Below are 72,089 nucleotides of genomic sequence, written 5' to 3'. Positions count from 1 at the left end.
AACCCAACCAATAGACGTCCTTGACACAGGTGTACAGTAGAAGCCAACCAATAGACGTCCATGGCACATGTGTACAGTCGAACCCAACCAATAGATGTCCTTGACACAGGTGTACAGTAGAAGCCAACCAATAGATGTCCTTGACACAGGTGTACAGTCGAAAAACGCGTAAACGGTTCCTCGAGCTCACAGTCTCATCTGATCTGAGCTGATCCTTGTATTACCGTAGTTGTAGAGGTGGCCGTGATGGTTCTTTCACGTAAGTGACGTAGCCGTTTGAATCCGGCCTGCACTCTATTAGTGATGCGAGGTCGACCGGATCTGGGAAGGTCACGTGTTGTCCTGTGTGTTTGATGACGGTTCCACTGTCTTGTAATGGTGGTTAGTGCTACGCAGAAAAACCTGGCAACAGCTGAAGATGATTCTCCTGTTTTCCGTCAGCCGATGGCGTTGTTGTTTTGGGCTTCTCTCAGTAGTGGCATGCTTTCGCCGTTCACTTGCTTTAGGATTGTGATGACATACAATTGAACCAAACGTATTTATAGCCCAACAAGTGATGTTGCACGTGCATGTCATGTTGGTGTGTTTAGGCGCCAGGCTCTGACGTGGTTGTACTTTTGCGATTTTTCCATCTTTTCACCAATTGTCTGCAGTACCTCATTCTTTCATCACAAATCAATCCCAATCATGCAGAAATGACCAATTCATTTTTGTATTAATTTTGCATGGATGTCGGCAACACTCTGTCAGATGTTTACGATTTTACTACTTTTTTGCAGGTTATGTTTTGGGGGCATGGTGGTGTTTTCATTCGATACGTTGCTGCTCATGTCTTTACAAAGCTGAAAACAGTCGTCAAAACAATACAAACTTAAAGTCCCAAATACAACCCGTTGGTTTGGAAGACGCACGTGCAGCAGTGAAAAATCACCCTTTTAAGGGTCCCATTCAAAATGCACGTGTGGTAATGGTATAAAACATGACAGGTAATGAAAAAGCACGAACGACAAGCACCGTTAAACTGTACAACACAGAGAAAGGGATTGAAGCAAAGGGGTGCCAACCCACCAGGATTGCAAGAAGCTACGACCCGTGAAGATACGGGGGTATAATTGATCTTCAGCAACCCATGCTTGCCATAAAAGGCGACTATGCTTGTCGTAAAAGGCGACTAACGGGATGCGGTGGTCAGGCTCGCTGACTTGGTTGATGCATGTGACCGTATCCTAATAGCGTGGATCGATGCTCATGATATCAATCCCTGGATTGTCTGGTCCCGACTCGATTATTTACAGACCTCCGTCATATAGCTGGAATACTGCTGAGTGCGGCGTACACCAAACCAACAAACTGCAAAAAGCTTCAACTACACTTGGGCGGTCGGGTAGCCTAGTGGTTAAAGCGTTCGCTCGTCACGCCGAAGACAAGGGTTCGATTCCCGACATGGGTACAATGTATGAAGCCTATTTCTGGTGTCCCGCCGTGATATTGCCGGAAACCATACTCACTCAACTGTACACTGCATCCATAGTCAGTCTTTGAACGTTATAGGCAGTCTGACAGAACACAGGACGATCAGGCAGACCACGCGTGACGACGCCACAGGATGACCAGTACTTGCACTTATTACATTTGCGCAACATGTTCGTCACTGCGACAGCAGGGCAGCAACGCAGCACCGATGTCTCCGGGCGCAGATATTCTAGCCTATCGCCCCTTCCATGGAATGGCCTTGACCCATGAAAATCAACGTCAAAGACGGCACTGGGCAAGGCAGTACAACGCTGGCTGTTACGTGATTGAGAGTGCTTCATACTGAAGGAGATTTCATAATGATGGTCGTGCTCGGGTTTATCGTCAAAAGTAAACGCCGGGGCCAGACTGCATTCAGGAAGTGCATCTATATGGTGACGGTGGGGTGCTGGTGCGGGCAGGATTTTGTTGCAACCAAAGGACGGGACTTGTGGCAACATCCGTGGCAACCTCAACGGCCAGATCTACAGGGATGACGTTCTTTAACCCGCGGTGTTACCATTCCTTCGCCAACAGCAACAGAGTACACTCTTGCAGCACGTCAACGAAAGCGCGCACAGCAAGGGTCGCCCTGGACTTCTTGGCTGCGCACAACATCGCCGTTCTTCCATGACCATCTCTCTCACCAGACGTAAACCCTATTCAACACTTGTTGGATCATCTGGATGGTCAGATCAGGAGGCGTGCTCATTGACCACAGAATCGTCAACATCTGCAATCCCTACTGAAGGACGAGTGGCAATGCATTCTGAATGAAGTCATCAGGCGGCTGATGACATCGATGAGGCGGCGAGTTTGGGCATGCATGGGTGTCCGGGGTGATCAAAACACGAGTTTTGAGCAAAGGAAAATATTCACGCCCATATGAGGCACACTTTTTCGCACATGGGTGAAATATTTTGATATCGCCACAGATTAGTTAGATTAAGTTAAAATGAGTTGAATTATGTGTCGTGATACTTGTAGAAACACCTTTATGTATTTGCAAAGCACAAAAATATGAGTTTTGAGCAAAGGAAAATATTCTCGCCCATGGGTGAAATATTTTGATATATTATCGCACAAATTAGTTGGATCAAGTTAAGATGAGTTGAATTATGTGTCATGATACTTGTAGAAATACCTTTATATATTTCCAAAACAAAAACATGAGTTTTTGAGCAACGGAAAATATTCTTGGGCAGGCCCATGGGCGACATAATTTAAATTTTGTGTTTTCGAAACATTCTTTTTCCTTTTTTCTCACTTAGTATGTACCCAGCATGATGAGTTTTGGAAATACCTTTGACCGAGACTGGCCAGAGTATGGAGAGTTTCTGGACAAATGGGTTTCCAGAATTAAAACGGGACGTGTTAATGTATCCTTTCTTATGCTCGGCAGTTTATAATGTATTCCTAATTTTGTGCAATGTAACTTACTGTTTTACTGCCCCTTGTGTCGAGGTATTAATCCTCACAACGTGTCCCACCATGGTCTATACGGCTTAAGTATTGACCATGTGCATGTTCTTGGGGCAGGGCATTTAATAGTCAGAATAATTTTCAGTCTGTGCTTTAAACCATACAATTTATTTCCATGAAAGGACGAGACACATATGATTTTACCCTACAATACATTACGTTTTAGAAGACCCAACATTACCACTGAACTATTTAACACCTCTCGACTAATTCTTTTTAAAGATTATCGTGTAAAGATTTTGTTTACAAGAATATATTCAAGTAACATGCCGTCATATAAGTCAACGCAACTCACTCACTCATGTCAATTCACTGCTGGGGGTCGGGGTAGAAGTGTTCCCTTGTATCTTCTGGTGAAGAGCACCGGGTTGTCAGGTTCGGTGACATGCAGCGTGTCACTGTGCCCCCGTGGGACTTTGACCATTCCTTCACTAAACGCCTGTACCAGTCTCGATTTACAAGACACTTTTATATATCTGGGCAGTTGCTGATTGTGAGTTAAAGATCAAATTAACAAATCGTCAGTGGGCATCCACTACGGTGACAACACCGCACCCAACACACCCCATTCGCTCTTAAAAATGAAAATAGCTATTGACTGTGCAGACTTTATTTTGGAAAAAAGATCAAGAGTCGATGTCAAGTTTACACCAAACAAATATGCATGTATACACGCGTCAGATCTAGATGGCGACTTAGTGATGCTGTTTCGACCAGGTGAGACCAAGTTACGACCAGGTGAGACCAAGTTACGACCAGGTGAAACCAAGTTACGACCAGGTGAGACCAAGCTACGTCCAGGACTTGAGGAAGGGATAGATCAGTCGCAGGAATGACTTCACATGACGAAGTCTGATAGTGCACATTCATAGTAGCAGTTTCCCGGCTCATTTCTTCTTGCACAAAATGTGTGTATTGGACACCCCCTGCAGAACGTCAGCAGTTGGGATACGGCGCTGCAGCTGATCCTCCCTTGAGCCTCGGTTTCGACGAAGACGCCACACATCAAGACCGCTGCCACAATGGTCAGTGTAACGAATGAAAATATCTTCATGTTCGCCTGATGAAAAAAATAACATTATAACATTAGCATTAATATTTTTGATAGATATGTTGCTTGAATGATTTTGTAACATGTCATGGCTTGACATACGCACTTCGCCGACAGATCTGAATTAAAACAACCGTTATGTGTTTACCGGTAGTAACACGCCTTCTCAGTGTTCTTTATCCTCATATATACATCCCACACGATGAGTGTGAGAGTGTTCTTTTTTAACGCCGCTTTTAGCAATATTCCAATAATATCACGGTGGGGGATACCAGAAATGGGATTCAAACAGTGTGCCCATGTGGGGAATCGAACCCGGGTCTCCGGCGTATCGAGCGGACGCTTCAATCACACGACTACCCCACCGCAACCACACATAATGAAGACTTAACCTCTGGTCTCTAAAGGTCATTTGGCCTGTTATCGTAAGGCTTGACGTAGGGATTATTCTCTAAATACCCCCGTGTAAATGCGTCCTGTGTAACTTGCATGTATGGAATACTGTAAGGGACATTTTCGCGATCTCGCATTCTCGCGATCTCAATCTTTGTAAACCAGTCTCATTAAAATCAGACCTTAGTTCTCGCTACCGCTAAACAAAGATCTGAAGACATCCCATTAGGGGTCACGTCAGAACGACCTTTCATCCGACCAATCAGAGCGTCGCTTACCAAATTTTGAAAGTGACAGTCGGAATGTGATTTCTAATCATGCAATTTCGAAAACTTTAACACGGGGTATTCCGAATGATAGTTAGGGTTTAACGACTGAATGCATACAATCGAGACCGTCTGTGAGCCATTCCAGAATGTTCTTTTGTTTAGGTTTCAAATTTGTAATCGAGAATTTGTCAAAGTATGTTTCGAAGCGTTGTCGCCAATTTGTAATTAGTGCCGTAAAGCACGAGAAAGCTTCCTTCTGATCGGTCATTCCATTGGTCGTTCAGAGTTCGCGCAAGTTCGATCTGACGTGACCCGTTATGGCGTGTCCTCAGATCTTTGTTTAGCGGTAGAAGGAACTAAGATCGGATTTAAATGAGATTGTTTGTAAACGAGCTAAATATGCCCCGAACCCAAGAATGCCAGATCGCGAGAGTGTGCCTTACAGAATTCCATAGGTATTGCTTATCCACAACTCACCGTGGTTGTTGTTTGTACCAGATTAAGTCAACAAAAGAATAAAAAGCGACCTTTTGTAGAATTAATTTAATTGCCATTCGTATAATACATGAGACGGATGACAGTAAGGAAATCTGCTCTCTTATGTATGCATTTTGATCCTTTTGTAGGTCTAATTTAATTGACGCTCAAGTTATACTTGAAACGATTTTTAGACCGGAAACCTTTTTAGGAAGTTTCCAAATTCAAACTAATGACAATGGATAAAAAAAACTTAATATTCAAATAATTTATATTAGTATCTAATTGGATGCATATTTAATATCTCCTTGTTGACGCGAGATATTTTCTAAATCATTAGTCCGCCGATCCTAAATTCACCAAAAGTATACACACAAATATTATAAAAAGCGCCAAAATCATTTATTATTTCGCCGAATGACAACATACGTGTTGATGGACAACTGTACATACAATTGGTCAAACTGTTGACCGACGAGACCAGCTTAACTGACACTGCTTATGTGACATCATATTCAGGTAAGTTATCGAAGAACAAAGACAAAAGTCTGAAGTATTTTTTCAAGATTCATAACAAAATCGATACATCAAAAGGGAAAGAAAATATCTGGCCTAACCAGGAAATGATAGTCTATTTCTGAATGACAAAATATGAAACTGAAATGAAAGTAATCGTCGGCTAAGGACCCTGAGACAGTTTTCCCTCTTGAAATCCAAAGACTTTGGAAAACAGGCACCCTTTTCACTGCGAGTACATGTATATATTTCTTTTATGGAACTATGGAGGGTAGATGACGAGAACCCGATATTTTTATCGTATTAATGTCAAAATGTAGTCATGGCGTCAAAGAAGCTACCAAATACAACCACAGAGATCATTGTGTTGCTGGACAAAAACGGATTTTATTTAATTTTCACTTTAAGTCAACGTGATAGAAAAATGGGTTCTGTCATTGCCAAGCATTAATTTACAACTGAGTTGGTCACATCCAGGATACAGTCAGTGGATCCACTAGGTTTGCATGTCGTGTGAAGGTGAGGTGAGGTGAAATGGGGTTTAACGTCGCGTCCAAGATTATTGCACATATATAGCGACGTACATGCACGTGTGTGTGTGGCTGCTTGTACTAGACCGGACTGATGCCGATTTATAGTGCTTGCTCACTAGAAATAGTGCATCTAACTGAGATACCATGCCGCAGTTTAACATAAATACCCCACTCAGACACAGTATACTGACTCTGAGCCGACCAGTCCTTGTTTTAGTCCCTTAATGCCGAGTGCCAGACAGGGTAACAACAAGTACCATCTTTTAACGTCTTTTGGTATGACGCGGCCGGGGATCGAACCCCGGGCCTTCCGCTCTCCGGGCGGACGCTCTACCACTAGACCACGGAGGCGAACTCATGTCGTGTGAAGGTGAAACAACATAATACTTACGGTATAACGAAGCACGTTCTTGATGTCGATAAGGTTCTGGGATTTCTAGCGTATGCTTTATATACTGAAGCTTTATATGTATAAATTGGTGGCATAAATCGTGACGTCACATGGATTAGTCACGTGAAAATGTCTGACTGAATCTAAGGCCGACCATAGAAGTATGTTGTTTGTTGTCCCCTTCATCTGCATGTTATGTGATCTTTCGGCGACACTCTTCTCTTCTCAGTCACGTCTGTAGGACGGCAAGAGCAGGCATCTAGCAAAACCTTTTACTCGCAATCCTAAATGTCATAACGTAGTTAACGGAATATAATCCCAAACAAACCCATAGAGACTTGACATATATGTGACCATTCCGGTCCAGTCAACATGTTCAGTTAGCATTCTCTGTACGATTCTGGCGGATGTAGGCGACGTTATCGTGTAGATTATGCTGAGAAATCACCTCAATTTATCCTGTGTAAACGCCGGAAACAAATCTCACAAAGAACAGATCATGACTAACACTACTATAGCTTTTTTTAATGTTCGAAATATACCAATATCAAGACTATGTATCAGACTGCCTATATATCAGTCGCAATTATAGTCGATCGATGCTCATGACGTCAATCACGGGATCGTCTGGTCCAGACTCGATTATTTACACACTGCCGTCATATAGCTGGAATATTGCTGAGTACGGCGTAAAACAACAAACAAACAAACAATTATAGTCACTCACGCCATGCAGAGGTCGATTAGACAGAGACTCCCTTGCTCAAGCAAAACATTGGTTCTCTCTAACACTAAATATCTGTTAACTTTAGAAATAGACTCGTTTTGCTGGTACGAGGGGTTGCTGAAAATTCTCAGCCTAACTGCAAAGAATGTACAGTACACCATTAACAAGTTACATGTGTTAAGTACAATACTTTACATGGTAGCAGGGACCTCCTCCTAGTGGTAGAGCGTCCGCCCGGAGAGCGGAAGGTCCGGGGTTCGATCCCCGGCCGCGTCATACCAAAAGATGGTACTTGTTCTTACCCTGCCTGGCGCTCGGCATTAAGGGGCTAAAACAAGGACTGGTCGGCTCGGATTTAGTATACTGTGTATGAGTGGGGTATTCATGTTAAACTGCGGCATGGTATCTCAGCGAGCTAGCACTATAAATCGGCATCAGTCCGGACTAGTACATGCAGCCACACAAACACACACACGTACATGCACGTCGCTAGATAAGTGCAATAGTCTTAGACGCGATGTTCAACCCAATTTCACCACCATCACTACATGTTAGCAGGCTGCATTTGATGCAAATACATAACCAGGCATCAAAGTTACTACATATTCATAAAATTGAATACCGTTCTAGCGGGTGATGGTACCTGTTCCTTTACCACAGTCAAGAGATGGGCTATTGAGTTCCAGAGGGGAAGAGAGAGCCTCGAATGTGATCCAAGATCAGGAGGATCTTCAACTGCCATCACCATGGGGAAATATTCAACTGCCATCACCATGGGGAAATGTAGATAAACTACATCATGTGATTGTGAATGATCAACGACTCTCTACACGTCAAGTAGAGAGGGAGTTGAGAAAAGTTTGAGGTATGGACTGGGCTTGACCCATCTTTCAGCATGTTGGGTTCCAAGGCTTCTGACTTCTTTCTGATCAGAAAAGCTCTCTTGAGAATAAACGTCCTTTTGAAACAGACCTAGCTCATTTTGTTGAGCGATTTGTAACCTTGAACGTGTTCTGGGTTCACTACTATCATCCGGAAAATAATAACACTCAAAGCAGTGGAAACATTTAACGTATCCTCAGATGAAGGCGAAGTCTGTTCCTTCAGCTGGCAATATGATGGCTTCAGTGTTCTGGTGACTGCCTGCCGAAAGGTCAGAATATTAATGGCCATATCACGCTACACTGCTTAGGCAGCTGTGTGAAAAGTTTAAGGCTAACTTTTGGAAAACTCTTTAAAGGTGTGTTGTTCCTCAAGGACAATGGGGATACTTTGGGGATATTTCATGTGATGAGAGAAACATGATATTTCACGAGACATATGGAATATCCTATTTATTATATAGTTTTTGTTTAGTTGTCTACCGGAACATTAAATTATTTTATTACAAATTTGAAACCTTGAAACGTAAATTCTCCTTACCAGCGACGGTGCACCACCCCTTGTCTTTGCGACTAAAAAGGTAGTTTCGTGTTTGATAATCTTTAAAAAATATTAACAAAAGTAATAAAAAATGTTAAGGTTCACGAAAATTTTGTATCATGCATATAGATATGATTACATACAAAATCCACTTTAACAAAATATATTCTTGGAAACTACGAGACCGCTGTTGGAAGCTAAAGAATACATGCTGGTCAAGCAACACAAATGGCGCTTTGCGAAACGAACAACGAGTTAAATGAGAAATTTACAGTTTATAACGAAATGTTTTCAAGAGAATGATAAACGGCCCGAAGCGATATTAACTTCATAAATGACCATCTGTCATTAGTTGGCCTTGTCAATGTGGAACTAACGTGAAAAGGAAGACAACAGTTTGTATACGGGCCAGACACTAACGATTTAGGGAGACAATTTGAGGGGAGGTAGCTCTTGTATGACAATAGTTCTGTCAAAGTGTTATGTTCACAGATGTGAAATATCAAGTGTTATGTTCACTGCAATGAAAATATCTCTTTTCTCAACTTCGTAAACTCAGTCTTTCATATTGAGGTACATAACTCCAGCCAACTACAGCCAACTTCATCAACGCAGACCATCATATTTAGGTTCAGAACCCACCTTGTAAAAGCCTCAACCTTCTTTCTTTCATTCTTAAATGTTGTAAATGAATATTTACTTCAATACTCGGCATAAAGGCATGAAACAAATACAAAACATCATGTCTACAACCGCCCTTGCAGTGCACCATACTGTTGATCTTGTTAGTACTACATGTTTGTTACATGAAGGAATGTGTTATTTCAACCCAGATAATTTAATAGTGCTGACACGCTCACGTCATCATGTTTGTGCACATGGTGTTTACGTCGGTGACTGTCGGACGTCTCGTGGGGTGGTACAGTTCACCAGCTACAAGCCCGATAACGTGTTGACAGACAACAGCTACCAGCCCAGGTGTGGTGGTGACAAGCAACAGAGACAAGTACGGGTATTGTGGTGAGAAACAACAGCTACCAGCCCGGTTGTTGTGCTGACAAACAACAGAGACAAGTACAGGTATTGTGCGGGGAAACAACAGCTACCAGCCCGGTTGTTGTGCTGACAAGCAACAGAGACAAGTACGGGTATTGTGCGGGGAAACAACAGCTACCAGCCCGGTTGTTGTGCTGACAAGCAACAGAGACAAGTACGGGTATTGTGCGGAGAAACAACAGCTACCAGCCCGGTTGTTGTGCTGACAAACAACAGCCAAAGGAACGGGTATTGTGCGGAGAAACAACAGCTACCAGCCCGGTTGTTGTGCTGACAAACAACAGCCAAAGGTACGGGTATTGTGCTAAATAACAACAGCTACCAGCCCGGTTGTTGTGCTGACAAACAACAGAGACAGGTACGGGTATTGTGCTGAGAAATAACAGCTACAAGGACGTCCCCTGTGTAGCCGTAGTCGTCGTAGGTTCGAATCCTTCATTCGTCCTCACTAAATGCCAAACGAAAATTAAGACTTCCATCTGACATTGAATTCAAATAAAAGCGACAATATCCTTTCCATATCCGCAAAAAATCTCTATACAGGTAGACACGATTGTACAGGTACGATTACAGGAATATTGCTCGACGTTAAGGGAAAGCTGACTTGGAAAGTTGACGTCATCCCTCTTATTATACAGTCTTGTGGGGCGGTCGGGTAGCCTAGTGGTTAAAGCGTTCGATCGTCACGCCGAAGACCCGGGTTCGTTTCCCGACATGGATACAATGTGTGAAGCCCATTTCTGGTGTCCCTGAAATATTACTGGAATATTGCAAAAAGCGGCGTAAAATCATACTCGCGTACTCACTATACAGTCTTGATGAGATTTTTGGTGAATCCCTGGTGTCCCCTTTCTCTTGTTCAGGTGGGTTAATCAGTGGAAGGGCATTGACTATTTGATGGTTATTGAACGACGTCTGATCATACTTTAGGCTGAAGTTCAACTTCTTAGCCAAATTACCTTTTTTTTACTTTACCATTCCGAGTAGAAATTCCAATTCCTATGCTTATAGAAACAGATGAGCAAGAAGGGGGTCATAATTAGTGCCCATGGGAATGCCTACTTCTTGCCTAAATGTCTCACTCCCAAATTCAATCATTTCACACGTTGTTTTCTCAGTAAACTTCACATAGCAACTGCTTTCATTTTTGACAAATTGCTCCGAACCTCTGAATATAAATATGTAGTTGTATCTATATTCACTACATTTTGTAACAAAAGCCCGCTGGATGAAAGGAATTAATTTTCCCCTCAAGTTGGTCATGTGGGATAGTGGTTTACAAAGTTGAAAACCCAAATATTGTTGACACAATTGAACGTGGTTTTTCTCTGAGATTACAGATAGTCAAGCAAAATCCTTTGAGTATTTGAGAACCAACATGGAAACATAGATTTGGTGGTAGATATGCTGGACCCAGCAATATTTCTCTCTTTTTGTGGATTTTAATGGAGCTTTGAAATAGAGTATAAGGGAGGGGGCGTCTCTTCATTTTGCCTCCACCAATTGTTTAGAACAGGTAAAGCAGTCATACGTGCTGATAGGAATACAGCAGAGGTCGTCCCAAATTATTTACACTTTGAACCCATGTCGGGAATCAAACCCGGGTCTTCGGCGTAACGAGCGATCGCTTTAACCACTAGGCTACCCAACATGGTTTTGAGGGTGGCTATGCGATAGATTCTGGATCATGATCATTTGTGTTGACGGTGACTGGACATGTAACGATACAACATTTCCGGTGTATGGTGACATCTCCTGTTCGTTTCACTTGGTACTGTTGGGAATGAACATTCACAGGCGCATTTGCCATTTTGCAATGAAGTTTGGCGTTCCCAATATTTATATACTGTCTTAGTTATTTACATGCTTACTTACAGTTTACTCACATGTTAGTTGTCACAGATCTGGACACAGTGAACACAGTTCACATGATCATGGACACTCATTAATCCTTGGTTCATTTCACTCGCCAACTACTGTGAGACTTTTGGCATGACGCCCGCCCAGCTATATGACGGCGGACTGTAAAATAATCGAGTCTGGACCAGACAATCCAGTGATTAATATCATGAGCATCGGTCCACGCAATTGGGATCGATGACATGCATCAACCAAGTCAGCTAGCCTCACCACCCGATCCCGTTAGTCGCCTTTTACGACAAGCATAGTCACCTTTTACGACAAGCATGGGTTGCTGAAGACCTATTCTACCCAGGAATCTTCGCGGGTCTGGTATAAACACAGTAAATGTTAAGAAAACGTTGGTTAACAACTTCTGGAATATTACATATAGCGGCGTTTCTATGAAGATTCTTACAACGTTATCAAGCTGTGGTGACTTCAACCGAGTGATGAGAGGTATATGTGCATGATATGTTGTGGTTAGCAGCAAAGTGGTGGCAAAGTGAGGAAACACCTATATGATATGAAAAATGGTTTGTTTCTTTGTTTGTTTGTTTGTTGTTTAACGCCGCACCCAGCAATATTCAAGCTATATGAGTCTGGACCACACAATCCAGTGACAGACATCATTAACATCGATCCACGCAATTGGGATACGATGACATGCATCAACCAGGTCAGCGAGCCTGACCACCCGATCCCGTTATTCGCCTCTTAAGAGTGAGTGAGTGAGTGAGTATGGTTTTACGCCGCTTTTAGCAATATTCCAGCAACATCACGGCGGGGGGCACCAGAAATGGGCCTCACACATTGTATCCATGACGGGAATCGAACCCGGGACTTCGGCATGACGAGAAAACGCTTTAACCACTAGGCGACCCGACCGCCCCGCCTCTTAAGACAAGCATAGTCGCCTTTTACGGCAGTGATAAATGGTAGTTACACTAACAGGGATCACCTATGACTACCCTAATTACCCTGCAACAAACTCCTGGTGATGAAGATTCATCAACAACTGCAGAAGATGATTAGCCTGTCGAACTGCCGTATCTGGAATCCAATGACACACATTCGTAAACTCCTGAAACAGCCGACAACGGAGACTTATAATTAACAGCACGCGCGTGTATGGATGACAGCTATTTATTAACACTGTTGCACTGCGTGATAAATGAGCTAGTACGTGCACCGATTCTTCGCACCAGTGTAATGATATGTTGTCCTCCATACAGTTGTTTGTTATCGCCTTACCACATCTCTGCTGTGATAATCAACTAATTAACCTATTCTATGTTTTGGACTAAGAGTTAAGCCCCTATCTCACATTCACGAATCTGAACACGAAAGAACACGATTTAACGTTTTTCCTTAAATTGTGTTAGAAGGTATGAAGGTCGCGCACTCATTCGTGTTAAGTCGTGGTCGGTCGCCCGCGGTCGTATGGACGTCGCAGCAATGCAAAACATTATAACACGATTTTAAAAGCCGAGCTGAAAAGTCGTGTTCAGTCGTATGAAGGTCGTATGAAGGTCGTATGAGGGCCATGTTTGGTAGAAATTTGCATAAACCACAAGGTCGAGCACGAATCAACACGATTTTTCAACTTTTCTTAAATCGTGTTCGCAATTTCTTAAATCGTGTATGTGAGATAGGGGCTTAAGGCTACACAAATGACGTATATCTAGGTAATCAGCGTACAGAGATTGAGGACACACCTAATCCATGTTATATCTTGTGACTTGGTAGATTTACCCGTAGGCTACATGATCTTAAGTAAATTAGTCGTTCTGAACAGTTTTCCTGCAACATAATATTTTTCTGCGCATCTCAATTAAGTGTTTGTTATACTTGTAAGTTGCCATGCGGTTCAATCATAGCTGCCAGAACAATGTTATGCCCAAAACCATGTTACATTCCCAGTAGTCTATCAGCCCGGCAAAATTTCGGTACTAAACAGGGGTCAAATTGTGACCGGTTTAAAACTGAAGGTGATGCTATCTATATGTAGAATAAATATGATAGCATTTGAAATCGAGAAGCTTTGCGTGTTATTTTTAAGTTCTTTTGAAGGTCTCCAAAGTTGGCACAGGAGAATGGCCAGTACAATATGTTGTCCGGTGAGTAGTACATAATTCACTTCTTTGTTCACTTCCTGTCTTGGTGATTGGACCATAGCAACAGTAATTAATGAACATAAGTGATAATATTTCAACCTATCGTGTTGTTATTAATACGTGTTCCTTCATAAAAAAAAGGAACACAAAAAGGCAGTAATCCTATCCGACTCGCTCAGTGCACGAGCCATCAGCGGCAGAAACTGATACTCCAACAAATACCAATACCGTCTACAATATAATATACGAATATACAGAACTATCTTGGTTTGGTTTGGTTTGGTTTGGTTTGTTGTTTAACGCCGCACTCAGCAATATTCCAGCTAAATGACGGCGGTCTGTAAATAATCGAGTCTGGACCAGATAATCCAGTGATTGATATATTGAGCATCGATCCACGCAATTGGGACCGATGACATGTATAAACCAAGTGAGCGAGCCTGACCACCCGATCCCGTTAGTCGCCTTTTACGACAAGTATAGTCACCTTTTACGGCAAGCATGGGTTGCTGAAGACCTATTCTACCCCGGATCTTCACGGGTTACAGATCAATCTGAACAGGGGGTGCTATGTTTGCTTCTCGTCCAACAGCGACATCCATTGTAATGAAAAAACCAGACACAAGCAAAATGTCAAGCCCAATGGGACGGTAGTACAATCGACAGATGGCTATACAAAAAAGTCAATTCGAAATCCACAACGCCAAACTCATAGTCAAATGATGCCAAAAATATCCTATTCAAGAAATCGTTTCAGTCCAAAAACAGCAATTGTATTGTATCAATACTAAAATCTAAAATCTGAATAGGTATAAAGTCATAAATGCTGATAACGGTGGTTTATCGTATGCACTGATAATACAAATATAATAAGGTCTGGGATTTTGTATCGAGATCAGATATATTTCAGCTAAAGCTACAAAACCGATATTTCTTTTATTTAAAACCATGAGCATGATTCATTTTAAAGGAAACATCTTGCAACAATGTAATTTTTGTGCATGCAATCTCTTTTATGTTCAACAGTCGAAAGCATAATTATTTGTTTCAAATTTTCTCGGGGACAATTTATGTTTTTCGATAATAATAATTATTTTACGTTGACCTTCTTGTCTTATGATATAACGTTAAATGTTGTAACTTTTTCCCTATTAAAACCATACTCACTCACTCATCATTGATTTATTGTTTGTTGTTTAACGCCGCACTCAGCAATATTCCAGCTATATGACGGCGGTCTGTAAATAATCGAGTCTGGACCAGACAAACCAGTGATTAATATCTTGAGCATCGATCCGCGCAATTGGGATCGATGACATGCATCAACCAAGTCAGCGAGCCTCACCACCCGATCCCGTTAGTCGCCTCTTACGACAAGCATAGTCGCCTTTTACGACAAGCATGGGTTGCTGAAGACCTATTCTACCCCGGATCTTCACGGTTCCACTCACCCATGAACTCTTATTACAGTTTACTTCAAGGTCCAGTTCATAGTTTATGATGTTGATGTTACACAATTTATACTAAATAAGTTTTATTGTACATGTACATATTATATCAACAATGGGTTTGGGAGTTGGTTTTACGCCGTTTTGAGCTATATTCCAGCAATATCATTTCGAAAGTGATGTCACCATCTCATTGAACACTTAGTGACCCTTTAGGCCTAATCAAAACGAAGGTTTTGTGGGTTCCTTGAGCCAAACAAGATGTCAGCTTTCTTGAACGAATCAGCTTCATTTTTGTGGCACCTCGATTCGGAAATTTCGGTCTTAGCCAAAGAAAACCACCACAAAACACAAACATACAACCCATAATGCACCCTTGGGATGTATATTCAATGGCGCTCAGAAACGACAGGCTGAATACATATCCACAATTACAAAATTGCGCGGTCCCTATATTTTTATATTCGGAACATGGAAGTCTACATCGTCCATCAGCACAGTGTCTGCACTTACAGGGCGCTCGGATACAGATGTATTACACATTTTTTAAAACATCACTCAACCATTAGATTTGACGCACGATAAATCCTGAAGGTGACGAGTTTACTTCAGCTTTCATTACATTATACAGATAAAGAAGATTTAAGTTGTAACGGCCATCCTTCCTGTGTAAATATTGCTAATCTTAATTCATGCCGGCATTCCGAGGTAGTGAGTTCGCCTTAACGCCGCTTTGAACACTATTTCAGCTCTATGACTGCGTGCCAGCTTGAATAGGGAGGCAAACCCGACCTGATGCAGATCTTCGACGTTTACCACCTTGTTGAAACTAACGAGCACGTGTGTGATGATGACAAACCTAGAAACATGATGAGGATGAATTATTTTATTCGAACACATAATCTCGAGAACAAACCTCATTATCATTATCAATATGATTAATGGATGTATTAACTGATGAACAGATTAACTGTTCATCAGATTGTTGTCAACTGTAGCCAATGCTACACAACTTGTCGTCACAACTTGTTTTACGGTGTGTCTATCTTCCGGTAGAGGATCGGTTTAAGTATATCCCAATATTTCACACAAACCAAAGAACAATCTTGTTTCTTACCGCCGAGCATGTAAACTATGTATTCGACGTAATAAGCGCCCAAGCGCTCAAAATTAGAAATAGGTGGCTCTTATTAGAATATTATTCGAAAGATCAATTCGTGGTTTATGCTGACAGACTGAAATGTTTATGTACGACAGATATATTTTTCCAGAATTTTATTGCTCATAGTTAAGGGTGCATATAACACACGAGTTGCGTATTATTCGCGAAAAAATAAGTCTTGTGTACATTGATCAATCGGAAGGGGTGCCAATTGGGATTGTTCACTTGCCAATATATTAGCAAATATCGCCGTAGGCGCTTATTACAGCGGGGCGCTTATTACGTCGAATACGGTTATTTCAGTAAAATAGGTGAACATGAAAAGCGTGGCAACCTTTCGACTTGTCTTTCCTTCCAAACACATTTTTTCTCCGTTTTTGTTAATTTCACCCGATTGACAAATTGAATATTGTTTTCCGAAATTAATTACAATGTTTTTAACGTTTTGTTTTTGTTTTTATTTCGACAACCGACTTTACAGGTTATGAAAATAAATATGTTAAGCATGTATTTATGAATGAGAGTGAGTGTTTATGGCTTTTCACCGCTTTTAGAAATATTCCAGCAATATCAATTTCTGGGACACCAGAAACAGGTTTCTCCCATACTGCCCATATTGGAGATCGAGCCCATGCTTTCTGCCCATGACGTGTGTGTTCGTTGACTGCGTCCTGGTTAAAGGATGAACAGGAGAACAGAAAGAAGAATCATCCTTTCATGAGAGGTATCATGATTCCTTCATGTATCAAATGTTACATTGATAATACACATATCTAAGTACAATCAAAAGCTAGGTTAAACGTACTTGGTGAGTCATTCGTATAGGGTTTGGTTCACATACGGGAAGTCGCTTATTATTAATTTCCATGCCGTCTCCCGTTATACAGCAATCGAAAACGCATCCACTTGAGATATATACCAGATGCATGATGTGTTGACTAATGCACATACATGCGTTAAGGGTAGCTGAGACAAAGCGCAACCATTGAATACACAGTTTTTAAGGATTTGAAGACGACGAAGCACAGGTGATTGCGTGCAGTTTAGGTACAATGATAACGCTCCGTGATATGACCCTTGACATTCTCTGTTGTGGCCCTTGCCTGTTGTAACCCTTGACTGCGTGCTGCGGTCCTTGATTGTTTGTTGTGCTATTGATTCTTGTCTGTTTGCCGTGATCCTTGGCTGTTTGCCGTGATCCTTGGCTGTTTGCTGTGGTCCTTGTCTGTTTGCTGTGATCCTTGTCTGTTTGCTGTGGTCCTTGTCTGTTTGCTGTGATCCTTGTCTGTTTGCCGTGATCCTTGGCTGTTTGCCGTGATCCTTGGCTGTTTGCTGTGGTCCTTGGCTGTTTGCTGTGATCCTTGGCTGTTTGTTGTGATCATTGTCTGTTTGTTGTGATCCTTGGTTGTTGCTGTGATCCTTGGCTGTTTTTTGTGATCCTTGGCTGTTGCTGTGATCCTTGGCTGTTTGTTATGATCATTGGCTGTTTGTTGTGATCCTTGTCTGTTTGCCGTGATCCTTGGCTGTTTGCCGTGATCCTTGGCTGTTTGCTGTGGTCCTTGGCTGTTTGCTGTGATCCTTGGCTGTTTGTTGTGATCATTGTCTGTTTTTTTGTGATCCTTAGCTGTTGCTGTGATCCTTGGCTGTTTTTTTTGTGATCCTTGGCTTTTGCTGTGACTGTGATCCTTGGCTGTTTGTTATGATCCGTGGCTGTTTGTTGTGATCCGTGGCTGTTTGTTGTGATCCTTGGCTGTTTGCCGTGATCCTTGGCTGTTTGCCGTGATCCTTGGCTGTTTGCTGTGGTCCTTGGCTGTTTGCTGTGATCCTTGGCTGTTTGTTGTGATCATTGTCTGTTTTTTTGTGATCCTTAGCTGTTGCTGTGATCCTTGGCTGTTTTTTTTGTGATCCTTGGCTTTTGCTGTGACTGTGATCCTTGGCTGTTTGTTATGATCCGTGGCTGTTTGTTGTGATCCGTGGCTGTTTGTTGTGATCCGTGGCTGTTTGTTATGATCCGTGGCTGTTTGTTATGATCCGTGGCTGTTTGTTGTGATCCGTGGCTGTTTGTTGTGATCCGTGGCTGTTTGTTATGATCCTTGGCTGTTTGTTATGATCCGTGGCTGTTTGTTGTGATCCGTGGCTGTTTGTTGTGATCCGTGGCTGTTTGTTGTGATCCGTGGCTGTTTGTTATGATCCGTGGCTGTTTGTTGTGATCCGTGGCTGTTTGTTGTGATCCGTGGCTGTTTGTTGTGATCCTTGGCTGTTGCTGTGATCCTTGGCTGTTTGTTGTGATCCTTGTTTGTTTTCTATCGTCCTTTGTTGTTTGTTATCGCCCCTTGTTGTTTGCTATCGTCCTTTATTGTTTGGGCACTGTTTTCTAAGACCTTGCAATGTCCCTTGACTGCTTGCGAGTGTTCTATCTCCACAACATGCTCATTGGGCCGTATATAAAGAAGTAATGAAGCAGAACAACATATAACAACATGGTTGGCACAACTGTCAGAGTCATTCCGAATAAACGCTGGAGATAGAAGCGAGTGTATCCAATCCAGAAAGTAATCCTTCCTACCACAAAGAGAAACACAAGAACCGGTATGAGTTTCATCTGCCGGTCATCGAGGTAAATTGAGATCATCAGTTGCCCTATTGCACTCAACACAAACTGCTCCAAAGTGTTCTGAACATATCGAACATGCACTTTGATAATGTGATCACTGCTAGCGTTCAAGGGGTTAATGGCAGGAGTAAGGAATCTCGTTAAAGCAACTGTTCCAATTCCTGCAAACAGAAGATACGCAGGAACCACCTGCCACTGCAGCGTGTAAAGCAAACGGGAAATGGGCGTTGGCAGAGCTGGAACCGGAAATGGCATGACGTAATATCCGATCACGTAACAGATGACCATGAATCCAACGCTGACACATCCTTGCTTGATCACGCTTAATCTCTCTTCCGGGTTCGACTCCTTAGGTCTGATCGACGTGTAAGCACTCATCTTCTGCGGAATGGTGAATTTGGGAGCTCTCTCATTCACTCAATATCTCACAAGTTACTGCTAAAGCGTCAACTGCAAAATGGCGATTTCTACAGCACATGCATTCTACACGGTTGTCGTGATGCCCTCAGCGTATGTTCCGCCAAGAACACGTGTAAGCAGTAAGATGACACATAATATGGAATAACGTTTAACCAATAACCTATGTATACGAAGTGACGACGATAGCGCGTTATGCGTGTATTTGTAATCATGCTTGATTAACTGATGTCCCGGAGAGATTTCCATAGTGGAATGAACTTTGTTCATCAAGCATTATCGCGGAATGAGTCATGAGGGAGACTTGAACCCTCAACACAATAGACACAATAGCGCCAGTCGGCTGGGTCAGTTCCGATATCTATAGTGTACTTGAAACCCTGCAGTTTCAGTAGCTAGTTTGTTATGACATTTCATTCAAGCAGTAAATGCTGTTACAGTTTCTTCATACCCGTAAAGATCCGGGGTAGAATAGGCCTTTAGCAACCCATGATTGCCGTAAGAGGCGACTAATGGGATCGGATGGCCAGGCTCGCTGACTTGTCATCGTATCTCAATTACTTGGATCGATGCTCATGATGTCAATCACTTGATTGTCTGTTCCAGACCGCCGTCATATAGCTGGAACATTGCTGAGTGCGGCGTTAAGCAACAAACAAACATTTTCTTCTATGCATATGGACGTTTATGAAAGTTAAAGCTGGAACATTTTCTTTTGATACCGTTGATGTCGACGTCATATGTTTACAAGCGTTGTAGTCAGTTTGTTGTTTAACGCCGCACCCAGCAAACGTAACAGTAACGATCCAATGTGTTGTTGTTTAACGCCGACATATTCTAGATGTATGACGGCGGCATGTAAACAATCTAATCGCGTCAGACAATCCAGTGATTAATATTATGAGCATGTTCCACACCGTCGGCGGTACGTTATCAACTACGTCATCGCGTCTGACAACCCGACCCATTATGTCGCCTGCTACGACCAACAGAGGTTGCTAGGGACCCGTTCTAACCTGGAACCCCCACGGGCCGTTGTATTTAGAAAACACAGACGTTAATACGTACTGTGAAACTCCGTAATCTGGATAGTACCGTTAATAGTGGAATCGTCCAGATTAACGAATGATGGATGCTTTGTAAGGTCTCTTTTATAACATTAAGATGTCATTAGCAGTAGTGCGCAAGGGAGTCCGGATAAACGGGGTTTCGCTGTACATATACACAGACTGACAACAAACTATTTTGGTTTCTTTTGTTGTGTGCAGATTAACGCCAGTTTTAGCCGTATTTCGGCTATATGACTATGATCTGAAATAAACCAGTCAGAAAATTGGGCATGCCAGAAACCTGTGATTGTAGGTTCGAATCCCGGTTCGCCCTGTTTCTAGGTTTGTCAGCACCATACCCGTGCTCGTGGGTTTCACCGAAGTGGTAAACGTCTGAGACCTGCATCACTTCGGGATTTCCTCCCACATAAAGCTGACACGCCGCGATATGACTGGAATACTGTTAAAAGCGGCGTTAAACCCAACTCACTCACTCACTCACGATGTCAAAAGCACATGTAGAGAGCCACGGTGTCATGTGAGAGGACACAGACGGGCATTACTACCTCCTTGTTGACCATGCTTGTCTGGTGCACGTGATTACAATATTTGACCTGTTGTCCGTCGTGCCCTGGTAGAATCATGTTATCAACCGAAAGCAGGGCAAAGCATTTCGCCTCTAATGTGTTATCCGACTACGCCGTGCCTGTAGCGAGAGGTCGGACTGATAACATATGCGGAGAAAGGCGTCATCACGACCTGGTTTGTTTGTTTGTTGTTTAACGCCGCATTCAGCAATAGTCCAGCTATATGACGGCGGTCTGTAAATAATCGAGTCTGCACAAGACAATCCAGTGACTGACATCATGAGCATCGATCTACTCAATTTGCTTGCGATAATAAACATCAACCAAGTCAGCGAGCCGGAGCATCCGATCACGTTAGTCTCCTCTTACGACAAGCATGGGTTGTTAAAACCAATTCTAACCCCGATCTTTATTTTACCGACGGTTTATCGTAATGCATATATCGATTTCGAGAATCTTCCTCAACTTCTGACTCACTGTTTTTCTGTGAGTGAGGGAACGATGTTTACGGCGCACTCAACAGTGTTTCAGCTGTATCACCGCGACATCTGAACCAGACAACCTGTGATTGATAACATGAGCAACGATAACACAGTCTGACCAATCGACCCAAGTAATGGGAAATGTAGTACGAAAAGTGTATATCTCTTAGGACCTATTCTGTCTCGGAATCCCAACGGGGCGATTCAGCAAGAAGGGGAGAAACATTGGTTAGAACGCTTTTTACAAAATATATGCTTTAAACATTTTTAGTATTTACGATGTGAATATGATTATACACAGTTTACAGACTCTCGATGAACAAGTTGACAAGGCATAATGTTCCAGAAAAAAAAGAGAAAGAAGCAAGAAAGACAATAAGGAAATAATATAGAACAATAGAATGCGTTCGATTTATCTTTGCATGTTGTTACTCTTGATTTCATCAGTTAATAGATACTCACTTTTTTCTGTAAATTGTGTGAATGGCGGGTGCTGCCGGTAGGGCAGGTCATGCTTACCCTTTTCGCGGACACCTGGTGTCGTCACTGATTTTCAGTCATCACTGATTTTCACAGTTATTTTGCCCTTTACGCTATATGGAATCTGTTATTCTCTTGCATTGACATTTTATATATGCTTAAGTATTAACCTATAAACCAAAATAAACTAAATACAGAATCGTATAGATGGAGTCTTTTTGAAATTGATAAACTGGACGATCAATTTGGTATAACTGGACAAATGGGCCCACATATGTTAGCTTGACAATAAGCCCACGATCCACATCTTCAGGGCTATCACTGTATACTATGTTACTGTAAAACGTCGTCACAAACGTATTCACGCCTGTCTAATCATGCCAGTTTTACCTGGAACGGTACCGTCATGTGTAACGGGGTGGAGTCTGACGAGTGGAGATGTTACGGGATGCACAGGGACGCCCAAGATTACACCGTCAAATATGAATTATTAATGTTTATGCACGTAACATATAGGTTAACAAATGCAAAGCTACAGCGCGAACAGAACGATTAGCTTAACTAGTAACATTTAAGGGGCGGTCGGGTAGCCTAGTGGTTAAAGCGTTCGCTCGTCACGCCGAAGACCCGAATTCGATTCCCGACATGGGTACAATGTGTGAAGCCCTTTTCTGGTGTCCCCCGCCGTGATATTGCTGGAATATTGCTAAAAGCGGCGTAAAACCATACTCACTCACACACATTAACATTTAATCATTGTGGAGTTATGACCCTTTTGTATATGTATGCGTGTATGCGTGTATGCGTGTGTGTGTCCGCTGATGACATAAAACAAAATTGAAATGGGAACCGATAGGGGAGAATAGGGACCTGTAGACGTTTTAATAGCCGTTTTAATAGCCGACTGAATCAGGCAGGTGCCATTGTTCAGAAGCGTGGATTATACCTCATGCTATCAACTACTGGTTGTCCGAGCCAAACTCGGTTACGTTTGTTTGTTTGTTGTTTTACGCAGCACTCAGCAATATTCCAGCTTTATGACGGTGGTCGATTACGTTCATAACGTCATGGTAGCCTAGTCTAAGGCGCCGCAGTTTCCTGGTGGAGATGGAGTCGGTTTGGGGGCTTGTGTTTGTGTTGTAGATGTTGCTGATGTTGGAGCCGTGTTGGTGTTGGAGCTGGTGTTGATGTTGGAGTCGGTGTTGATGTTGAAGTATAATCATTCAACCCCTATATAATCCTCATAGCAATCCTCATGCACTTGGAGACAACGATAACCACTGCTTGCTGGTAGGTTCAGCCTCGTGGGACTAACCGTCATCTCACCATGTTCCCAATCGCTTCACCATTCACCCCACACCACGTACATACAGTTTCACCTCTCTTCTATAAATAAATGTTAATGATATATATCCATGTTGTTGACCTGCTTGGCGGCTCACGAATATGCTGACATTTCGGAATAGAGTAGGTTTCCAGTACACAATGTCTGTCGCCAGGGCAATGTCTGCCCCAATAATTAGAGTTTATTATATGGCAGTTTTCCTCGGGATGATATGGAATGAGATATGAACACAATAACCTTTTTATCATATACCATGACATCAAATTACATTATCATATATTTGCATGTTCGACAAAGCCAACATTGAGACTGTCACATATCACAGGGGGCGTAATAACCAGACCCCTCTCTATCCCGCATAGCTTGTCACCGCATCTGGAATGGGCGATCGATTTCAGCCCGGTGGTAAGAAATTAGAGTTACGTCCCTTAATTAGTGTGTCGTCTGCTTGTCTCCTCGGCTCGCTTCCCCGGGTTTTCCAAAACAAGGTGGTGTTTTCTTGGACGAATTTGAGGACAGATTTAAAAGCGAAATGGACACAGAAGGTTTTCTGAACAAAATGAAAAACAAGAATATGGTACGTTATGATTTATTAATGGATACATCTCACACTTTGATGTTATGGTATATAGTAAAAACGTTATTATATGGCAGGTTTCATATTAAACCCCATATCAAACCTCGACCCCCAAATTAACCCATAACACGCTTATAATAACCTGTAATTATCTTACTTTACATTAAGATACTCATTAATGATTGGTTACTGAATGGGCATTTTCCTTACGTACCCCGCTGACTTGTATGGTATACATTTCATATACCCCACTGGATGATGCTGTACTTCTCACCAATGCGAATACAATGGTATGATTGTATTATCTCAAAACTAAACACCTATCAAATGCAGTTTAGCAAACTAAACCGAGTGTATCTGATTGTAATACAAGGGCGATAACTCGTGATGTGTTTTCCTCGTCTGCTAGGTGTCTAGCTGTGAAACGGTTCCCTAGCCATACTAAATACTTGCGATCTCGTTCCAACCGAATATATTTATCTCGTTGACTCCTTTAACCCTCGGTTCATTATACACAAATATATTCAAAATTGTACTAGATCCATACCATGTCTTGGGTCACAGGAATAGTAAAACCAATATAGAAGAATAAAGGTGATATTCTGGATCCTAACCATTATAGAACTATAACGATACTGAGTTGCTTCGGAAAATTATTGACCAGGGCCCTGTTCCACAAAGCGATCGAAGCGCCAAGACGATCGTAACTCCAATACTTTAACATAGACTTACGACCGTCGTAGCGCTACGATTGCCTTGTGAAACGGGACCCTGTGTTGTAAACATAAGGCTTACAAATGTTGTAGAAGTAAACATTATATTGTCAGATACTCCATCCGGATTCCGGAATGGTTAATCCACTCTTGATAACCTATTTGTTATAACAATCTTAATGCTAATCCTCGAAGAAAAATCTGTTCTGTGCTTTTATTGATTTCTCGAAAGCCTTTGGCGAGTATTATTCATTCTGGCATAAAACAACAGTTGCAAGTGACGCTGAACGCTCCGTAACTATTCTAAATTACTTAAGAAATGTTTAAATTTACAATAATAGGAATAGTTGACTCTCTAAAGTCGAAACTATACTCAGTGTGTGTTGGCTAAATGAAGGTTTACATACACCAACTACATTTTCAGCTCTTTGGGTTGTAACACAAATGGAAACCGTATTAAGATACAAGTTTCATCAATCTTGGAGAAGGTGAGTATTAGCTAGTTCTAAAGATAATTATTATCAGTTACATGTTTTTAAGGATTATCTATCCTTTGAACGATATTAACTACTTCCAAAAACTATGACTTATCCAATTGTAAAATTCCAAACATATAACCACAATATACCAACAGAAACGGGAAGATGGCTTGGTCCACCTGGAGAAGATAGAGCATGCCATCTCTGTGATTCTCGAAGTTAGCATTTGCCACATTAACAATTTTGAGAAGCGTGAATATACATCTCACATAGCGGCGAGGACTTCTCCTTGAAATATGTATGTATATCTATTACATTTTCTCACATGTCTTAACATCAATGTCTAGTGCAATTTGGACCAATTATTCAACCAATTGCGTACTTAACTTCCAATCAATTTGTAATTGTAATACTTATTGACAAATAAAACATTCCGAGTGGACATGCGTAAAAACATGGTGACACTTCCTGGTGACATCAAAAAGTGCAATCAAAGCCGCATTACACTACACACTATCCAAGTGGTGATGCACGTGGTGCGAGGGAGACTTACTTGTTTTTGTAAAGTTGACAAACTAAATAACAATGAAAGATGGACATAGCGTTATCACACTTTTGCAATATGCCAGAGCCTTGTGATTGTTAGCACTGCGGATAAAGATTTTGCTAAAATGAGTAACCTAGTTAAATACACAGAGAAGCAAGTGACAATACATGCAAACAAACATCCTTAGCTGACTTTTCCGTATAATGTAAATTAAACTTTTTGTAAATACTGTGCCATGACCACGTGTCACTCATTCTGCTGTTGTTTATTTCTAATTGCTGGTATGCCTCATAAGGTACACATACGCGTTGACTTGTGAAGATCCGGGGTCTTCAGCAACTCAGGCTTGCCGTAAAAGGCGACTATGCTTGTCGTAAGAGGCGACTAATTAGCGGTCGGTCAGGCTCGCCTACTTGGTTGATGCATGTCATCGTATCCTAATTGCGTGAATCGATGCTCATGATGCCAACCACTGGATTGTCTGGTCCAGATTCTAATATTTACAGACCGCCGTCATATAGCGGCGTTAAACAAAAACAAAGTTTGTCAATGCTAAAGGTATATTTCATCACACTGTACATACTTTGTCACAGTTGTCACTGATTATTGCCTGCGAAATACATTTCAATTTGTCATCGCATACACGTGTTGTGTTCATATTGTCTCGTGAATGCAATCGTATAGCTATTGTTCTGATTACTGTTACGTGATCAGTCTGCATTTCCATGCCTCGTTATCTCGAAGGTCCGGATATCTCGAAGTTACAACAGGTCGCTAGGTACGAGGTAACGAGGACTGTATCTTCATATGTACTGTCTTTGAAAAGGAGATACAACAGTATAATAATGAAATATAGCATGTATGGCTTACAGTAAACTACGTTGAAAACGAACTGGCGGATATAACGAACTGTTTTGTTTGGCCCAGGGAATTTTCCATATGTATACTGTATATACAACTTATAATGAACTAAAATAGTGGTGCCTCTGAGTTTGTTATAAACGTAGTTTACTGTACATATAAATTTAAACTCCTTTTATGCCCTCAAAAGATGGGTGGACGTATCCATGTTGTGAATGTAGGTAATAAGCACATTCGAGAATTCTGTGATTATGTTATAAATCGAAACCATTCTTGTCATATGATCTTAATTATGTTTCAAGAAATACATACTGACACGAGATCAGCGGTCGAGGATTATGCCGATGTCACGAAATATATTCGCCCCCAGAATATAATAATCTCGCCCCGGCGAATTTATACCGGTACAGTTCTCCCCCTCTGGAAATAAACTCTCCCCCACCCTACGAAATAAAATCTCCCCCCCAGAATATTTCCTCCCCGGTCGTTTTATAAATACTTGCCATGCAGTTCAATAGTTGATGTTATTTTGGGTTAGGTAATGTTGTAATCTATTTTTAGCCATTGATTCCATTAACTTTGCATAAGTTTGAAGTTAGGGATATTGGTCTATATGAGTTTAGGGATTGGTATGACTAGGGCCTGTTTCCAGGGAGTAGGAACCTGTCCGTTGAGGTAGATGAGATTGTATAGTTTGAGTAGTGCCTGGAGTAGTTTTAGGGTGAGTTTTTTAATTATTTGGTAAGACGTTAGGTCTAATCCTGGGGTTGTGCCCTTTTTCCTGTTTTTGATTACTTAGAGGAGCTCCTCCATTGTGTAGGGTTGGTTTATTTGAGCTGGAGGCGCGCGTGGAAATGTTGACAGTTTTTACGTAGTTAGTGTTAAAACCGAATTTTTGCGAGGATTTATAAGATTTCTGAATTCTGTTACAACAGTAACCGAACATGTATTTGTTACATTAATTCATTTCATTAACATTTGTTTGGTATGATTATGTCTTATAATTATTTTAGGATGGAAGGTACAGTTACCAAATAAAATATGCTGAAATATCAATTCATTATGACCATATTTCATAATCTGTTTTTTAAAGTAACCCTCCTTACATTGAAGATAACTATTTAAAGAATATAGTACTTGAAGACATTGCAACAAACCGAATAATCACGGGGGGGGGGGGGGGGGGAAGACTTTATACTGAGGGGGGCGCGAAACATATCCGCCCGGGGGAGATTTTATTTCAGAACAGATTCTCCGGGGGATTCTCCGGGGGAGAATCTATACCGGTATAAAATCTCCGGAGGGAGAATGTGTACAGGGGAGAGTTTATACCGGGACACCGGCAAGATAAATTCCTTGTCAACTGGCCCTTCGGGATTCACGATGTACACGACTTAGTATATACATGTTGCCCCTAGTTATCGATCGACAACTACTATTACAACTGTGCATTAAACATACACCATCTACTGAAGGTTAAACAATGTACAGAATGCAAACTCCTTTCCTCGCAAGTCTGATAGCGCAGCTTTAATCAGGCGACTGTGTTATCTATTTGATACGTGTTTCGATATACACTTGTGTACCTTGCTCCCATGTCCGAGTTCTATCGCACACACCTCAAGTCGTTCTTTCCTGGCCGGCACTGCTTCTGTAAGGACGTAGAACGCAAAGATGTGGTTTCTTCTGATCGAACACCTCGTCTTTGTGCTGGTGCTTTCCATACTCCTAAGCATCTTCGTCAACAAGGGGACGGATGAACTGCTGAGAGTTGTCCTCCTTGGACTGAAGGCCCTCCCTGGGGTGAGCGGTCTTCTGGTGAAGGTCCTCAGGAATGAAGCCACTAACTTCATCAAGCAGGTGAACCTCGGGAGCAAAGATGGCACCAAGCCTGCAACAGTAGTCATTCCTGAAAAAGGTTTGTGGCAATAGTCACTTTTCTGTGCACCGCCGCGATTCGCTGTGTAGAGTTGCGTCCCCTGGGCACGCCAGAAACCTATGATTGTGGGTTCGAACCCCGGTTCGCCCCGATTATGTTTCTAGGTTTGTTAGCACCATACCCGTGCTCGTGGGTTTCACCGAAATGGTAAACGTCTAAGACCTGCATCACTTCGGGCTTTCCTCCCACATTAGGCTGACACGCCGCGATATAACTGTAATACTGTTAAAAGCGGCGTTAAACCCAACTCAAAATTTACAATGCAATAGACATTGTCCTCGGCTCTGCTTTTTAGTAATATGACAGTGATACTGTCAACAGCAGCGCTAAATCCAACTCACCCATTCCAGCTATATTGCGGGGACATGAACATTATCGAGCATGTGCCAGGCAAACCAGTGACTGAAAGAATGAGCAACACCCCACGCCGGTACCATGACACACAATCAACTAAGTCACAGATCATGTCCATCCGATCCAATCTAGTCGTCTGGGGATATCTTCTATCCGGTCTCTTTTGGGTCTCTCATGTGAAGAGCTAGTTCCGAAAGTAATCATAATTTAACTTATAGTATAATACTATTTGATGGCGATTCACAAACACATGATTATTATATGGTTGAGATAGGACTCTGGTTTCAGTAGAGATTATGGAAATGAATTTGTCAACCAAGTCAGCGACCCTGACCACCCGATCCCGTTAGTCGCCTCTTACGACAAGCATAGTCGCCTTTTACGGCAAGAATGGGTTGCTGAAGACCTATACTACCCCGGATCTTCATTGGTCATCACGTCAGTGTGTATACTGAAATCATTAATCAGCACCTTCTACTCTACATAGAAATATGTATTTCATTGATGGTGATGCACTTGTGTCCAGGTACTGACGCAGGGAAGATTTGTCATATAGACGATAATACACCTGTCCATGTATTGAGGTTCGGGAGTTGTATTGAATTCATGGTGATACACCTTGTCCAGGTATCGAGCCGAAAGTGCTGCTGAAGGAGATGGAAGAAATGAGAGAAGCAGAGGTGAACCATATCGACGGCAAGATCTTCGCCTATACCTATACATTGGAGGACGACCACCTCGAAATGCAGAAAGATAGCTTCAACCTTTTCCAGGGTTAGTTCCTTTTCTAGTTTTCTTTGTAAAGCGAGGGATCTACATCATACAGCGCATGTACGTGTGTGTGTGTGTGTGTGTGTGTGTGTGTGTGTGTGTGTGTGTGTGTGTGTGTGTGTGTGTGTGTGTGTGTGTGTGTGTGTGTGTGTGCGTGTGTCTGTGTGTGTGTGTGTGTGTGTGTGGACAAATATACCGACCGCCTCCGTGGTCTAGTGGTAGAGCGTCCGCCCGGGGAGATCCCCTGCCGCATCATACCAAAAGACGTTTAAAGCTGGTACTTGTTGTTACTCTGTCTGGCGCTCGGGATTAAGGGACTAAAGCAAAGACTGGTCGGCTCGGAGTATACAGTATACTGTGTCTGGGTGGGGTATTCATGTTAAATTGCGACATGGTGTCGCAGTGAACTAGCACTATACATCGGCATCAGCCCGGACTAGTACAAGCAGCCACACGAACACACACACGTTCATGCACGTCGCTATATAAGTGCAATGATTTTGGACGCGACGTTAAACCCCATTGCACCTCACCTCAGCACATGACATCACCATAATCTACATACAGGATCCAATATTCAATATTTTAACCGGACTAGTACAAGCACCAGCACACACACACACACACACACACACACACACACACACACACACACACACACACACACACACACACACACACACACACACACACACACACACACCTCACCTCACCTCACCTCACATATACCGATTTTACAGAGCAAGGCTACTGAGATATCATGTCGCAGTTTGTTATGAATTCCGATCTCAGACACATCATATTGACACCAAGCTCACCAGTCCTTGTATTATTCCCTTAGTTTTATTAGTAAAGAAACCGTATGGTGATACACGTGGATGTTCCCTTCAAATAGACCTCATTCAATCACGACATAAATCAATATAATCAAGAAATGATTTCTTGCAGAGAAGATCGGCCACTCAGTAGATCATGATGAATTAGTGAAACAGTTCCAGATGGCTTTTCTACACGAAAACGCTCTTAACCCCATGTTGTACCCGAGTCTCAGGTAAATTCCACCCTATAGACATCACTTAACTCCACACACACCCGGCCCTGCACACCTTACAACAACACTCCATACCGTAACCGTGTCTCAGGTAAGGTGCATACATACCCCACCCTTCATACCTTACCATACTCCATACTGTACCCGAGTCCCAGGTAAACCCCATACACACTCCACCCTGCACACCCTACAACAACGCTCCATACCGTAACTGAGTCTCATACCCCACCTTTCACACCTTACAACACTCCATAATGTACCTGAGTCCCAGGTAAACCCCATACATACCCCACCTTGCACACCTTAACCGAGTCTCAGGTAAACTGCATACTGTAACTGAGTCCCAGAGGTAACTCATACACACTTCACACCACATACCTTACAACACTCCATATTGTACACGAGTTTTCATACAATCCCCACCCTGCAGATATCACATAACTCCAAGCTCTACCCGAGTGTCAGTATTTGCTATATCGCTTCCCGTTAGCTCGTCGACGTCACATCAGGTACAGAGATCGTTCACCTGCCCAAGTGACAAATACAATCGTATAAAGGCATATAAAATGAACACTATAAATAACATATTATTTTTTTTATATCTTAATGCCGTTAACAAGTCTGTCATGAAGCAAAGATTGTCACACGACAGAAGACGTGTGAAATACGAGCAGCTGAGACAGGCACTTTACCATTGTAGAAAGATGGAAACTGAAGTCGTGAGCATGACAGCCAACATGTTGAACGGTGACGAGGAAACAGCAGGCTTCCTGACTTCCGGTGGAACTGAAAGTGTCCTGATGGCGGTAAAGACCTACCGAGACAGAGCACAGAAACTCTTCCCAACCATCAAGAACCCTGAGATTGTAGGTACCTTCGCAGAATAACAACAATTGAAAGTAAACCACATGGGTGTCTGAAGTCCAGATAGTGGCTCTGCAAATAAAATCAGTCGATGATGGTTGACTGCTCTACAAGGAAACCGTTTGAATACTTGGAACACGGATCCAAAATATTAAAAATGTAGAGCGCAGGCACCTTTTGTGTCTGCTGGTCGTATCGAGAGCCGTAAAGGATTCTAGGTATTACATTATAAGGTCTTGTAAACATTTTTAGACAAAAACCCAAAGTGACAAATATTTGTGTTTGAATGAATATATTTTTTTACGTACTGTTCAGTAAACACATCACAAATATGTTATTAAGTGAATTGCTTCAAACGTAGTGCCGAGCATAGAGAAATCATTTTGAGGACTGTCCCAATTGCTCTCAAGATTTACCATCCATTGCTCGCATGCCTCTGATTTGTATATTGTGATGACAGATTAAACTCAATGTGTTCTGTTTCAGATAGCCCCAACCACTATCCACCCAGTGATGGACAAAGCTGCAGCCTACTTCGGCCTGAAGGTCATACATGTTCCTGTCGATAGTGATCTCAGAGCTGATGTTGAAGCTATGGAAAAGGTAAATATAGATGAGTTCATCCTTGAATACCAGTCTCAAGTCCCCCGGCGTAAATGCCAGTCTCTCTAGGTGATAGTAGTCAAATTGTTCTTCTCCCTACTAAGGGACTCACCATTAAAAAACACACACTTGAACTATAACATTTTCAGCACACCAAGTATGTCATGCGAAACATTGATGTTTCCTAAACCTGAGGCACAAATGTGAACAAATAATCATATACTTAAAACAAATTCTGATCCTTTTAAACTGGAACTATGCGAGACAACACCGTGTTATACGTGCATCGTAGGCTATAATACCAACTCCATTCTGTGACAAGTTGTACTTGGCCATTATGCAAGACTCCACCCTGTTATACGTTGTGCATCTTACATGAAGGCTACCACACCAAACACCATCTTGTTACATTGCAGGCTATAACAGCAACATTACCTTGGTACACGTTTTACATTTTAGGCTATCACAGCAACACCAAACTGTTACACGTTGTACACTGAAGTTTATCACAGCAACACCAACCTGTTACACGTTGTACATTGTAGGCTATCACAGCAACATCAACCTGTTACACGTTGTACATTGCAGGCTATAACAGCAACATTACCCTGGTACACGTTTTACATTTTAGGCTATCACAGCAACATCAACCTGTTACACGTTGTACATTGTAGGCTATCACAGCAACATCAACCTGTTACACGTTGTACATTGTAGGCTATCAAACTAAACACCACCCTGTTACATGTTGTACACTGTAGGCTATCACAGCAACACCATCCTGTTACAGGTTGTACATTGTAGGCTGTCACAGCAACACTATCCTGTTACATGTTGTACATCGTAGGCTATCACAGCAACACTAGCCTGTTACATGTTGTACATTGTAGGCTGTCACAGCAATACTAGCCTGTTACATGTTGTACATTGTAGGCTGTCACAGCAACACTACCCTGTTACATGTTGTACATTGTAGGGTGTCACAGCAACACTAGCCTGTTACATGTTGCGCATTGTAGGCTGTCACAGCAACACTAGCCTGCTACATGTTGTACATCGTAGGCTATCACAGCAACACTAGCCTGTTACATGTTGTACATTGTAGGCTATCACAACAACAGTACCCTGTTACATGTTGTACATTGTAGGCTATCACAGCAACACCATCCTGTTACATGTTGTACATTGTAGGCTATCACAGCAACACTAGCCTGTTACATGTTGTACATTGTAGGCTATCACAACAACAGTACCCTGTTACATGTTGTACATTGTAGGCTATCACAGCAACACCATCCTGTTACATGTTGTACATTGTAGGCTATCACAGTAACACCATCCTGTTACATGTTGTACATTGTAGGCTGTCACAGCAACACCATCCTGTTACATGTTGTATATTGTAGGCTATCACAGTAACACTACCCTGTTACATGTTGCACATTGTAGGCTATCGCAGCAACAGTACCCTGTTACATGTTGTACATTGTAGGCTATCACAGCAACACTACCCTGTTACATGCTGTGCATTGTAGGCTGTCACAGCAACACTGCCCTCTTACACTTTGTACATTGTAGGCTGTCACAGCAACACTAGCCTGTTACATGTTGTACACTGTAGGCTATCACAGCAACCCTATCCTGCTACATGTTCTACATCGTAGGATATCACAGCAACACTAGCGTGTAACATGTTGTACATTGTAGGCTATCACAGCAACACTAGCCTGATACATGTTGTACATTGTATGCTGTCACAACAACACTAGCCTGCTACATGTTGTACATCGTAGGCTGTCACAGCAACACTAGCCTGCTACATGTTGTACATCGTAGGCTATCACAACAACACTAGCCTGCTACATGTTGTACATCGTAGGCTATCACAGCAACACTAGCCTGCTACATGTTGTAAATTGTAGGCTGTCACAGCAACACTATCCTGTTACATGTTGTACATCGTAGGCTATCACAGCAACACTAGCGTGTAACATGTGTATATTGTAGGCTATCACAGCAACAGTACACTGTTACATGTTGTACATTGTAGGCTATCACAGCAACACTACCCTGTTACATGTTGCGCATTGTAGGCTGTCACAGCAACACTAGCCTGCTACATGTTGTACATCGTAGGCTATCACAGCAACACTAGCCTGTTACATGTTGTACATTGTAGGCTATCACAACAACAGTACCCTGTTACATGTTGTACATTGTAGGCTATCACAGCAACACCATCCTGTTACATGTTGTACATTGTAGGCTATCACAGTAACACCATCCTGTTACATGTTGTACATTGTAGGCTGTCACAGCAACACTAGCCTGTTACATGTTGTACATTGTAGGCTATCACGGTAACACTACCCTGTTACATGTTGCACATTGTAGGCTATCGCAGCAACAGTACCCTGTTACATGTTGTACATTGTAGGCTATCACAGCAACACTACCCTGTTACATGCTGTGCATTGTAGGCTGTCACAGCAACACTGCCCTCTTACACTTTGTACATTGTAGGCTGTCACAGCAACACTAGCCTGTTACATGTTGTACACTGTAGGCTATCACAGCAACCCTAACCTGCTACATGTTGTACATCGTAGGCTATCACAGCAACACTAGCCTGCTACATGTTGTACATTGTAGGCTATCACAGCAACACTAGCCTGCTACATGTTGTACATTGTAGGCTATCACAACAACAGTACCCTGTTACATGCTGTACATTGTAGGCTGTCACAGCAACACTGCCCTCTTACACTTTGTACATTGTAGGCTGTCACAGCAACACTAGCCTGTTACATGTTGTACACTGTAGGCTATCACAGTAACACTAGCCTGCTACATGTTGTACATCGTAGGCTGTCACAGCAACACCATCCTGTTACATGTTGTACATTGTAGGCTATCACAGTAACACTACCCTGTTACTTGTTGCACATTGTAGGCTATCGCAGCAACAGTACCCTGTTACATGTTGTACATTGTAGGCTATCACAGCAACACTACCCTGTTACATGCTGTGCATTGTAGGCTGTCACAGCAACACTGCCCTCTTACACTTTGTACATTGTAGGCTGTCACAGCAACACTGCCCTCTTACACTTTGTACATTGTAGGCTGTCACAGCAACACTAGCCTGTTACATGTTGTACACTGTAGGCTATCACAGCAACCCTATCCTGCTACATGTTCTACATCGTAGGATATCACAGCAACACTAGCGTGTAACATGTTGTACATTGTAGGCTATCACAGCAACACTAGCCTGATACATGTTGTACATTGTATGCTGTCACAACAACACTAGCCTGCTACATGTTGTACATCGTAGGCTGTCACAACAACACTAGCCTGCTACATGTTGTACATCGTAGGCTATCACAACAACACTAGCCTGCTACATGTTGTACATCGTAGGCTATCACAGCAACACTAGCCTGCTACATGTTGTAAATTGTAGGCTGTCACAGCAACACTATCCTGTTACATGTTGTACATCGTAGGCTATCACAGCAACACTAGCGTGTAACATGTTGTACATTGTAGGCTATCACAGCAACAGTACACTGTTACATGTTGTACATTGTAGGCTATCACAGCAACACTACCCTGTTACATGTTGCGCATTGTAGGCTGTCACAGCAACACTAGCCTGCTACATGTTGTACATCGTAGGCTATCACAGCAACACTAGCCTGTTACATGTTGTACATTGTAGGCTATCACAACAACAGTACCCTGTTACATGTTGTACATTGTAGGCTATCACAGCAACACCATCCTGTTACATGTTGTACATTGTAGGCTATCACAGTAACACCATCCTGTTACATGTTGTACATTGTAGGCTGTCACAGCAACACCATCCTGTTACATGTTGTACATTGTAGGCTATCACAGTAACACTACCCTGTTACATGTTGCACATTGTAGGCTATCGCAGCAACAGTACCCTGTTACATGTTGTACATTGTAGGCTATCACAGCAACACTACCCTGTTACATGCTGTGCATTGTAGGCTGTCACAGCAACACTGCCCTCTTACACTTTGTACATTGTAGGCTGTCACAGCAACACTACCCTGTTACATGTTGTACACTGTAGGCTATCACAGCAACCCTAACCTGCTACATGTTGTACATCGTAGGCTATCACAGCAACACTAGCCTGCTACATGTTGTACATTGTAGGCTATCACAGCAACACTAGCCTGCTACATGTTGTACATTGTAGGCTATCACAACAACAGTACCCTGTTACATGCTGTACATTGTAGGCTGTCACAGCAACACTGCCCTCTTACACTTTGTACATTGTAGGCTGTCACAGCAACACTAGCCTGTTACATGTTGTACACTGTAGGCTATCACAGCAACACTAGCCTGCTACATGTTGTACATCGTAGGCTGTCACAGCAACACCATCCTGTTACATGTTGTACATTGTAGGCTATCACAGTAACACTACCCTGTTACATGTTGCACATTGTAGGCTATCGCAGCGACAGTACCCTGTTACATGTTGTACATTGTAGGCTATCACAGCAACACTACCCTGTTACATGCTGTGCATTGTAGGCTGTCACAGCAACACTGCCCTCTTACACTTTGTACATTGTAGGCTGTCACAGCAACACTACCCTGTTACATGTTGTACACTGTAGGCTATCACAGCAACCCTAACCTGCTACATGTTGTACATCGTAGGCTATCACAGCAACAGTAGCCTGCTACATGTTGTACATTGTAGGCTATCACAGCAACACTAGCCTGCTACATGTTGTACATTGTAGGCTATCACAACAACAGTACCCTGTTACATGCTGTACATTGTAGGCTGTCACAGCAACACTGCCCTCTTACACTTTGTACATTGTAGGCTGTCACAGCAACACTAGCCTGTTACATGTTGTACACTGTAGGCTATCACAGCAACACTAGCCTGCTACATGTTGTACATCGTAGGCTGTCACAGCAACACCATCCTGTTACATGTTGTACATTGTAGGCTATCACAGTAACACTACCCTGTTACATGTTGCACATTGTAGGCTATCGCAGCAACAGTACCCTGTTACATGTTGTACATTGTAGGCTATCACAGCAACACTACCCTGTTACATGCTGTGCATTGTAGGCTGTCACAGCAACACTGCCCTCTTACACTTTGTACATTGTAGGCTGTCACAGCAACACTAGCCTGTTACATGTTGTACACTGTAGGCTATCACAGCAACACTAGCCTGCTACATGTTGTACATCGTAGGCTATCACAGCAACACTAGCCTGCTACATGTTGTACATTGTAGGCTATCACAGCAACACTAGCCTGCTACATGTTGTACATTGTAGGCTATCACAACAACAGTACCCTGTTACATGTTGTACACTGTAGGCTATCACAGCAACACTAGCCTGCTACATGTTGTACATCGTAGGCTATCACAGCAACACTATCCTGTTACATGTTGTACATCGTAGGCTGTCACAGCAACACTAGCCTGTTACATGTTGCACATTGTAGGCTATCACAACAACAGTACCCTGTTATATGTTGTACATTGTAGGCTATCACAACAACACCATCCTGTTACATGTTGTACATTGTAGGCTATCACAGCAACACCATCCTGTTACATGTTGCACATTGTAGGCTATCACATCAACACTACCCTGTTACATGTTGCGCATTGTAGGCTATCACACCAAACACTATCCTGCTGGCTGCGTCCGCCCCCCAGTTTTGTCATGGGATCGTGGACCCAATTGAAGAGTTATCCAACGTGGCTGTAAAAAGAAGCTTACCTCTACACATTGATGCCTGTTTTGGAGGTTTCATGTTACCCTGGTGAATATGTTAATATACATCAAGCATTACCGTAGTCTGAAGTGAAACATCTATTTATGTGACCAGATCTCTTGCAGCTAATGAATAAATACTAACAGATATATATATATATATATATACAGTTTTTTTCTGGTGTAATTGGAAGTTATACTGATTATGGAATCGATATCACATCACCACCACCCTGTTACACGTTGCAAAGTGTACGCTATGAGTGTTGAAATTAGCTATTAAACACACTCTGTTTTAGATTATTTTGTTTTCATTCTCTTAATAATGAATTTTCGTTGTGTTCATTGAAATTCCTATATTCTGATTAGCTGAATTGGTCACGCACGGATTCATACAGTTTCTACATAGGTTTTTCGATTCATACCTCAATGAACCGAAACAAATCCACAGTCAATCCTTAAATGTATATATTCTAATTACATTTTGATTCTGCCAATCTGTTCTTTTCATTAGGGTCGAGAAACTTGGCTATCCCGTTCCCAAGTGGGACTTCCGGTGCCCAGGTGTGACGTCAATATCAGCAGATGTCCACAAGTACGGCTTTACTGTCAAGGTAATAATACTCTACTGCACATTCGTATCTGTACATGGCTGTACATGTCAGCAAGATATTTATTGTACAGAACATGTAAGTTGCATAGATGCATATAGCTTAACTATGTGCATTGATGTATACACATCAACGTCAGCCTTAATGATACAGTGCCTCAATCCTTGTAGATTTGTTGACCAACACGATTTGTTCAACGGGTGCACAGAGATGATAGTATTCGTCTTGAAGATCTGACACTCTATTTCTAATTGTTTGAGCTTTATAAGATAAGACACAAAGAGAACTTATTTTCTATTGTTGCTTACTCTCTGTGGATCCATTTTACAAAGTCAAAAGTTGTTTTGATATTGTATATGTCGTCATTGCATCTTGTGTGATTTGGGATGGTCAAGTTGTGACCTTTGTGTCAGAAGTTGTTTTCTTCTGCCAGGGGGCGAGTGTCATCGCCTACAGGAACTCCGACCTACGGAAATATCAGATCTTCACGTACGCTGAGTGGCCTGGTGGCCTGTATGGCTCTCCTAGTCTTGCCGGGACCAGGCCTGGTAAGTCGCCCCAACTCGCCCTTTCATTGACGGTGTGCATATATATCCTAGTGTTGCTCCGAGACCAGTCCCTGTAAGTCATCCTTACTCTATTTGACCTGGTGGTATGTACGGGTCCCCTTGTCTTTGTAAGTCGACGCCAAGCAGTTCATCTCCTAACATGGTGGTTCTTTTTGTTTTAAACATGCCTGTGTTGTTTAAATGTCAAAGGGGTGTTCGGGTAGCCTAGTGGTTAAAGCGTTCGCTCGTCACGCCGAAGACCCGGGTTGGATTCCCGACATGGGTACAATGTGCGAAGCCCATTTCTGGTGATCCCGCCGTAATATTGCTGGAATATTGCTAAAAGCGGCTTAAAACCATACTCACTCACTTAAATATATAAGGACATCTGTATGGATGTAGGTAACTCTTTATTTGGAAACGTTTCCGAAAATTATTAAGGATGTAGTGATGGTTGAAAAAATCATTGCAAATACCAATGATTGTCAATGCTGTTTGAAAGAAGATGTCCCGCACGGTTATCACCAATGCAGATAATCTAAAGTTGCTGTTACTTTGAATGCTCCGTGTATAACTTGTATATTCCTATGGCTATAAATCAAACGCTGTATTTCGCACTGCAGGTGGCAACATAGCGGCTGCCTGGGCCTCTATGAAAGGGTTGGGAGTTGAAGGATATCTGGAGAAAGCTAAAGTACTGATGGCCCTAACAGAAAAAATGAAGGAAGGTGTGAGAAAGACAGATGTAAGGAGGACACTACTCTGTTTGACAATTGAAGAAATAGGGATCTGCTGAGAATTGCATTAAACTGAACAATAAGCCACTGACATGCTATACATGTGATTGCACAACGTATTCAATATGTTACATTTTTAAGAGGGTCCAGGCTGGTGTGATGGCCTACCGGCTGAAGTGTTAACAGGTTCAATTCTCAGCGATACTAAGACTACAATATGTGACCACTTTGTTGTATGTTCTCCCGAGGCTACGGGACAATTGCTAAAAGCGTCTTAAAAATTTAATATATGTCTTGATTACAATGTTAATCATAGTGAGTGCGTGCGTGAGAATGGTTTGAGGTTGTATTTAGCAATATTTCCGCAAGACCACGGCAGCTGACAACAAATGGGGTTCACACATAGTACCCATGTGGAGAATCGAACCCGGTCTTTAGACCTGAGAAGCGAAAAGTTATAAAACTTTAAAAAAAAGTCGCACAATACACAACTGCTGATGGGTATCTTAGATTGTTAAATTTGAAAATCAATAAATTTGCTTTTTTCGTCACAAATTTACCCAGCCACAGATTAATTTTTACATACTTTTGCAGGAATGAGGTTAAATAGACATAATCAAATTAATAACAACACCTTCAAGTTTCAATTGCAGACACAAAATCGGCATCAATTCAGTTTATAATAATTCTTTTTTACCATTAAAGGAAATGTAATAATTACTTATAACGGTACCGCGACTATTATGCATTATTACTTTCAGAAGATTACTTAAACCCTATGTGATTCCGTGTTAGAGTATGCTTTTCGTAAGAGACCCATGAAGATCCGGGGTAGAATAGGTCTTCAGCAATCCATGCTTGCCGTAAAAGGCGACTATGCTTGTTAGAGGCGATTAACGGGACCGGATGGTCAGGCTCGCTCACTTGGTTGATGCATATCATCGTATCCTAATTGCATGGATCGATGCTCATATTGTCAATCACTGGATTTTCTGGTCCAGACTCGATTATTTACAGACCGCCGTCATATAGCTGGAATATTGCTGAGTGCGGCGATTTGGTGATCATGCTCGATGACTTGGTTGATGGCGTGTCATCATAACCCACGTTGCTCATAATATCAATCACTGGATGTTCGTCGTCAGGCCGTCGTCAGGCCGTCGTCAGGCCGTCATAGATCTGAAATATTGTTGAGTGCTGCTTTAAAACATACCAGTATTTGGTTCATCCATCATGGCCTATATATTGTGTGCACCATCCCCGATTTCTCCAAGGCTCGCATTTCGGTAAACCTACACTAACTCCCTTGTCTTATTGAACTACAGGGGTGTTTTGTTTGTTGTTTAACTCCGCACTTAGCAATATTCCAGCAATATGACGGCGGACTTTAAATAAGCTAGTCTGGACCAGACAAGCCAGTGACTGACATCACGAGCATCGACCACACAATATGGATACAATAACATGCTTCAACCGTGCCACCGAGCCTGGCCACACGATTCATTTAGTCGCCTCTTAGGACAAGCATAGGCTGTTGGGAGCCCATATCCCACTGGTGATTTGCACTGTCGGTAAGTAGAAATCATACATGGCGCGGACTTGTATGATTTGTACAGTTTATGTCAAATATTCGTTTCTGGCCTCTAGGGTATCTGCATCATGGGAGATCCCGTCATGACCTGCTTCGCTGTTGGTTCCGCTGACGATCAAGTGGACATTTTGGCCGTAGCCGACGCCATGGAGACAAGAGGTACGTGAGTGGATGAGGGGTCGAGTGAGTGGGTTTGTGAATAAGTGAGTGGTTGAATGAGTTGAGTGAGTGAGTATGGTTTTACGCCGCTTTTAGCAATATTCCAGCAATATCACGGCGGGGGACACCAGAAATGGGCTTCACACATTGTACCCATGTCGGGAATCGAAACCGCGTCTTCGGCGTGACGAGCGAACGCTTTAACCACTAGGCTACCCGACCGCCCCGAATGAGTGAGTGAGATGGGTGGGTTGATGCGTTTGGTGGGTGGTTGAATGAGTTAGTGAGTCAATTACGAGCTCGGACATAGTTTTGATAAACCAAAGTAAGAATCAGAAATAATCTCGGAATCGGATCAGAGGATCCTGTCACGCCTATTGACAATCCGACCATCTCTTTGTCTCAATGGATTTCGTTAGTGATAAGAAACAAGAATCGATTGAATTTAACCTCACCCTGCATGATGTCTCTAACACTTCCCCAAAACGTATGTTGTCCACCAACAGGCTGGAAGATTGAGAGAACACAGAAGCCAAACAGTTTCCATTGCTCAATCCTGCCTCATCACCAGTATTCTGCGGACGCCTTCACAACCGACCTGGAGTCTTCCGTCAAAGAATGTCGGGTAGGGAGACTGTTTCACTTATGAAATTCGGTCTGTGTTCAAAGTGACCAAAGAATTAGGAAACAAAACAACATTTGCTGTACAGTCGCTGTAACAAATGCCCATCACACTCGTTTTGATCATATTACAATACCAAGGACAAAGTCGTAGACTTAACTACTACACAACATTACCCAGCAAGATTACTTTTTTACAAACTGTCGCAGGAATCAGTGGTGGTTAAAAAGACATAATCCAATTTAACAAAAGTTCTTTCATGTTTTTATTGCACACAAAAAATAAATCGGTATACTTACTCTTGCCCCTCAGCTTAGTATCCCCTAGACAACGCTAATCTCCGTCATTTCAGAACAACCAGTCGCTGTCTAAGAAGGGGACTGCTGGTATGTATGGCATGATGGCGTCGGTACCAGACAAGGCTATCATCAACGATTTCATCAAAGAATTCTTCAGCGAAGTCTACAAAGTGCAGTAACTACCCACGACACCTTTGACAAGAATGTCTGCTGCACTGCACAATGCGCTGTCGACTGTGATGCCGGGCCGGGAGACGCCATGCACAAGCACAGAACTTGGTTGTTCGATGCCAGCCATCCGTTTTTAAGCTCATATGTACTTTATCAGATTAATTATCAGAGAAATATGTTTGCCTGGTTATTCAAGGTTCACACAGGCTTGAAAAGGCCTTGAATTTTAAGGTCCCTCTTGATAAGCCTTGACTTTTAGTGTCAACCTTGAAAAACCTTGAAAATCAAACAAGCTCGAAACGCCTTGAATTTGTACAAAATGCCATATACTTGTTAATAAAAATATCAAAATTCATGACAGACTTAATTTATTTTATTTGTTGGTTGTGAAAATAAATCTTGTAAGTAAATGTGTGATGTTCATACTACTTTTTAGTAATAGTAATAGAAATAGGACTAATGTATAGTGTGCTGGGTTTTACCAAAAACATATTGACAGACTAAGGCTAATAACTCAACTAAAAAAGCCTTGTGTATGACAGTTAAGAGAGCCTTGAAATGGCTTTGCATTTTAGTGTTCCATATCTGTATGAACCTTATTGGATTGGAAACATGTATGCATCAAAACAACACACGTATTGTGTTTGTGTTGATATAGTCACATTGATATATCGTTTGTAAATAACTCTCAAACACGCAGTTATGGCTCAATCATACGTTAAAACTTGGTATTACGAAAAGGTAATTTATGATATTGTTGTATTAAAATAACAGATTATGCAGAAACCATAGAAAGTTCAGGAATTTGACTATGAACCTTTTTCAATTTTGGAGATTTAATAATACATTGGATTAGAACATTTCATACTAATAAAACCGCCAGTGTATTAGTAAATGGCTTCGCATCGCACGTTTTTCGAAATTACTAGATGTTGCATACAAGGGCATCCTCTATCCTCCTCATTTGTCTAGAAATGTTATCAATAATGACCCGAAACTGTCCCCATGGAAAAGTCAAAACAATTGCGAAAACAAAATATCCGGTGTATCAATTCGCGAATGACACGTCACTTGTTTTGAACGGTACGGTATCCTATCTGAGACTGTTCGATTCTCAAAAACACTTGGTGAATATGCATCCTTCTCTGGCTTAAAAATAAATACAAGTAAAAGTCTAATAGTCTAGACATGATCTCAACATGAATCAGTGAAGTGAGTGTCCTCTGTCAAAAATGGAAATTATATTGGGAACAAACATATTTTTCAATTCTAGGCATAACATTTACCCACAATTTATCAGAAAGGGTTTAAAGAAACTTCAAGGATAAACTAAAAAAATCAAAATACAAATATGATTATGGTCTTGAAAATTTTAATATTACCCACGTTACCAAATCCAAATAAAGAAATGGTAAAACAATGTTTTTTAAGTGGCATAATATACCAAACAATGTTTAAAGAGATATAGTTATAATGAATTTTGAGGATGCAGCGAACGTCATATCCAACAAGCCCGACCTCACGCGGCAAGACAGACAGCCTTTTTGAGGAATCACAACATCCATGGCCTTCCAGGGCCCTCCAGGCCTCCTGACTTAAACCCAGTCGAATATTTATTGGATCAACGACTGCGAGCCCGTCAGCATCAACCACAGAACTTCGACAGTTGGCACTGTAGGGAGAGTGCAAGAACATTCACCAGGCCATAATTCTGAATCTGATTGCTTCAATGGGACGACGATGCCACTAAGACTCAAGTGGTGGCCATTCAAGATATTGAGAACAGATGACCATCACCATGAAATCTACAGTTACATTGTGCCATGTGAAACCTGGGGCAATGACAATGATGCGTGTCGATCACCATCTGTTGATTATTTATATGACATATACAATACACATCTAAATGAAGTCTATATATCGCCAAGCAATTTTAATCTTAACGGGGAAAACTTTATGAAAGTGGCTGGGCTAGTTGAACAGTCGTCATATTGGACAATGTTGATAACGTTCATTCACAACTGTAGATTGTCAACGTTTATCTTAATTTAATTTAAAGGAATTTTCAGCATGTTTATATACTGAACAACAAAAGTTCCTGTGACATTGAATAAGATTTAATGCCAAGTTATGTTTTTTACCAAATCTAAACAATTTCGGTTTGCAACAGATAAAAGACTCCTGTAAGTGTTCAAATGGCTTAATTTGCCATACTGACTTCAGAAAATGCGTGATATCATAAAAAAAAACCATGAACATGCCAAAATGTCAATTTACAAATCAATAGCGTGTGTGTCCACCTCTGGTTGCGATGCAAGCAACACATCTTCGTCACGAGAAGAACTCGTGATTCATCACTGAACCAGACTCGCCGCAAGTTTATCAGAGTCCATGCCTGGAGGGTATTGTTTCTTCGCATACGTTATCGTCGATGCAAACGTCTCAATATAGGGACAAATACTAGTCTTCTGCTGGTTCTAATTCCCACTTCTCGTAGTTGTTTCTCGACAATTCCTAGTTGTTTGGTCCCATATCCTACCCAAACCAGGCACATGTCCTGCAGTCTCGATGGCAGTAGCATGTCGATAACATAGGGGGAAGACCCGGGTGTAGCGATCGTAAGCAGGGGTGGTGAAATCTTGATCTATCACTTTTCGGACGATCTAGTTTTGAACTGAGGCGGGTATACCGATCCCATAAACGAGATGTGGTACTCTGGTGTACATTGACATGATTTGCAACTGCAGACTGGGACTCTCCAGCTTCAAGACGTCCTATGGCGATGTTGCGATTGGCAGCATTCAGCATCGGTATTTTCCCACTTCCAGTAAGTCGACAAACGTATGGCAAAATGTTTATAGTCGTTTGATCATTTATAGTCATTGTTACTGCACATGATGGTCACAACTTGCACGTGCATCCTGCTTTTACTTTACTTTCCATGACATTTTCGTGCAGTCTCATAAAAGAAAAATTCTGTATAAAGCTACAATGGTTTCACACGGTTGTGTTTGTGCACTACACCAGTTTATAAACATTTATTTAAATCCAAAATATTGCATGTATATTGAATATTTCATGAATAAACAAAATCAACATTCTCTTACCTACTAGGCGTTTCTGTTTTTAAAGAATGTATTTCAATAACTAGCTTCTATTTGTTTTCCGTGATACAATTTGTTTTTGATTGTTGTTTAACGCCGCATTCAGCAATATTCCAGCTCTTTGACGGCGGTCTGTAAATAATCGAGTCTTGACCAGACAATCCAGTGATTGATGTCATCAGCATCGATCCACGCAATTGGGATACGATGACATGTATCAACCAAGTCAGTTAGCCTGACCACTCGATCCCGTTAGTTGCCTCTTACGTCAAGCATATTCGCCTTTTACGGCAAATATGGCTTGCTGAAGACCTATTCTTATCCGATCTTCACGGGTCTGTGATACAAAGATAAATGTGGACTGATGTGAAATGTGTGAAACACGATTGGGCCTCCTCAGTGAATTTTTATTCCATGACCTTTTTAATGTCCTTTAATAATTCTAGGTGGGACGATGTCTAACGTCACAAATGTCACAAAGGTTTCAATCAAAATAAGCAGCTGTTGCTTGAAGACGTCACTTGGGGACGACACTTAGCCGAAGCCAGACACAAAACTGTTAGCTGGAGTAGGACCTGCTGTGCAAAAGCCGACGTCTGGTAAGTTCATGTTTCCTACTAATCACCACAAAACGATCTTTGTCGTAAGTCTATGATAAAGTATGGGAGGAAAGGAGCCCTTACATCATCGCAGTTCCGCTTCAATTCCTCAATTACTGACATTTCCTTCTCTACCGCCCTTCGCTGTGCAGAGTTGCATCCCTAAAGGCGCACCAAAAACTTAGGCTTCAGTTCAAATTATGATCCTAGGTTTGCGAGCACCATAACGTCTAAACGCTTCATTACTTCGGGTGATGACAGGTCACAAATCAGGTGAGGTTAAGCAACGTTGGTCCCGGAGAGTAGTTGGATGGGTGACCGCGTTCAGCAGCTTAATTCCTGTGCGTTTTTAGGGCTTCGGTCCTGTTCCATACTGAAGCACAGTGTGGTGTGTCCTTATGTGCCTTTGTTCGCCCAGCAGTGAATGGGTACCTTGTAAGATGAGATTGTAAATTGGCTGTTAACCTTCTTGTGCCTCACAGGCAGCTTGGGTTGTATACTCCCCAGGGAGTTGAGACCGGGACAATAATGTAGCGCATTGAGCAAGCTTTATGAATATGTACATTATTAGTATACATATTAAACTGAAACACCGTGATACAACTTACATTCTGTTCAAAATGGACTTACTTAAACTCAATCATTATCCCTAAAATCTGCATCTTTTTATGGAATATTTCTCATTTGTGGAGAACTGCATTCCTTGGACTCGTGAAGATCCGGGATAGAATAGGTCTTCAGAATCCCATGTTTGCCGTTAATGGCGACTAGTCTTGTCGTAAAAGGCGACTAACGGGATCGGGTGGTCAGGCTCGCTGACTTGGTTGATGCATCTCATCGTATCCCAATTGCGTGGATCGATGCTCATGATGTCAATCACTGGATTGTCTGGTCCACACTCGATTATTTACAGACCGATGTCATATAGCTGGAACATTGCTGAGTGCGGCGTTAAACAACAAACAAACTGAACATCTCTTTACGGGACAGTTCTCATTCGTGGAGAACTGGATTCGTTGTATGTGGCGTCTCCCTGAGGAAGAGTTGGTATTTCATGCCTCCAATGAAGTATATATCCAAATGAGGGTCTGGTTGTCTGATATTAAAAATACTCAACTCAAGTGCACATGACCCGACTCGTGTCTTCGGGAAACATCTTTCGAACATTTGCAGCGCCTCAAATTGCGCTGGCCTATCCAGAAACCTGTGCAAGTTAGAGCAACACATTCACCTTTTTAAGTTCCCAGTAATCTGATCCAAATAGGCAACCAACCTCGCGTTTCCTACGATTACTTATTATTAAGGTGTTTATACATAATTAACACTTTACTTTTTCACAATGGTGAATTAATACAGCAGTTTCTTAAAGCAGGTTGTTTCATTTGGAAACGTACCTCCCGGATTAACGTTGTTTCGCTTAAAACAATGTTCATCCTACTTCATTGTCATTACTAACATGTTTTCTGTCTTGTTATTTCCAGGATATGCATTTTCATAGCAAGTTAGTGCTTCTGTGCCTAACTGTCTTGTGTTGGCCGTCGCTTGGTGTGTCCGCTAGAGGGCGCGAGCACTTGCAACTCTGGCATGACAACTATGAGGTAGGTGTGGATCCTCGTTGTTGACATTATACAATTTGAACAAAAGGTCTTGGGCCTTTTTTATTTACAGATCCGCCGATTCAAAATATTTACATATAGAATCCTAGAAAGAACATTGTCGCGTCTTTACAAAACGTAAAAGGTGTCAAAATTAACCAAATTGCAGCATAGCTACAATGCAACACTTTCACCAACTATCTCATTGCATCTTCCCGAGGCAAAGGTGATAACTGACTCTAAAAGTCCAGTTTCAACCCTCGCCGAACTAGGCTGGAATTATGAAGTTATAGTTTGGCTGGACTAACAAGTCCATACAGAGTCTGATCAAAGTCGCGTAACGAAATTGACATCCGGTTCGTAAACTGATTTCGGTCGATTGCAGGATTTGCAAAGCATGCGTACCGTCAACATAGCGTTAACAGATATTTTCCAAATCTTCTTATATCTTTTTTAATCAAGGTGCTCATGTGATTTGATGCACTTAGCGAGCGAAGTGAGACCCGTTTTATTACACTATAGATATTAATTATCAATCAGATAGTCTTCACTCGGCGCCGCCATTTTGTTTGAAGCAAATACAAGATGCGAGAGATGGAATCTGATTGTTCAATGGGAGTGACATAGAAGGGACATAACTCGTAATAGCCACTGGTGTCCCAACGATGGAGCCCAGAAATTCCAACCTAGTTGGGCAAGGGTGGAAACTGGACTTTTACAGTCACTTAACTCCCTTGCCTCGGAAAGATAGTCACAGTATCGCTCTTTGAATAATATTTTGGTTTATTTTAACAAAGGGCTACAATTCGACAAAGCGGCATTTTTCACAGTCAAAATATGCCGCGTTGTAGATTTACCGCCTCATCTAAAGGAAAACAAATATATTTTCGTTTTTTCAAAGTGTTTTGATAGCAAACACACACTCTTCCTATTTCCCTTTCCTTGAATTAAGTCCCCCCCCCCAAAAAAAAAAAAAAAAACCCACACACAACAACAACAACAAAAACAACAACAACAAAAAACAAAACAACAACGAAAAAATCAAAAAAAGATCAGATCGATAAGGGGACACGGTTGGCCCAGTCGTCTTAGAGTCTCGTCCTCTAGGCATTCGAGCTACGTTGACTCGATTCCCCATCGTCATTATTATGTTTCTAGGTTTATCAGTCGATACCCATGCTTGTGGATTTCACCAAAGTGGTTAAGTTGAAGACCTGGATCACTTCGCGTCTTCCTTCCACATCAAGCTGACTCTTCGCTACATAACTGATCTGGGGCGACAATGACGAGGTGGCGTGAAACGGGGTTTATTATTGCGATCAAGTTTATCGCCAAGCCCCAGGCCAGTTGCGGTACAGAACAAGTACCATCTTTTGAAGTATTTTTGTATGAGTGAGTTGGGTTTAACGCCGTTTTTAACAGTATTCCAGTAATATCGCGGCGTGTCAGCTTAATGTGGGAGGAAAGCACGAAGTATAATGCAGCTCTCTGACGTTTACCACTTCGGTGAAACACACGAGCACGGGTATGGTGCTGACAAATCTAGAAAACAAAATCGGGGCGAACCGGGTTTCGAACCCACAATCATAGGTTTCTGGCGGGACGCAACTCTGCACAGCGAATCGCGGATCGCGGCACCTTAAACACGACTGGGCAACCCGTGCCCGTCGTCCCCCTAGTGAACCACCGTGATCTACTAGGCAACGAGGGGCAATGTGACAGTGCGCATTTGTTGATGAACTATTTGCGTTTGTCGCATTGTCGCGCTTTGTTAAAAAGTCCAGTTTAAAGTAGACCGACAGTTAAGTTTTTTTTCGTCGATCGACGACTTTTACAGGATGATTTTATGAATACATTTTAACAGAAATAGTTTTCTTTGCCCTATGAAATAATATTTACCTCACGCTTTTTGAGTTTGCAAAATATTCAATATCTTCTTCATGTATTTTTTGCGTTATATAGGAGCATATGAAGACTGTTGTTTCCATAGACACTCTGTTCAGTCCGGTCAAGAAAAGCGGCGGACTCGTGGACATACTGTTCAACATGCCAGACCTATGGCAATTTGGGAAAAGAGCGCGACCAATTAACATACGACGGAATGGTATGAAGTGGTCTGGTGCTTTATACAAACTGCCGGACAAAAGAAAGTATACTGTCAACTATGTTTGATGGTGGCTAACAAAAAGAAAAAGGGACAATGTCTTAATTAGGGAATGCGAGGATATATTTGTAATATCTAAAATGAAATTTCTTGTCACATGTAAAATATATCTCCATTTGCATTTTTATAAATTTGTTGTTTGTCAAGTTTGATCATTTGGTCCCCCAAAATAGTTTCAGGGAATATGTCTAAAAGAAACTTTGTGTTGGATTTCAGGGATTACACACATTCCCTTCTTGGACATATTCACTGCAAACTTCTAGTATCATAACTATTTGATAATGATTCATAAGCACATGCATATGATATAATCCCAGTAATAAACATGCATGTACGTACACAGTTGCCATGGCAGTATTATAACTATATTAATATGAGCGTTCCCTTGAGAAAACAGGATAAATAAACATATATATGTTCCATTAAGTTTGTTTGTTTGTTGTTTAACGCCGCAATATTTCAACTGTATGACAGTGGCCTGTAAATAAACGAATCTGGACCAGACAATCCAGTGATCGATATTGTGACCAACGATCCACGTCGTCGGGGTACGAGGGCACGTTTTCAGCCAGGTTACCGGGCCTGTCCACCCCATCCAGTTGATCACCTCTTACGACCAGCATAGGTTGTTAGCTAGGGAACTGTTCTAACCCGGAATTTCCATGGGAGGTGTTGTTAAGGAAGAAATAGGAAGTGCATAGAAAAAATATTCTACTTTGCAGCCATAGTAAGATGTGGAAGTGGGCTGTAAAATGCTACAGCGGACATTGGAAGTGCGGATTTGTAGTCTTCAGTTTAATCACGATGTGGATCGGGATTCGATAAAAAATGTGGTTACGTTTGTTTGTTTATTTGTTAGTTATTTAACGCTGCCTTCAGCAATTTTCCAGTTATATGACGGCGGTCTCTAAATAATCGAGTCTGGACCAGACAATCCAGTAATTGATATCATGAGCATCGAGCCACGCAATTGGGATCGATGACATGCATCAACCAAGTCAGCGAGCCTGACCACCCGATCCCGTTAGTCGCCTCTTACGACAAGCATAGTGGCCTTTTACGGCAAGCATGGGTTGCTGAAGACCTATTCTACCCCGGATCTTCACGGGTCTCATGAAGTATATATCCATGTGATGGTCTGGTTGTCTGACAAAAGAAAATACCCAAGTCAAGTACACATGACCCGACTCTTGTCTTCGGAAATCGACTTATGAACACTCGCAGCGCCTCACATAGCGCTGGCCTTTCTAGAACATGTACACGAGCAAGACACACATCGTTCTCATACCCCAATAACGGCGATTACTGATCAATACCGTTTTTGTATATAAATAACACGTTAATCCATCAGTTTGCTGATGCAGATTGTTTCATTTGTTTGTTTGTTTGTTTGTTTTGTTCTTTAACTAACGACGCACTCAGCAATATGGCAGCTAAACTGAAGGCCAAAAGAAACGTTACCAACATTAACTGATTTGCCACTTTGAAACAAAGATGCCAACCTGTTCAAAAACAGTACAGAACACATCTCACGAATACAGCCTTCATGTTCTCTGTCGTTCTTTGCACGTGCTTTGCGGATTTTGGGAGATATTGGTGTTTTTCAGCAATTTTTAAAAAACATTCTTGCCCAAATTATCGTGCAATTTCCGGGTATAAATTACGCACGGATCTGTTCCCTATCATTGGTTGCGATGATTAACACCAACGAACATGCCAAGACTGACCGCTGTCCAGAGGGAGAGAGCCATAGGTATGCTGCAGATGGGAGCGACACAGAGAGCGGTTGCCATTAACATGAACTGCTCCAAGATGACCATTACCAGACTGGTCGCACGTCTCCGACAGACTGGCAGAAACGCAGACAGACCACGGAGTGGCAGACCAAAGGTAACGACCCCGGAGGATGACCGTTTGTTACGGGTACTTCATCTGAGGAACAGATTTCTTATTGTGACGTCATCAGCTGCCAACAGCTTAGGACATCCGGTCAGCAGACAAACAGTGACCAGACGACTACGACATTATGGTCTCCGGGCTTCTCGCCCTTTCAAGGGCATGACCTTGACCCGTCAACATCGACGTGTCAGATTGACGTGGTGCAGGCAAACTCAGGGAATGGCGGTGAGTGCTGTTTAGTGACGAGAGCAGGTTCCAACTCTTCAAAAGTGATGGGCGGACGCGAGTTTATCGACGACGTGGTGAACGTACGGCTCCTTGTTGTGTCCAGGAGGTGGAACCTTACGGGAGCGGAAGTGTGATGGTCTGGGGCGGCATTTGCGGGGACGAGAAGACGGAATATGTCATCGAAGGCAATCTGACAGCACAACGCTACATTGACAATATCTTACAGCCAGTGGTTCTTCCTTTCATCCAGCGTCATAAGCCCGTATTACTAGAGACTTCCTCAACGCCAACAACGTGAACGTCCTGCCGTGGCCAGCTCGATCACCAGATCTGTCACCCAAAGAACATCTCTGGGACCAGCTGGGGCGTCTTCTTCGGAAACGTCAACATCCTCCCTTCACGAGACAAGCATTGATCGTTGCCCTCCGTGAGGTGTTGTTGATCGAATACTGGACGAATGACCCCTTGTCAAGAAATGTCCCTTTTGGAGGTCAAGGACTTTGTTGTTGAATTAGTAAATTCGCATTTTACTGTTCTGAATGATGAATTTCTACAATACAATTATTATTGCTGCTTCAAATTGTGTTGGTCATATTTTAACCTAGAAATATCGTTGGTCAGTTTAAATGACGGCAGTCTGTAAATAATCGAGTCTGGACCAAGCAATCCAGTGATTGACATCATGAGCATCAATCAACGCAGTTGGGATACGATGACATACATCAACCAAATCAGCGAGCCTGTCCACCCGATCCCGTTATTCGCCTCTTACGACAAGCAAAGTCACCTTTTACGGCAAGGATGGGTTGCTGAAGACCTATTCCCACCCGATCTTCACGGGTCCGTGATACCATTGTAAATATGAACTGATGTGAAATGTGTGAATCACAGTTGGGCCTCCTCAGTGAATTATTTTTTTTCCATGGACTATTATGGATATGTCCTTAAATAACTCTAGGTGTGACGATGTCTAACGTCACAAATGTCACAAAGGTCTCAATCAAAATAAGCAGCTGTTGCTTGGAGACGTCACTTGGGGACGACACTTAGCCGAAGCCAGACACAAAACTGTTAGCTGGAGTAGGACCTGCTGTGCAAAAGCCGACGTCTGGTAAGTTCATGTTTCCTACTAATCACCACAAAACGATCTTTGTCGTAAGTCTATGATAAAGTATGGGAGGAAAGGAGCCCTTACATCATCGCAGTTCCGCTTCAATTCCTCAATTACTGACATTTCCTTCTCTACCGCCCTTCGCTGTGCAGAGTTGCATCCCTAAAGGCGCACCAAAAACCTAGGCTTCAGTTCAAATTATGATCCTAGGTTTGCGAGCACCATGAGGTCTAAACGCTTCGTTACTTCGGGTGATGAGAGGTCACAAATCAGGTGAAGTTAAGCAATGTTGGTCCCGGAGAGCAGTTGGCTGGGTGACCGCGTTCAGCAGCTTAATTCCTGAGCGTTTTTAGGGCTTCGGTCCTGTTCCATACTGAAGCACAGTGTGGTGTGTCCTTATGTGCCTTTGTTCGCCCAGCAGTGAATGGGTACCTTGTAAGATGAGATTGTAAATTGGCTGTTAACCTTCTTGTGCCTCACAGGCAGCTTGGGTTGTATACTCCCCAGGGAGTTGAGACCGGGACAATAAAGTAGCGCATTGAGCAAGCTTTATAAATATGTACATTATTAGTATACATATTAAACTGAAACACCGTGATACAACTTACATTCTGTTCAAAATGGCCTTATTTAAACTCAATCATTATCCCTAAAATCTGCATCTTTTTATGGAATATTTCTCATTTGTGGAGAACTGCATTCCTTGGACCCGTGAAGATCCGGGTGAGAATAGGTCTTCAGAATCCCATGTTTGCCGTTAATGGCGACTAGTCTTGTCGTAAAAGGCGACTAACGGGATCGGGTGGTCAGGCTCGCTGACTTGGTTGATGCATGTCATCGTATCCCAATTGCGTTGATCGATGCTCATGATGTCAATCACTGGATTGTCTGGTCCACACTCGATTATTTACAGACCGATGTCATATAGCTGGAACATTGCTGAGTGCGGCGTTAAACAACAAACAAACTGAACATCTCTTTACGGGACAGTTCTCATTCGTGGAGAACTGGATTCGTTGTATGTGGCGTCTCCCTGAGGAAGAGTTGGTATTTCATGTCTCTCATGAAGTATATATCCAAATGAGGGTCTGGTTGTCTGATATTAAAAATACTCAACTCAAGTGCACATGACCCGACTCGTGTCTTCGGGAAACATCTTTCGAACATTTGCAGCGCCTCAAATTGCGCTGGCCTATCCAGAAACTTGTGCAAGAGCAACACATTCACCTTTTTAAGTTCCCATTAATCTGATCCAAATAGGCAACCAACCTCGCGTTTCCTACGATTACTTATTATTAAGGTGTTTATACATAATTAACACTTTACTTTTTCACAATGGTTAATTAATACAGCAGTTTCTTAAAGCAGGTTGTTTCATTTGGAAACGTACCTCCCGGATTAACGTTGTTTCGCTTAAAACAATGTTCATCCTACTTCATTGTCATTACTAACATGTTTTCTGTTTTGTTATTTCCAGGATATGCATTTTCATAGCAAGTTAGTGCTTCTGTGCCTAACTGTCTTGTGTTGGCCGTCGCTTGGTGCGTCCGCTAGAGGGCGCGAGCACTTGCAACTCTGGCATGACAACTATGAGGTAGGTGTGGATCCTCGTTGTTGACATTATACAATTTGACCAAAAGGTCTTGGGCCTTTTTGAATTACAGATCCGCCGATTCAAAATATTTACATATAGAATCCTAGAAAGAACATTGTCGCGTCTTTAAAAAACGTAAAAGGTGTCAAAATTAACCAAATTGCAGCATCGCTACAATGCGACACTTTCACCAACTATCTCATTGCATCTTCCCGAGGCAAAGGTGATAACTGACTCTAAAAGTCCAGTTTCAACCCTCGTCGAACTAGGCTGGAATTATGGAGTTATAGTTTGGCTTGACTAACAAGTCTATACAGAGTCTGATCAAAGTCGCGTAACGAAATTGACATCCGGTTCGTAAACTGATTTCGGTCGATTGCAGGATTTGCAAAGCATGTGTACCGTCAACTTAGCGTTAACAGATATTTTCCAAATCTTTTTATATCTTTTTTAATCAAGGTGCTCATGTGATTTGATGCACTTAGCGAGCGAAGTGAGACCCGTTTTATTACACTATATATATTGATTATCAATCAGATAGTCTTCACTCGGCGCCGCCATTTTGTTTGAAGCAAATACAAGATGCGAGAGATGGAATCTGATTGTTCAATGGGAGTGACATAGAAGGGACATAACTCGTAATAACCACTGGTGTCCCAACGATGGAGCCCAGAAATTCCAGCCTAGTTGGGCAAGGGTGGAAACTGGACTTTTACAGTCAGTAAACTCCTCTTGCCTCGGGAAGATGGTCACAGTATCGCTCTTTGAATAATATTTTAGTTTTTTTCAACAAAGGGCTACAATTCGACAAAACGGCATTTTTCACAGTCAAAATATGCCGTGCTGACAAACCTAGAAACATAATCGGGTCGAACCGGGATTCGAACCCACAATCATAGGTTTCTGGCGTGCCCAAGGGACGCAACTCTGCACAGCGAATCGCGGCGCATTAGACGACTGGGCCACCCGTGCCGCCCCCCCTAACCCCTATTTTGGTATGACGCGGCCAGGGTAGTGAACCAGCTGCAACAGTGCACCATATGTTGATGAACCATTTGCGTTTGTCGCATTATCGCGCTTTGCTAAACTGTGCAGTTTAAAGTATGAATATATTTTAACAGAAATAATTTTCTTTGCCCAGTGAAATAATATTTACCTCACGCTAATTCAATATCTTCTTCATGTATTTTTTGGGTTATACAGGAGCATATGAAGACTGTTGTTTCCATAGACACTCTGTTCAGTCCGGTCAAGAAAAGCGGCGGACTCGTGGACATACTGTTCAACATGCCAGACCTATGGCAATTTGGGAAAAGAGCGCGACCAATTAACATACGACGGAATGGTATGAAGTGGTCTGGTGCTGTATACAAACTGCCGAACAAAAGAAAGTATACTGTCACCTATGTTTGATGGTGGCTAACAAAAAGAAAAAGGGACAATGTCTTAATTAGGTAATGCGAGGATATATTTGTAATATCTAAAATGAAATTTCTTGTCACGTGTAAAATATATCTTCATTTGCATTTTTATAAATTTGTTGTTTGTCAAGTTTGATCATTTGGTCCCCCAAAATAGTTTCAGGGAATATGTCTAAAAGAAACTTTGTGTTGGATCAGGGAGAGCGTATGATACCCGAAACTGTAAGGGGTTGTGTGTGTTCCCCGAGTGATGCAGACATCGCATAGATTCTCGGATATTTCAGGGATTACACACATTCCCTTCTTGGACATATTCACTGCAAACTTCTAGTATCATAACTATTTGATAATGATTCATAAGCACATGCATATGATATAATCCCAGTAATAAACATGCATGTACGTACACAGTTGCCATGGCAGTATTATAACTATATTAATATGAGCGTTCCCTTGAGAAAACAGGATAAATAAACATGTATATGTTCCATTAAGTTTGTTTGTTTTTTGTTTAACGCCGCAATATTTCAACTGTATGACAGTGGCCTGTAAATAAACGAATCTGGACCAGACAATCCAGTGATCGATATTGTAACCAACGATCCACGTCGTCGGGGTACGAGGGCACGTTTTCAGCCAGGTCAACGGGCCTGTCCACCCGATCCATTTGATCACCTCTTACGACCAGCATAGGATGTTAGCTAGGGAACTGTTCTAACCCGGAATTTCCATGGGAGAAGAAATAGGAAGTGCATAGAAAAAATATTCTACTTTGCAGCCATAGTAAGATGTGGAAGTGGGCTGTAAAATGCTACAGCGGACATTGGAAGTGCGGATTTGTAGTCTTCAGTTTAATCACGATGTGTATCGGGATTCGATAAAAAATGTGGCTACGTTTGTTTGTTTATTTGTTAGTTATTAAATGCTGCACTCAGCAATATTCCAGCTATATGACGGCGGTCTGTAAATAATCGAGTCTGGACCAGACAATCCAGTGATTAATATCATGAGCATCGATCCACGCAATTGGGATCGATGACATGCATCAACCAAGTCAGCGAGCCTGACCACCCGATCCCGTTAGTCGCCTTTTACGGCAAGCATGGGTTGCTGAAGACCTTTTCTACCCCGGATCTTCACGGGTCGAATGAACATGTAAAAAGATATGAAAGAAAATATTATCGATACTTTTTAATGTTCAAAATTAATTCATTTGTCATCATAGATCTTTCTTGAATGAAAGTCGTAAATGTGTTGTTGGTGAAACACCTATATATATTACTAATAAAAAATATAATAAATACATTATTAATATTTGTTACAAATAAAATGTAACATAAATGGTCCCAAAATGCTAAGAAATTGGCGTTTTAAAACTTCTATTTTTTTTAATTTCTGGGTCATGCTCCCAAATCCGACTGCTGCGCGCCCCCGTAACATTGGTTTTGCTTACACTTAAAATTAGCCTAGTGACGCCCTGGTAAGTCTGCATCCTCGTTGTTGACATCCGACAATTTGAACAAAAGGGCATTTTTTGTTCTATGATCCGACGATTCAAATACAGTAAACTATGTTTATAACGAACATGCTTATAACAAACTGACGGATATAACGAACTTGATTTTTAGTCCCGGCCATTTGCTGTATATATGCTTAAAACGAACTACGGTTATAACGAACTAAAATTACTTCCCTTTGAGTTCGTTATAACTGTAGTTTACTGTACATACATATGGAATCCTGGAAGGAACATTGTCGAGTTGTCGTCTTTACAAAGACAAGCAAAAGGTGTCAAAATACCACAATGATCAATTGTCGCATTGTCGCGCCTTGAATAAAACTTTGGTGTTTTACCGAAGGGCTACATTGCAACAAGGCGACGACATTTCCATGGTCAAAATATGTCGCATTGTCACCTAATCTGGATGAAACAACGAAACCAACGTACAAAAACATCCTTGTCCCAGCCTTGTCTTGCCTTCGAGCACTTAAAATTGTCTCCTCAGGTCATCCTATAATCCAGGACAATTTAGAACTTCATAATGAGGTTTCTACTGGCCAATGAGACATCGTATTTTGCTGGTAGCATAGCAGATACCCCCACCCCTTGTCCTGTACAGCGGTTTCAAAACAAGCAGCAAAAGTTGAACTCGGGATGTCATGCAAACAAGGTTGGACACACAAGTGGTGGTGGTGGTGAAATAGGGTTTAACATCGCGTCCAAGATTATTGCACTTATATAGCGACGTGCATGTACGCGTTCGTGTTTGTGTGGTTGCTTGTACTAGTCCGGACTGATGCCGATTTATAGTGCTAGCCCACTGAGATACCATGCCGCAGTTTAACATGAATACCCCACTCAGACACAGTATACTGACTCCGAGCCGACTTGTTTTAGCTCTCCGGGCGGAGGCTCTACCACTAGACCACGGCGGCGGTCGAACACACAAGTAGGAATCAATAAACGTCATGAATGTACACCAACAGTCGGTCATACTTACATACTTTCTTCTGCAGTATGTAGAAAAGCAGTCATATATGTGATACCAATGACATAGAGCTCACATTTAATGTCATTTCATACACACCTACATGCGCGCACGCACACACACGCACACACACACACACACGCACGCACGCACGCACGCACGCACGCACGCACGCACGCACGCACACACACACACATGTATACACACATATAGTGTTTGTGTGTGGGTGTTTTTGTATAGGTATGTAGTGTGTGTGTCTTTGAAACTCAACAAGACATGCCCGAAGATACCGGATATTATTTGTGTATGCTTTGAACTATGATTTCGTGCCGTTATCATGAGTTATTATGTTACATTTATTCATTTATTTCATTAAATATACTTCTTCCTATGAAAGGAAATATTTTATATTATATTAATGATCCATATGTTAATCATACATTGCTTCAAATATTGCATAAGTTAACATGGTTTGCATTTATTTTTTATTATTTCTTTATCTGTGAGAAGTTCACAGAGATCGAGAATACACAATATCTAATAGTATATGCAATGCAGGTAAAGAATATCCACGCCTCTCTTTTGATATTAATAAAAACATAGCATATAATATTATGTATTAAGTATTCTCCATTCCCGTGTATGGGAAATCTATGCTGCATTTGCTGACGACTGTTTCTTTTCCTTTGACATTGCACAGGAGATCTGTCACTCATTTGTTGTATTTGAAATCTTCGTCAAAATATAATACAAAACACACAGAGTATTTCTCAAATAGATAAGAAAACTAAGTTCATTCTAGTAATTAATCCTCTTCTGGACAACCATAGAAATGAAATTCCAATGCGTTTATATATGCATATAATTATACAACAATGTACGATAACGACCTCAATCCTCCCCCACACTCATACTTTAATGACGATTATACGATAAACCCTGTACTAACCCTGATAAGGATAGGTTCTAGTCATTTAACGCCTTTGACACTTAACTTATAAGGTTATTACAATTTACGTAAAAAGTTATTACATTTTACCGCAAGTTGAGATTATTACAATTAACATCAATTTTTATTACAATTTGCGTATTACAATTTACGTCAAATTTTATTACAATTTACGTTGTTATTACAATTTACGTCAAAATTATTACAATTTGCTGCAAGTATTACAATTTACCTTTTTATTACAATTTACGTCGTAACACGCCGCACTCAGCAATATTCCAGCTATATGAAAGGCAGTCTGTAAATAATCGAGTCTGGACCAGACAATCCCTTTTACGACAAGCATAGTCACCTTTTACGGCATGCATGGGTTGCTGAAGACCTATTCTACCCCAGAATCTTCACGGGTCTTATGGGTACCTCAATCAGACACAGTATACTGACTCCAGGTCGACCAGTCCTTGTTTTAGCCCCTTTATGCGAAGCCTGAGGTCAGGTGACAACAAGTACCACCTTTTATCTTATTTTGGTATGCCGCGGCCGGGGATCGAACCACCGTGTCTACTAGGCCACGAGGGACAATGCGTCAACACCACATTTTGATGAAATACCACGTTGTCGCATTGTCGCGCTTTGTTAAAATACTGAAAATGTCCAGTTTAAAGTACTGTAGGCAGGAAGGATATGTAACCCTTTCACTTACATTTTGGCCTTTTTCCTCGATCGACAACTTTTTGAGAGGGCTGCTTTATGGATACATTTTAAAAGAAATAGTTTTGGTGATATTTTTTCCCTACATGTACATTATGGATTAAATATACTTTTTACCACACGCTTTAAAAGTTTGCAAAATGTTCAATATCTTCTTCATGTATTGTTGTGTTATATAGGAGGATATGAACACTCTCTTCAGACCGGTCAAGAAAAGCGGTGTACTCACGGACATACAGTGCAACATGCTGGACCTTTTGGAATTTGGGAAAAAGAGGGCAATCAATTAGCATACGTCGGAATGGTATGTAGTTTGGGTTTGAATATAAACTGTCGGACAAAAGAAAGCATACATCCAAGCTTGATGCTGGCTAGAAATGAAACAAACAAGAAATGGCTATTCTGTGGTGATGTATTTGATATTATAGGTGTGGTTTAGGCTTTAGATTTCCAGTGTTTCGGTTATAACATTTTGATAACGTTTGAATTGTTTTGGTCAAATCCAATTTTTAAGGATATTACTTTCATTCCAATTCAAGTCTTTATTCAGTATTCCAGGCCTCCAGTCCCAATTGCGTGGATCGATTCTCATGATATCAATCACAAAATTGTCTGGTCCTGACTCGATTATTTACAGACCGCCGTCATATAGCTGGAATATTGCTGAGTGCAGCGTTAAACAACAAAACAACCAACCAAATTAAATCAAGGCCTCCAGACCAAAGGACATGTTTGTATTTTAATACTGATCTCCTTTGTATAGAAACTTATAAAATCATATTAAATGCCCGTATTCTTGAAGTATAAAGATATATGGTGTAAATGTTAAACAATGGAACTCACAAATTATCTCCTTTTCACTGCTCATCTCACACTAGCATAGGTAGAGCAATGCAGGAATTATCTTGAACTTTCTTTTGCCTGGCAGTTTATGTTAAAGGGGCTATGCGACCCGTGAAGATTCCGGGGTAGAATAGTTTCAGCAACCCATACTTGCCGTCAAAGGCGACTATGCTTGTCGTAAAAGGCGACTAACGGGATCGGGTGGTCAGGCTCGCTGACTTGGTTGATGCATGTCATCGATCCCAATTGCGTGGATCGATGCTCATGATGTCAATCACTGGATTGTCTGGTCCAGACTCGATTATTTACAGACTGCCGTCATATAGCTGGAATATTGCTGAGTGCGGCGTTAAACAACAAACCAACCAAACCGAATCTAACCAGGGAATATATGTAATGTCTGATTCACTCGCATGCATAGGTCTGAAGCCTGGTTGTTGGGACAATAAGTTTTCACTAGTTATCACTGTAATCAAACAACGTTACATCAAAGAGAATACTAATTGTCGATGCAAAACATTCAACAATGCTGACGGGATGTGTTTTCTCTCACGTTTCAAGAGTAAGAAGAGAAATTCCTAAAGACCCTGCACAAGAACCATGAAAAAACCCCGCTTCTTGATACCTATCATAAGCGAGATATTATAAGCCCAGAAGTCCCGTCACCAGTACTATCGTCTGGAAAACAACAACAACGAAATACTTCAGTGTGGTGACGTGCAGAACGTCTTAGAAAACGCCAACAAGAGCAGGTCCCCATGTCTACCTCCATTGAAGAGACCAATGAGGTTAATATGCAGCAAGAAGTATGCAAACGGCACACACGATTCCATATCACTGTACAAGTCTGTGTGTATTGCGTGCCAGCGAAAGTGGAATTAAGAGACGAACAACACAAGGGACTGTAGTTAAACCTATTATCACCAAGGTCTTCAGCTGTCGAGCTGATCATATCTTTATTGACGAAGTTATCACAGATCTGCAGAGTGAAGATGGCCTCCTAGCAACGCAATCGACACCTACATCGTATCCTGTACAAAACAGTATTATCCATGGTAATATTTATAGTTAACATGATGTCAATGAATTGAATAATTGTTTACGTTTATACATTTTATAAAGTGTGCTTGACAATAGGACTTGTATATTTTCTGACTTTAAGATAAATATATATATTTGTTTAAATCAATCAGATTTGTAAAGGTAGGATTTAATAACATGCAAAGATAATCCAGCAATAAAACACTTACAGAACAATAATTATCTTTAATGTGATTTATATAATGTATGCTATTTCTTATGTCACTTTCAATACATTGTAATTTGTTGGTTGGTTGGTTTGTTGTTTAACGCCGCACTCAGCAATATTCCAGCTAAATGCTCCTGCACAGGAAAGGAGTGAGTCCCAGGTCTTGTCGGAGAGACACCAGAGCGTTTACACCTCTAGTGAACGTACTCGACACCAAGGAAAGAGTGCACAGCAATCCAGACAGAGCAACAGACCACCCCCTCATTCTGGGAGGAGATAGGGGTGTGGCCAGTGCCTGGACGATTTTACGACGCATCAACATCAATTGTCCCAAACAACATATGATAATGAGATAGGAAATAACATTAGTTTTTTATTTTGGAAATTTCAGGATTAACTTCAAAGATTGAGGATACGGATACAATGAACTACTTGAACACGTTTGATGTGGGAGGCCTAACTAAAACATGGATTAAAGACATACCACAAGAACTTGAATCTATGTTACACAATTTCTCGATACTAAATAAGGAGGCAGATAAAATAGCCCCAACTGGGAGATTATCAGATGGAATAACTGTTTTGTTAAGAAAGGATTTTGTTAAATACATGAAATGGACTAAAAATACTAAGAGGTATATATTTATTTTATTTGACAGGACACTATTTGGTCTTACATCAGATGTCTTATATTCCACAGTGTATATTCACCCTGAGAATTCAGCATGGTATAACTATACTGGATTAGAAAGTAAAAATGGTATTTCCCTTTTTCAAGAAGATATTTTTTATATACTGTTAGATATAGATGGGGACGTCATACCCTTTTTCGGTGGAGATTTTAATGCCCGCACAGGCAATGACCCGGACTATGTTGAAGATGACATTATTGAACACTTTCAGGGCTATAGACACAACCTTATGGACTATTTGCTTGATCATTTTCTTATCAGGCGATATTCATGTGACACTACTGTTAATAAGTTCGGCAAATGTTTGATGTATTTCTGCTCAGTACTTAACATTCACATAATGAATGGGAGATGTGGCTCTGACTCGGATGTTGGTGATTTTACGTACGTAGGTCATAATGGGACTAGTGTCATTAATTTTGTTATATGTTCGTCACAACTTTTTCATTGCTGTACTGACTTTACTATTACATCAAGAGCTGAATCCTCACATCTACCTGTCACCGTCAGTCTACAATCAGCAGATGTCACATTTCCTAGACATTTAGGTAACACACCTAGTAATACAGGTGATTGCTTCAAGTTTGTGTGGGACAATGATAAGAACGAGCAATTTCATGATGCTTTTTTACTCTGATACTGTACAAGAATTACTTCACAGATCAATGGAAATAGCATAAACTGATATTAATGAAAGTGTGCAATGTTTGGTTTAAGCATTGTTTAAGTCTGGTATGTGTATGAGAAGGAAAGTTGGTCGAAATATTACAGATAAGAAATGTGTTGATATTGAGTGTGAATTCCTCAAAAAGGACAGATGTAGGTGCTTAAATATATTTAGAAAAACTAAAGATGCAGTATCCCTATCAATTTACAACCAGGATAGAAATAACTATAATAGTACATGCAGAAGTAAAAATGGAATACAAGGCGAGACAGCGAGAAAAAAACTAGAAAGTAGCATGAATGATCCAAACAAGTTCTGGTCTACTCTCAGACACTTGAATGGTAAAAGACAGGTTTTTAGAAATGACATAAACATAGATACCTGGTATTTATATTAGATACTTATTTTCTTTTGACATTAACAGTGAAGATTTGCAGGAAGACATTGAAATAGACAGTGAGGAGGCTAGTCTAGTAGCTGATATATTAGATTTTCCTATTTCAAGAGAAGAAATCACTTCAAGTATACAAAGATTGAAAAAAAAGTCTCCTGGTATTGACAGCGTAATACCCGATTTTTTAAAGAATTCATCAGATATAATTGTCCCATATTTAGAAGTCTTGTTTAATGCTATTTTTGAAAACTCCAATTTTCCCAAAGATTGGTCAGTGGGCATTATCATTCCTCTTCACAAACAAGATAATGTAAATGATACCAATAACTACACAGGCATCACATTATTAAGCATACTCAGTAAAATATTCTTAGATATCATTAATAGAAGATTAGTATTTTGGGCTGAATCATCTAAGAAAATAGATGAGGCACAAACTGGTTTTAGAGAGGGGTACTCAACTTTAGACAACCTTTTTGTGTTACATTCCTTAATTCAACGTTATTTATCAAGTAAAGGAGGGAACCTTTATGCACTTTTTGTAGATTTTTCTAAAGCATTTGACTCAGTTAAGCATGATAAACTTTGGGCCTTGCTTAAATTACGAAGAGTAAGCAGCAAGATTTACATGTTGAAACTATTATCAAGTATCTATGAACAAGTAAAGGCTTGTGTAAGAAGTAAAGGTAAGTACTCAGAATATTTTGAATGCAATGTAGGCATTCGACAAGGATGTATATTAAGTCCTTTTCTCTTTACTTTCTTTATTAACGAGCTGGCAGAAGAAAAACAATACAATTGTAAAGGTGGTATACAGCTACACCCAGATATTGTTACAATATTTTTACTTCTGTTTGCCGATGATGTAATGATTTCGAGTACTGTACCGGACTTCAAAGTCAGATAAACGTGCTGGAGCAATTTTGTGAACAATTTGGTTTAAGTGTTAACACAAAAAGACCAAAGCCATTGTATTTAAAAACGGTGGCATGTTATCAAAAAGGGAGAAATGGTTGTACAAAGTCAGTCATCTGAACGTAGTTACAAGCTTTAAATATTTGGGAGTTCATTTTTCTATTAAATTATCTTGGAATTTTCATTCAATACAGGCTGCAACACAAGCAAAGAAAATTCTCTTTGGGATACATAAACGTCTCAGATCTACTGAGAGTGTAAATTTTAATCTATTTTATTAAATGTTTGACACAAAAATAAAGCCAATTCTACTATATGGGGCTGAGGTTTGGGGAGTACATCAGCTAGAATTGATTGGAAGGGTGTATGTATATGCATTACGGATGCCAAATGATAGGTACCCAAAACAGTGTTATGAAATGATGGTATGAATGTATCACAAAATGGAAAACAAAACTTGGTTTCTTCAGTTAAAAAGCTCATTAATGAATTAGGCTTTGGTTATGCTTGGCAAAGTCAAAATGTAGATTGTCCTGAACATTTTGTGAAATTGTGTACACAAAGGCTCATAGATACGTACATACAACAGTGGTATTGTTTGTTAGCTTTATCGTCAAAATGTCAGTACTTTAGTTTGTTTAAAACACATTTTATAACTGGAAAATTATCTTTTGGAAACCACTCTTGTACAAATATAGAATTGCATTTTCTAGATTCAGATGTTCATCACATGAATTAAATATTGAAACGGGAAGATATTTCAAAATCCCAAAGGAAATTAGATTAGGTAAAATGTGTAATCTACAGCTCATAGAGGATGAGTACCATTTTGTACTCATGTGTCCATTTTACCAGAATATACGAATTATATACCTACACCCATCAATGTACCAATTTCCAAATATATATAAGTTAAATGAATTAATGTCTTCTACAAATGTCAATGTACTGAAGCCTTTGACTGCGTATATATTCCATGCAATGAACTTTAGAAATGATGACTTAAATAAGTAAAAATCAATATGTCCACCCACTATCCACAAAGATATGTACTATAGGCCTATGGCCTTTCAGTATTTCGGAAATAAAGATTGATACGACCAAATCTTCCTTAAAAGGACATGTCATTAAGAAATGTAATTCATCATCAATAATTCTCTTATTAAACTGTTTAAAACATTGCGGGCAAATTCTATCTAGAAGAGGGGTTGGTGGTTTGTTAAAACGTCCAGTATCTTTGGCAAGAGGTTAAGTAATTCAGTAATGTGGAAGAAACTGTCAACACTCCTTACGCCCTGATAAGATCACGCCAAGAAGCCACCAAACAAGCGGAAGTAACCAAACCAAGCAGAAATGCAGCAAACTGAACGATTGGTGAATAACGGTAAACGCCATCTATCACCAGTGTAAGTAGGTGACAATGATACTGTGCCAATACCACAGGTCGCTTGTGGCTGTCCTGATCCCAGGAATGTCATAACGTGAACACAATAGCTGTGACAGTGGAATACTCAAAGGGAAGTACTCGCTGAGGTAATCAATATAATGCCTAAATATATATCACTGAAATTATATAATTCATTGCTAAGTGAATCTCGTTTTACACATTGACTGTAACAAAGTAATGTAGATGTTTCAAAGCTAAGCTGCAGGGGTACTAACGCAAGAGTGACGTATTATAAACTATAATGGTCAACGTCTGAATGAGGTAATGCTGGGCTTATGGGCTTTGTTTATTATTTTACATGATATTTGTTATCACATGAATTATAAGAAATATTTTGTTTCTCAAGTTTGATCATAGGGTCCCCCGAAATAGTTTCAGGCAATACGTCTAAAACATGTCGTTGGATCAAGGAATATGTATAATTTTAGGGATTATGTATGTTCCCCGAGTGAATCAGACATAACATACATTCCCTGAAACTGATAGGGATTATTCACATTCCCTGATAAAATAATATTCCCCGTACCATATACATTTATGCACGCTTATGTACATTTCTACCTTGAGAATATGAAAATATATAATAATATGGGTGTTACCTTCGGAAATCATGATAAATAAAAATATACGTGTTTTGTTAATTTTGTTGTTGTTGAGCTGAAAAATAATGAGGATACGTCATCTTCCCGAGGCAAGGGAGTTAACTGACTATAAAAGTCCAGTTTGCCGAACTAGGCTGGTATTATGGAGTTTGATTTTGGCTGGACTAACGAGTCTATGCATAGTCCAATCAAAGTCTCGCAACAAAATCGAAATCCGGTTCGTTAACTATCGTGCAGATTTCGGTCGATTGCAGGATTTGCAAAACATGCGCACCGCCAACTCGGTGTCAAAAGATCTTTTTCCAAATCTTTTCATGTTTTTAATCAAGGTGCTCACATGATTTGATGCCCTTCGCGATGTAAGATGCGTTTTATCACGATATTGATCTTTTGTTTTGAAGCAAATGCAAGTGATACGAGGGGCGGAATCTGATTGCTCCATAGGTTGGTTGGTTGTTTGGTTGGTTTGTTGTTTAACGCCGCACTCAGCAATATTCCAGCTATATGACGGTGGTCTGTAAATAATCGAGTCTGGACCAGACAATCCAGTAATTAATATCATGAGCATCGATCCACACAATTGGGATCGATGACATGCATCAACCAAGTCAGCGAGCCTGACACCCGATCCCGTTAGTCGCCTTTTACGACAAGCATAGTCGCCTTTCACGGCAAGCATGGGTTGCTGAAGATCCATTCTAACCCGGATCTTCACGGGTCCATATGAGAGGCATAGAAGGGACATACGTCGTGATAGCCACTGGTGGCGCTACGATCGAACCAAGGAATTCCAGACTAGTTCGGCAAGGGCCGAAACTGGACTTTTAACTCTCATTTAACTAACTCTCTTGCCTCGGGAAGATGAGGATACGTATGACCATGATGTTTATATTTAAATTATTTAAATCAAATTACAGAAGGATAAAAAAAGAGTAAAAAAATGACTGACTAAAATCAGTTGCCAGTTCAAATCCATGCGTGACTTACTGAAGCCGGATGATAGTTCAAGTCAAAGCATGGCTGTAAATAAACGCCTTAACTTGTACTGTGCTGTGCTGTAGAGAGGTGTGTGGCTGGTGGCATATAGTATGGAGAGCTCCGCGAACGGGCTATTACAGTAAGGGGCTTTGTTTAACAGCGATAATGGATACGTCAAGGCAGATGTCCAGGTTGATTGGAAGTCAGTAGCTGCTGCAGACACATGCGGTATAAACAAATAATACATATTTAAATAATCCACTTCTTTCGTTGTAATAATTTTTACATCGAAGACAAAAATTAGCAAATAATCTGCACCAATTTAGACCGTTTTTCAAATTTCCATATTAGGAAATCGGATACAATTAATCTCAGTTTGGAAAATAGGATTTGGTCTATTTGTTTGATAGGTTTATGCACATATCAAAGGGACTGGGTATGAAAGAGGACCATTAGACTGAGCCTTCGAGTAATCGGAATATTGCTCTGTATAGAACAAAGCGTTATCATATCCGACCGATGAATAATATGAAGACGACGACCAAGCATTCACTGTTCAGATTAATCGGTCTCTTGAAAATGGAAACACATTCGCGCATAGTTGACCTATTAATTTGCTTGTGTGCAAACACATTTCTATCATTTTGGACACGTATTGTTTTATTTCATAGTAGTCCTGATACACAAGTAGCATATATATAATACATCGCATGAACAGAAGAAAAAAAACACTGCGACGGGATGCAGGGCTGTATGTAAGGCTCGAACTCATTAATTGCACGTCCACACAACAAGCAACAAGCAAAAAACACTTTGCACGATAGTCTTGTGAAGTTGTCTCCCTTCTCAACAGGACCAAGCTCCTCACAGCGATAGTACGTTCCCGGAGCTCTCTATACTATACCGAGAGTGTAACGAAGGTGTCACGCGCTGGGAAGGAGCTTACTCTCAGGACAAAAAGGAATCGTGCGTCTTAAGCTTGGTTTCGCAGCGATAATGGATACGTCAAGGCGAATTTTGTGTGTTGGGTTCACGTGTATTGACATGGTCAGTGTTGTAAAGAGTTACCCAGAAGAAGACACGGATCAAAGGCGAGTATTACGACAGGTATAAAACTGATCAAGTCGACACGCACTTAGTGTTCATCAACGCATGAACCCTCAATATTCCACATTGAGGTTGGCGATGAAAAAAGATAACCTTGATCCAAACGTCTACGAGATAAAGATCACGGCGCGATATCTGCCTTTCGTTAACATTTCTTGATTTCAATTCCAACTTGATTATGAATTACCATCATTGTCCTATTTCTTCTATATAGCTGCATACATACTGTTCGCCATACGACCCGTGAATATTCCGGGGTAGAATAGGTCTTCAGCAACCCATGCTTGTCGTAAAAGGCGACTAAGGGGATCGGGTGGTCAGGCTCGCTGACTTGGTTGATGCATGCCATCGATCCCGATTGCGTGGATCGATGCTGATGATGTCAATCACTGGATTGTCTGGTCCAGACTCGATTTTTTGACAGACCGCCGTCATATAGCTGGAATATTGCCGAGTGCGGCGTTAAACAACAAACCAACCAACCAACTGCTAGCCATACAAAGCTGCACGATGTCAACCGTACCTACCCTTCACATCCACTGGTCATTTGAAATACATGGAGACTTACCTATAACTGACTGACACTTATTATTCAAATATTTACCCCATCTCCTGTTCTAGACTCAATAATTCAACAAGTACCATCTGGTGTTCCTCATAATGTTTAAGACCCGTGCGGTCCGCGGTAGAATCGGTCTTCAGCAACCCATGCTTGCCGTAAAAGGCGACTATGCTTGTCGTAAGAGGCGACTAACGGGAACGGGTGGTCAGGCTCGCTGACTTAGTTGATGCAGGTCATCTTATCCCAATTGCGTGGAACGATGCTGATGATGTAAATCACTGGATTGTCTGGTCCAGACTCGATTATTTACAGACCGCCGTCATATAGCTGGAATATGGCTGAGTGCGGCGTTAAACAACAAACAAAAAACAACAACACACAACTAATACACGTAGGTCATCCATTATTTCAAATCATTATAGGGGGCGGTCGGGTAGCCTAGTGGTTAAAGCGTTCGGTTGTCACGCCGAAGACCTTGGTCCGATTACCGACATGGGTACAAATTGTGATATTGTTGGAATATCGCTAAAAGCGGCGTAAAAAACATACTCATTCACTCACTCACTCACTCAAATCATTATGCATTAGTGTTGTCTTACAACAACACGAACGTTTGACATGATATCAAAACGATTTCAAATTGATAAAATAATACCTTGTCTTTCTTATGTATAAATTTTGGAAATATAGTCTTCCGAATTCTCCAGGCAATATTCGTAATTACGACAATTTTATTTTTAAATATGCCAGATACAAGACCAATAGACATTATTTCAATTATCAATCTGAAGAAAAATATAGTTTAGAAAAGTAATGGTAACTATGCTCATGCTTTCCCTCAATGCAGCCCCATGGTCAGTTCGTAGCCCCGAGGCACGAGCCATGAGAGTATTATAAGGGTAACGCTATTTTTCAGGGCGTTATCATTTGCAGAAGCCCGAGTTCTTCCATTAACTGCCCGACGAAGGAGCTAAATTGGATGGATTTTTTTATCAAATAAAAAGAAACAACAATATCGAGTTTGAAACATTTACTGCAATCAACACGAATGTCAGTGACCCACATTTACAAATATGGAAACGTCATAGAACAAACCAGATGACGTCACTATTGAACGTGACGTCACCGATCCTATCCTATGACATCACCTAACAACGGGCGTGATAATGGCCCGTCGTCAAGTAATATGAGGGCATTATCAAGTTACAGTGGCCCGCTCATTTCTGATAACATGCGGACGGTTTAATGATAATTCTATCCAATTTAGCTATAATATATTTTAAAAAGCATTTACGGAGCCGGTGTCCCGGTATAAACTCTCCCCCGTACAAATTCTCCCCCGGAGAATCTGTTCTGAAATAAAATCTCCCCCGGGCGGATATAATTCGCACCCCCCTCAGTATAAAGTCCCCCCCCCCCCCCCCGATTATTCGGTTTGTTGCAATATATTCTTTAAATAGTTATGTTAAATGTAAGGAGGGTTACTTTAAAAAAATAGGTTATGGAATATGGTCATAATGAATTGATATTTCAGCATATTTTATTTGGTAACTGTACCTTCCATCCTAAAATAATCATGAGACATAATCATACAAAACACATTTGAATGAAATGACTTAATGTAACAAATACATGTACGGTTACTGTTGTAACTGAATTCCGAAATCTTATTAATCCTCGCAAACATTCGTGCGTGCGTGCGTGCGTGCGTGCGTGCGTGCGTGCGTGCGTGCGTGCGTGCGTTTAGATGTATAATATTTAAATCTGGACTATGCAAAGGTCCTGGAATCGGATGGATATCACCGCATCTGAAGAGAAAAAGTAAAACTAAGAATGATAATCGGAAATTATATAAGCAAAGTAACCCCAAATATAGAGAAATGTGTATCATCTTCCCGAAATGATTAGCATGTAGAATAGATTCAAAAACCCACCGCCAGCCTGTATTGAACAACATCAACCGGCATCGTCAAAGCAAAGTGTACGTGTAATTGTTACAATCGGGCTAGCGGTGAATCTTAATGAAGAACACCTT

General features: G+C 41.3%; 3 protein-coding genes across 3 annotated transcripts in view; 2 read left to right on the top strand and 1 right to left on the bottom strand.

Moving 5' to 3' along the window:
* Nucleotides 1–18,655: 18,655 nt before the first annotated feature.
* On the bottom strand, nucleotides 18,656–22,117 carry LOC139457561 (transmembrane protein 79-like). The gene is made up of 2 exons (XM_071238938.1): nucleotides 22,067–22,117; nucleotides 18,656–19,477 (listed from the first exon to the last, which is right to left on the bottom strand). Exons 1-2 carry the CDS (start codon nucleotides 22,115–22,117, stop codon nucleotides 18,869–18,871), a joined length of 660 nt encoding a protein of 219 aa, XP_071095039.1. The 3' UTR covers nucleotides 18,656–18,868.
* Nucleotides 22,118–28,228: 6,111 nt separating this feature from the next.
* On the top strand, nucleotides 28,229–43,075 carry LOC139468891 (sphingosine-1-phosphate lyase-like). Its single transcript, XM_071251026.1, has 12 exons — nucleotides 28,229–28,524; nucleotides 29,527–29,673; nucleotides 30,619–30,721; nucleotides 31,422–31,587; nucleotides 32,072–32,188; nucleotides 37,894–38,045; nucleotides 38,511–38,610; nucleotides 39,041–39,155; nucleotides 39,779–39,900; nucleotides 41,540–41,642; nucleotides 42,149–42,267; nucleotides 42,617–43,075. Exons 1-12 carry the CDS (start codon nucleotides 28,281–28,283, stop codon nucleotides 42,740–42,742), a joined length of 1,614 nt encoding a protein of 537 aa, XP_071107127.1. The 5' UTR covers nucleotides 28,229–28,280; the 3' UTR covers nucleotides 42,743–43,075.
* A 26,215-nt stretch (nucleotides 43,076–69,290) lies between these two features.
* The window catches only part of LOC139468880 (ketohexokinase-like), an 11,513-nt gene continuing 8,714 nt past the window's right edge, over nucleotides 69,291–72,089 (top strand). Inside the window, exon 1 of the mRNA XM_071251017.1 lies at nucleotides 69,291–69,476. Within this exon, the coding sequence (XP_071107118.1) occupies nucleotides 69,382–69,476 (95 nt within the window). The 5' untranslated portion in view covers nucleotides 69,291–69,381. The remainder of the gene's footprint in view (nucleotides 69,477–72,089) is intronic.

Source organism: Haliotis cracherodii, unplaced genomic scaffold, assembly GCF_022045235.1.
Source record: "Haliotis cracherodii isolate W230 unplaced genomic scaffold, xgHalCrac1.p SCAF_1, whole genome shotgun sequence".
NCBI classification, from domain to species: domain Eukaryota; kingdom Metazoa; phylum Mollusca; class Gastropoda; order Lepetellida; family Haliotidae; genus Haliotis; species Haliotis cracherodii.
Note: the sequence above shows the minus strand (reverse complement) of the source record. Positions and strands in the feature narration are given on the sequence as shown.

Coding starts and splice junctions, on each gene's coding strand:
- LOC139457561 (XM_071238938.1), bottom strand. CDS start 22,117: ATGACCTGCCCTACCGGCAGCACCCGCCATTCACACAATTTACAGAAA. Junction 19,478..22,066: donor CACACAATTTACAGAAAAAA/GTGAGTATCTAT, acceptor TGAGTGAATGAG/AGAGCTCCCAAATTCACCAT.
- LOC139468891 (XM_071251026.1), top strand. CDS start 28,281: ATGTGGTTTCTTCTGATCGAACACCTCGTCTTTGTGCTGGTGCTTTCC. Junction 39,156..39,778: donor TCTTGCCGGGACCAGGCCTG/GTAAGTCGCCCC, acceptor TTCGCACTGCAG/GTGGCAACATAGCGGCTGCC. Junction 42,268..42,616: donor CTTCCGTCAAAGAATGTCGG/GTAGGGAGACTG, acceptor CCGTCATTTCAG/AACAACCAGTCGCTGTCTAA.